This window comes from Bubalus kerabau, chromosome 2 (genome assembly GCF_029407905.1).
Source record: "Bubalus kerabau isolate K-KA32 ecotype Philippines breed swamp buffalo chromosome 2, PCC_UOA_SB_1v2, whole genome shotgun sequence".
NCBI lineage: Eukaryota > Metazoa > Chordata > Mammalia > Artiodactyla > Bovidae > Bubalus > Bubalus kerabau.
This window is the reverse complement of record NC_073625.1, coordinates 39,208,488-39,278,784: the sequence shown is the minus strand read 5'-3', so window position 1 is coordinate 39,278,784 and position 70,297 is coordinate 39,208,488. Positions and strand designations below refer to the sequence as shown.

Sequence of the window (70,297 nt, the reverse complement as noted above, 5' to 3'; positions counted from 1 at the left end):
AATAAGGAACTGGAAGAAACGTCCTTAACCTGATGAAGAGCACTTACAGAAGCCTACAGCACACTGTACACTTAATGGTCAAGCACTGAAACATTCCACGAGACAGCAATCAGACAAGCGTAACTGCTAGTCATTATCATTCCACATTGTACTTGAGGCACTAGCCAGGGGAATAAGATAAGAAAGAAACAAACAAAAGGTAGAAGCGTTGGAAAGGAAGAAAAAAACCTGTCTCTATTTGCAGATATTATGATTATATGTAGGCAGTCTAAAAGGAATTAACAGGAAAGCTTAGCAAATTTGCTCTCCATGAGATCATATACAAAAAGAAAAAGAATTTTACCTCTGCAATCAACAGGAAAAAAAAGGAAAGAAATAAAAACACCTTATAGAAGAGCATAAAACATGCCTCGTTATAAATCTAAAAAATAATGTGCAATATCTCTATCTGTAAAGAATACAGTATTTTTTTTGTAATTTAAAGAGGCCCTAAATAAGTAGAAATGCTATGCTTAAGCATTGGAGGTTAATTATTTTTAAAATGTTAATTTTCCCCCAATTAAGCTGCAGTGCTAGCCCCAAACCATGAAAATCCCAGGAGATTCTTGCAGTGAAACTTGATGAGCTGATTCTAAAATTTTTGTGGCAATTCAAAGGACCAAGAATAGCTAAGGCAGTCTTAGCAAAGAAGGCAGGAGAACTTGCTTTACTGGTTTTGAGACTAATTATAGAGTGCAATGGCAACCCACTCCAGTACTCTTGCCTGGAAAATTCCATGGACAGAGGAGCCTGGTTAGGCTGCAGTCCATGGGGTCACTAAGAGTTGGGCACGACTGAGCGACTTCACTTTCACTTTTCACTTTCATGCATTGGAGAAGGAAATGGCAACCCACTCCAGTATTCTTGCCTGGAGAATCCCAGGGACAGAGGAGCCTCGTGGGCTGCCGTCTATGGGGTTGCACAGAGTCAGACACGACTGAAGTGACTTAGCAGCAGCAGCTGCAGCATAGAGCCACTGTGATTAGACCAGATGGTGAGGATACAAACATACCAATGGAACAGGGCAGACGAATATACAAACAGAATAGCAGAAGATGCCCAAGGAGATCCATGCAGATGCTGAAAGTTGAACAACAGTGGCTCAGCATAACAGTGGAGGAAAATGGTCTCCTCCATGCTTGGTTCTGGAACAATTAAATATTCATAATGGAAAAAATAAACCCTTTACCCTTAGTCACACCATACATGCACATTAAAAATCACTGCCAGATGATTATAAACCTAGATGTAAAAGGAAAATCAATAAGCCCTCAGAAGACAATGCTGAACACTCTTCATGCCTTTGGGCTAGAAAAAGATTTCTTAAGGCATCAAAGTACTAATGCTAAAGGAAAAAATATGACACGCTTAACCACCTTAAAATAATGTGGAAAATTCAGAGAGTGAAAAACTAAGGCACAAGGTGAGGGATGATATTTGTCATGCTTACAGCTGACAGGGCTGCTATGTAGAATCTATAAAAAACTACTCCAGATTACAGAGCCTCTCCTCCATCCAGCCTCCACACCCAGGAGACCAATCACTTATAGGAGCCATGTCTGGGGCACCCCTGGCGGTCCAGTGGTTAAGAATCTGCCTTGCAATGCAAGAGACATGGGTTTGATCCCCGGCCCAGGAAGATCCCACATGCCCCAGAGCAACTGAGCCCCATGTGCCACACTACTGAGCCTGTGCTCTAGAGCGTGGGATCCGCAACTGCCGAAGCCCACGTTCCAGAAAGCCCGTGCTCATCCCCAAGGAAGCCACTACAACAAGAAGCCTGCACATGCAACAAAGAGCAGCCCCCGCTGCATAGCTAGAGAAGGTCCTCACATCATCGAAGACCCAGCACAGCCAAAATGAAGAAATAGATCCTTACAAAGAAGGAGAAGCCATGTTTGATTCTGTGACTCTGGTTTGAAAGCCTCTGGGGCCCACTTGAACACAGATGGGGTCTCCTGCTGCCTCAGGCCTGATTGACCTGTGCTTCCCTACATCCCTGGCTCCTCTCCTGAGCCCTCACCCTGGTCCCGGCATGCTTTGTGCCTTGACAGCACTGCAGTGTTGGAGCTGATGGCCTGGGTTTGACAGAGTTGCTGCTCTGTCTGTTACCAATCAGGTGACTTTAGCCAAGTTATTAAGCCAAAGAATGGGGGTAATGAGTCTTCCTCCCCATAGCGAAGCTGGGAGGACTAGAGTAAGAGTGAGAGCTCTGTTTTTTGTTTTTTGTTTTTAATTTATCTGGATGTCTGGGCTTTCAAGGGGATCCCCTGGTTGCTCAGATGGTAAAGAGTCTGCCTGCAATGCAGGAGACCAAGGTTCAATCCCTGGGTGGGGGAAGATCCCCTGGAGAAGGAAATGGCACCCTATTCCAGTATTCTTGCCTGGGAAATCCTATGGATGGAGGAGCCTGACAGGCTACAGTCCATGGGGTCACAAAGAGTCGGACACAACTGAGCGGCTCACCTACCTCCTGGGCTTTCATACCAGCTCTCCTTCCCATGTGGTTTGTCCTTGCCCTCTCTCGTTTTGATAGAGGCAGAGTGAAGAGACAAATAGGTGATTAAATAGTTAATCCCACTAGGGGATTGCAAGCAGAAAAATATGGGAGACCCCTGTAAGTTAGTGATCACTCGAGAGAGCAGGTTTGCTTAACCACAAAACCAAGCAGATTGCTTAGCAACCAAACCGTGCAGCAGAGGCACGAGGCATGGCTCAAAACAGTAAAACAATGGCGGCATGAGACCCACATCTGCCCAGTGAGCTCAGTGAGTCAATGACCCCCAGGATATGCTCTCTGCACACATAGTAGAACTAAGTTGTGGACCTAGCTTGACCAGGAAGGGACGAGAAAACTCCCCTGCTCAATCTGGAGGAGGAGCAATGTTGGAAGCATGATGTCCACTTAAGAAAGTCAAAGAAGTTCTTCTCCCCCTCCCCACTTTTCCATTGCTTATAAAAGAAGGCTGTAAGTTTTTGGGGTGCAGCACCCCATTGCCTGCCCACTTTTAAACCTCACAAATGTTGTATTCTAATAAATCACTTCTATCACTTTGCCTGTCATTGAACTCTTTTCTGGGCTAAGAGATAAAGAACTTTGGTACCAGAGCTCTTCAGAAACACCGCCGGGCAAAAATGATTCTGAACAGTTTCACATTCACTGGTTTAGTTAAGTTCGGGCTGAAAATCCAGATTCCCACCTTGGCCAGGCAGATAACACAGCTCTGTGAAGTGGGCTGAGATGAGGCAGTAGGGACTGCAAGAGGGTGGGGTCTGCGGTGTCCTGAGGAGTGCACCCTGTGTGGAGGCAAAGCCACTCTTTAGCCGCAGCTCACTGCTGCCATGCAGGAATCTGCCACATCTGTTGTGTCTTTAGGAGAAGATAACATGTACACACTGCTATATTTGATGTGGATAACCAAAAGGGCTTCCCTGGTGGCTCAGCATGTAAAGGATCTGCCTGCAGTACAGGAGACACAGGAAACTTGGGTTCAACCCCTGGGTCAAGAAGATCTTCTGAGGAGGGCATGGCAACCCACTCTAGTGTTCTTGCCTGGAGAATCCCATGGACAGAGGAGCCTGGCGAGCTACACTCCATGAAGTCACAGAGACAGACTTTGACTGAAGTCACAGAGACAGACTTTGACCGAAGCCACTGAGAACGCAACCAAAAGGACCTAGTGAATAGCACAGGGAACTCTGCTCAATATTATGTAACAACCTAAACTGGAAAAGATTTTGAAAACAGAGTAGATACATGTATACGTACAACTGAATTACATTGCTGTACACTTGAACATAACATATTTTTCATCAAGTATACACCAATATAAAATTAAAAGTTAAATAAAATTTTAAAACTTTAAGAAAAGAAGATAAAAATCTGATTTTTTTGTGTGACATATCTTGACTTTTAATTGGGAGAGAGTTAAAAGAAATATTATTTTGAAAATTCCATGAACTCAAAAATGACTTTCCTCATTCCCTCACTTCTCAGCATCCTCAACAAAGCCTTCCCGGCTCCTGGAGACCCCGTCAGCTCTCACCGTCACGTGTTCCCCTAGCAGTGTGCCCTTAACAGCATTTCACAGCACAACTGTCATTAGCCAAGGAATTCTGGAATCGGTTTGCTTGTGCTCTGCTTCTCAAATGTGCGGCCATGGATTCTGGGGCTGCTCCCCGACGCGTCCCCTCATCCCGGGGCAACGCCTGCCTGCAGCACCTCTTCGCCGGATACTCCTTGAACAGCGAGGACACAGCCTCAGCCTTTCTCAGCACCTCTGCTGGGCTCCCGTCCAGCTTCTGCAGGGACCTGGGTGGCCTTGCCACTGTGACATTATTCCATGTTCACACAAAGACCATCCGTGTAAGCTAACAGTGGGAGACACAGGCCTTTTTCTCTGACCGGGATGAAAACTGCCCAAGAACACCAAGTCTTAGGATCTCCTGCAGTGACCACAAAGCGCTGGTTCCCCGGGGCCTCACGGGCCTCGATTCCCCACCTGTGAAACGACCCGGGCTGAGGGCGCTTCCAGAAAAGGAGTGAACCGACCCTGTAGGGGTTCGGGGTGGCTGAGCAGTGCCGCCTCCCTCCCTGCACTAGCCCCAGGCCTCTGGCGTTGGGGCAGCCTGCTGGCAGGGCGGGTATTGCAGGGGTGGCTTCAGCAGCTGCAACAACCAGCACACAGCAACGAGCACGCAACCACAAGGAGGGGAAACACCCCAGCTGGCGCCTGAGTGCAGGGCACCTCGACCCTGGGACACAGGCTGGGGACCCTGGTGTGTTCTGACGCAGAAAACACCTGGGCTGTTCCTCCCCTCCAGACGTTTCGACATCCCCCAAAAACGTGGTGTCGAGCTTACCCTTCCCTGCAGCCCCTTTCCCGGTGTAAGCATCTCAGGTCTCAGAGGGGGTGCTCCACCTGCAGGGACCCCACCGCTCAGGCCCCCACAGCTCCAGCCCAGAGGTGGGGAGGACCCCACTCCGCCCCTTCTAGAAGAGGAGTTGGGCTCGGCGAGCAGTCCTGTGGGTCCCCATCCTGAGGCCCTTTTTGCTGCTGCTTCTGTGCAACAGGGCTTGCCTGTCGTCCAAGGGCAGTATCTAAGCCAGTCCAGTTTATGCTGGGCGCTCTATCATATCAGCTGCCATTTCTGGAAGGAGTGATTAGTAAGTTCAGTTCCTCCTGTGAGTCCCTGGGAACACTCTTTTTCAAGGCTTTGGATGAGATGCTTGTAATCCTACTTAGATGTCACAGACTGAAAACAACTCTTCAAGTTAATATCGTGGCTTTCAAACATTTTGAGTGTGAACTGAGCTGCGGTAAGAGACTTTGCACGACTGCTCATGAACACACGTGATGTGAGATGAGTGTATAACAGCAGGACACTGCATGGATTCTCTGCCTCTCTTAAGGGTCCCGACTGGAAACATTAAAGTTCTGCATTGGAATACTTTGGAACCCAGCTGTCCGAGGGGAGCCCTGAGGAACCCCTGGAGTAAATGAGGCCCAACTAACTGCACAACGACGTGCTGGCCTGGAGGAAAGCACAGCGGGGCTTGCAGAGAATTCCAGAGCTTAACGCTCTTAGAGCCCTCTGCCGCAGCCCACTCACTCTGCCAAGGAAACTAACAGCCAGAAAAGGTGACTGGCTGGAGGTGACCTGGGAGTGAGTGGCGGGGCTGGGATAAACTGTGTTCTTGATTCTTCTGGCAGGCAGGGGCTCCCCTTCTCTTACACCAGGGGCATTGCTGATTTGACCCCGAGGAACTGGCATCCCCTGGCCTGACACAGAGCTCCCCTGCGGAAGGTGGATCCCTGAGTGTCTGCACACGGGTGAGTCAAAGACTCCGGCGGAACTGGTCTTGTGGGCAGGGCAGGTGGCACCTGCTTGGAGGAGATCACCTGGGAGGACCCACCCTAGGACCTGGCGAGAGACGGGGTGCACCTCTCAGGGGTGAGGGGGCATCTTGCAGATGGAGTAGGGGTCCCCTTCACAGAGGATACTTTCTGGATGCCCAAGACAGAGACAGGGCTGGGGATGTGGGGGCTGCCTGGCACTTGACATCCCCGCCAAGGGCAGAGGGAAGGGAGCCCTGAGGGAGAGATGAGAGATGGGAGGGCCCTCCTGCTGCTCAGCTGCCCTCAGGCTCCTGGGAGAACTAGCCCAGGGAGGCTCTAGGCAGGCGGGTGCACTCCTCGCACTCAGGATGGCCTGGACCCCTCAGTCGGACCCCCCACGCCATCTGCCCCCCGACAGGCCGCTCAGCCCCGGAGAGACCTTCCTGCTGTCGCAGGCTCGGGTCGCAGAGGCGGCCAACCTCAGACGCGGCCCCGAGTTCCAGCCCCGGGCGCTGCAGGGTCCTGGCTCACCTGGGCCCAGCTGGGAGAGGAGCAGGCCGAGGGCCAGCAGCAGCAGGTGGAGGACCCTCATGGTGGCGGCGGGCGGCCGGAGGCCCGGGGAGGAAGGCTCAGGGGAGGCCGGGCTGCAGAGGCTCCAGAGGCGGCAGGGTCACCGCATTTATAGGGCTGGAGGATTGCACAACCGCTCACACCGACGTGAAGGGCGGTGTCCAACGCCAGGGAGAGATTCTAATAAATAACCCTTCACATCAAGCCCTGAGTCGTCGGGGAGTCACGTGGACGCGCGTCTCCCTCCGGCTGCAGCTGGATCCGGTGCTTGCAGGCCTGGAGGCGGCTCCTCCCACCTGCTCTGCTCTGGGTCCCCGTGGAGCTGCTCAGATGGAGTTCCCAGGACGGGAGTGCACGCTGGAACTCCTCCCGCCAGAGGCTCGGGGAGCCAGAGAGGTGGCCCCTGGGGCACTGAGCCAGGCGGCCACCTGGCTGGCAGCCCGCGTCAGGCCTTTAGCTGAGCTGCGCTCTCCACATGGTGCCCCAGACTTCACCCTCGTCCCTCACAAAAGCCGGACTGTTGCCTTTCCTCCAACCTTTGGAATTTTCTTCCGGCCCAAGGTTGACTAATACTAGTCTTTCTAGTTTCTGGCTGTTGCTGCTTTTTTTAAATCAAAATATCTCTCAAATCTTTTATAATCTATGAGCTTCTTCTGCCACTTAAACTTTTTTTTTTTTGGTCAAGACAAATTTTTTGGAGCAGTTTTAAGTGCACAGCAAAATTTAGGGGAAGGGACAGAGTTCGTTGTTTTCAAACATTTCTCCTTTCACTCACTGACTCAGGTGTGTATATGTGGCTCCTGTTATGTGCTGGGTGATGTTTAGGGTCTTGGGGTGCAGTGAGGACCAAGATTTATGTTGGTTTCCTGCAAAAGTCTAGTTGAGATGGACGAGCAGACAGGCCGTTGCCATGGCACTGGATAGGTGCTTGGATTGGCAGCAAGTGAGGACCACGGAACAAGGCCAGGATCTGGGGGAGTGTGTATGAGTTTGGCTCTGGTTTCCTCCTTAGACAATAGGGAGGTCTGGGACAATTTGAATCAGGAGAAATACACAAGCCAGTTGCCATTTTAGAAACCATCTCAGGGAAGTGTGGGTGGAGAAAGGCAAGACTGGACTTGGGAGGACAGGGGAGGAGGTGGTGGAGCAATGAGGGTCTTAACTGAGGTCGTGAAGCGGGGAAGAAAGGAGACATGGATTCAAGGGATATTAAGAAGGAAAAGTCCCCCAGACACGGAAGGAGACAGATTGAGCTCGATTCCTGGCTCCATCTAAGTAAAAGGTGATGCCCCGGACCAAGGTCGCATAACCAGGAGGAGGAGGTGATTTGGGGAAATGGTGGTGAGTTGCATAAACATTTCTGCGGAAGGAGTGTCTCGGTTTGGGTTTCCCGAGATGCAGAATGTGAGCCCAGAACGTGACTGAAGGTGGAGAGCTGGGAGAGGAAAGAGAGAGGGGAGGCGACTGGACAAGAAGGAAGTGGACAGAGACGTGCGCCTCCAGCCCGCGGTTCCCTTCCTCCTCAGCGGCAGGGCTCCAGGCTCCTGCTTTCTCAGTGGAGCCGCCGGGCCTGGCACCGCGGCCGGGACAACCTCTTGGCTGGACTTGCCCCATCTGTGAACCAGGGAGATTCAGACAGAGCCCGTCAGGTCGGCACAGCTGGCGTGTGTGGTGTTTACACAGATTAGGGGAGGGACTGGCGGTGCACCTGTGTGCGGCGCTCCTGAGAGTAAGAACAGCCACTTTCACTGAGAGCTCATGGGCCCCGGGCCAGCCCATGTGCCCTGCGTGCTACTGAGCATGGAGCGCTCTGCAGCAGAGATGGACTTGAATGCATTTCAACAATATTTATGACATAACCACCATGTGCTGAGCGCTGCAGGAGGGAAGAAGGCACTCTGCTCCTGGGGGCTGGCGGCTCCTGTGGGTAAGCCTCTCTCTTGTTTCCCAGCCACCTCCTCTGAGAAGTCCTCCCTGACCTCCCCTCATCCTAAAAGTGGCTGGTACTTCTGGGCTGCCCCTTTTACAGCCTCCTTCCTGTCGTGTTCTTGGCATGCTGACTGCTTCCCCTGACATCAGTGAGGTCTGAGAGAGGGGCCACATGGAGACCCCCATCATCTCCCCTCCCAGGAGGGTCTGGTATCGGTATAGATGACCAGTCGCTGGAGGAAATGAATGAAATGAGTGCTGCCATGGACTGAATGGTGTCCCCCAGTTGCCCATGTTGAAGCCCTGTGTTTGGAGGTGGGGCCTTTAAGGAGGTAATTAAGGCTGAAAGAAGTCACAAGGCCCCATCCCTGTAGGACGGGTAGTCTTATAAGCGGAGGAAGAAATTCATTGCTCTCTTTGCCACATGAGCACACGGTGAGAAGGCCGCCTCCAGAACCACGAGACAGGAGCTCCTGCCCTTCAGGCTCCCAGCCTGCGTGTTTCGTTACAGCAGCCATCCCGACTAATACACGTGTCTGCACCTCGGTTAACTCTCCGTCTCCTAGGACCCCAGAACTCCTGGGACCCCACTCCTGAGAGCTCCCCAAACTCTTGGCACCCCAGCGATGGCCCTTCTCTAAATGCCACAGCCCACGTTTGTGAAAGGATTTCAATCTGAAATGGAACCGGAAGATATAAAATGGAAAATCTCATGCATGTGCCCTCAGAAAAATAAAGCTTCAGGACTAGAAACAGAGTTTCTGTAAATGCCTGGTTTACAGAAAAGTGATAATATTACAGTTTTCTTAAATGAGAGGGCCTTGGTCATAGGTTGCCTCATATCAGCCTTGGAAGGTTTGCTTGTGGTTCCAGAGGTGAGAAAAAGAAATGACCTGGGTTAGGCTCATCTGAGCTTTGTTTGCCTGCCTGGGCTGGTTTTGTCTGCTCAGGGAACTTTCAGGCCTGGTCTCTGTACTTTTTTAAACTGATTTTTATTTTAATAGACTAACTGGACTCTCCCTTCTTTACATTTCCTGGCCATAAACACAGCCTACCCCACACCTTTTACTGACTCACTCACGGCTTCTACAGTTTGTGTGCCCTGATGCAATTACTGCTGTTCCTGAATAAACTCATCTTTTTGGCAATTTTGCCCTCGCCTCGGTTTACCTCTTCACGTGGTCCACGGTAGCTATTTCCACTCCGCTCTGCTGTGTCTGAAAACAGACTCAAGGCCTTGTTTATAGTTTGGGGCTGCGTCAGGAGGGCCTGCTTTCTGGGGGGCGGCGATCATTAACACTCTTTGCCTGAGAAAGCTCGGGTCAGGTCTTTTCAGGGAGAAACTTCAGATTTAAGCACATTTGTGTGGGGTAAAAGAAAAAGAAAATCTACGTGCGTGCACATCCACAGATGGAAACACAGGGGAAAGCCCAGAGACTAACAGAAAGTCACTGAGTAGAAGCAGTATTTGCTTCTGAGAAGGGGCAGGGGTTTGGAGGGACAGGCTGGGGAGAGACCCTCCGTGTTCCCGCGGCAGGTCTGCATCCTGATTATTCGGCTAGTGGAGCTCACGTGGTGGTCCGGGGTGGCACGTGCCCCGGAACTCCCTGCACTTGCCCCTGTTCTCTCCCTGGCGCCTTACCTTGGCTGCAGCCGGCTGGGTCTCGTCCTCGTCTGCTGGTCTCCAGGGCACGTCCGCCTTGTGGGCCGCGTGGCTGGCCACTTCCCGGAGGCAGGAGTTGTTGGTGTCAGGTGTTGATCACACCTCCCTCCTGAATCAGGGCTCAGGTACCGCTGGGTGCAGATGACCTCAGGTGTCCCAGGCCACCTGCCACCCTAACGTTCCCATCCAGCAAAAGAAGGCGGTGAATTCTACGGGGTTTTTTAGTGGCCAGTTTCCAAACGAGGCAGCCCATCAGAATCACCAGGGACACCTTCACAAAATAGCTCCTATGTGAAAATTGCCAGCAGTGAAACTCTAGAATCTGTCTTTCTTTTGGGCTGTGCTGCACAGCTTTGAAGGATCGTAATTCCCTGACCAGGGGTGGAACCCTTGCCTTGGCAGTGAAAGCACCGAGTCCTAACCACTGGACGCCAAGGAATTCCCTGGAATCTGCCTTTTCAACACGAAAAAGACTCAGGCGACGCCGTGGCTCTGTGCACAGAAGGATGAGCTTCCTGCAGGCCTCGTGGCCTCCAGAGTTCCTGCCGGGCTGGCAGCGCGAAGGCAGCGTTTGCTCTAAAGCTGTGGACTCACTGGGCCTCCGGTTTGGCTACTGGACAGGTCAGGGCCCTGTGCGGGCATCAGGATGGGAGGCAGGTCGCCTGCCCCCTCCCAACCCCCCCTACCCCCACCCAGATCCACCTGCAGATGTCACCATCCGGCTTCCTTGAAAAGTGCTCAGAACTAAAGCAGGTTTTATTTTTTAACAGCATCGACAGTGAATGTGTCAGAAAGGTAATGGAGCAGCTGTCTTAGCAGGAGAAAATGGGGTGCACTGCCCCCCAGCACCCCGTCCCCACACACCTGCCTCCCCATTTATCCAGCCCATGGAAGGCCAGGGTGGGCACTAACCCTGGGTGCTGGCTCCTCCATAAATCATTACATGCCCGCAGTCAGTGCCCTGGCTCCGAGACAAACTTTTTTTTCCCCTCCTTATTTAACAAATATCACAATATCTGCCTGTGCCAGACGTTATGCCTGAGCATAAGGAACACCTTGCTGGTCCTGACAGCCCTCATATTATGTGTTGCTCATTCATAGAGATGGAAAAATGACCAAATTCTTGTTATTTGAACATATATGTCCAAATTCCTTGTGCACCACCTGCTAGTTATCCAGGAACTTTCTCATCACAGGAAACTGCTTATATTTTCTCCAGATGCTGCTGGGTGCTCACTTCCATTCTAGAAAACCAAGAGGCCTCTCCAACAGGGACCCAACCAAAGTCCTCACCAAGTCCCTTCCTGGGCCTTGGTTTCTTGCTTATTATGAATGAGTTTATAAAATATAAAACAAATTTATGGTTACCAAAGAGAAAGGACAGAAGAATAAATTAAGAGTTTGAAATTAACATATACAAACTACTACATATAATAGATAACCAACAAGGACCTACTGTACAGTACAAGGAACTATACTTAATATTATATAATAAGCTCTAAGAGAATGTAAAAAATGATTATATATTATATATAATTACATATGTAAATATAATTGAATCACTTTACTGTACACCTGAAACTACCACAACACTGTCAATCAACTATATTTCAATAAACATTTTTTAAAAGGAATGAGTTTATAAGATAGATAAACAAGGCCCTCTGTATAGCACAGAAAACTATGTTCAATATCTTATAATAACCTATAATGGAAAAGAATCTGAAAAAGAATATATACACACATATGCATATGGGGCTTCCCAGGTGGCACAGTGGTAAAGAATCCACCTGCTAATATAGCCCCAGGAGAGCTAATATCCATCCCTGGGTCGGGAAGATCCCCTGGAGGAGGAAAATGGCCACCAACTCCAGTACTCTTGCCTGGAGAACCCCACAGACAGAGGAGCCCAGCGGGCCACAGTCCATGGGGTCACCGAGTTGGACACGACTGAGTGAGCACACACAGTGCACCCACACACACGCATTTAAAACAGAATCACTGCTGTTTTAGGGAAATGAAAATGGAGTCTTGTTCGGGCTTCAGAAGCAGGAGAGCAGGCCTCTGACTGATGTCTGGTCTGCCTGGACTACATGCCTGCTCGCAAACACACCAGTTGTCTTCAGCAAGTCAAACAGCACTTTCCCTAAGAGAGGGAGTGGGTCTTGGAATTTTCTCAAGCCCCTGGAGACCTGTCCAGCCCCCAGGGTCCAGAAAAAAACTCACAAGATGAAACAAACAGCCTTGTAAAGGTTAAAGTTAAGCCAGAGCTGCATTTTTGTGTGCAAACTGATGATGGTATCAGTGGGAGGCCTGGGATTATAACTGGGAGTGCCCCAAACTGCCTTCTGAAGTCTCGCCCTTGGGGTGGATGCACCACGGCATTCTGAGTCCGCTGAGGTTTTCCTCCAGGCAGCCCTGATGTTTCCTCTTCCCCCTCAGAGCTTGTGTTTCCAGAAAAGCTTGATGGGCTGGTTGGACCTGGCATCCCCCTGCCACCCCCCTGTTCCTGACCAGGGGGACGTTCAGAAATTTCTGGGGAAATTTCTGGTGTTTTTCCTAACCAAGGTGAGGTGGCCATGGCATCTGGTACATGGAGGCTGAGAGGATGGCTAAGTATCTGGGTATCATCCGGTGCCGGAAACAGCCCTCTGGACCAAGGACCGTCCTCCCAAAGTGTCTATGGTGCCGAGGCTGAGAACCTAGGAGAGAGATGGTCAGACCTTTCTGCCCTACTGCTTATCATCCTGCTCCTGTTGTTGCTACAACCACATCACCTGCCTTGGGCCTGGGTTCCAGGAACGAGTATTTATCGTGAAATCAGTGGAAAAAACTGGTATGCTGTGGGCTTGATCTTATCAAAGATAATAGGCAGGAGAACGGACCACGCTCGGGTTACTCATCAGGCAACAACTGCGGATCCTCTAGTCCCGGGGGGTGGGCCGTGCGGTGATCCAGCCCTGCCCTCTGACACCCGAGGGCAGTGAGCGTGAGAAACAGGGTCTGCGCAGGACCGAGTGAAATACGGGCCGGGGATGCCCCACTGTGCTCCGAAGTTCTGAGTCATCACCAGTTTCACAAGCAATAGCGGGGGGAGGCACTCCAGGGCCGGCGCAAGAAGCTTTCTGTTAAGAATAAATGTGCCCTAAATTACTCTTAAATAGCCAACACCATTTTGAGTTGTTGGAGGCTTCAGTTTCCCAGTGCACTTGGATCTAAATATCACCGGTCCCTTATGAGGTGCTCCGTTCCTCTCACAGGGTGACTACTCGTCTGCTGTGTGTCTGGGACCCTCTTGCTCTGGGGTCGGTCATGGTAGACGTGCTGGTCTCTCCATGGGCGCCATCACCCTGTCCCTTCACACGTGGGCCTAGGTCAGCTTGCCACCGTGGAGAGCTAGTGTGAGATTTGGGGCCCGAAATCTGGAGACTGTGACTCTAGGAAGATGGGGGGCCTTCTCGGACTCCCATGAATGAGGCCTCTGACACCCCCAGGTCCAGGCTTGCAAAGGAGCTGAGGCTGGGGTTGTGGGCTACAGTCCAGCTGGGGACACCCCTGCAGGGCCCGCTGTTTGGACAGGTGCTGACTGTGTCTCTCTGATTCGACTCGGACGATTCAGGGACTGCAGGGTCCTTGATGCTAGAACTTTTACTTCAGTGGATGAAGGGGAGATGGACAAGAAATACAAACAGTACACACACGTGCATGAGTGTCTGTATGAACGAATCAGCTCATGAGGAAAAGGAGGCAGCAGAAAGGATGAAGGGGGTGGTTCAGAGGGCGGGTGGGGGGAAGTGTCTGAGGAGGGAGCCTGAGGCCTGCACAGGATGAGGCAGCAGCTCTGTGCGCACCTGGGGGCAAGAGTCCTCTCGTTACTAGTTCCCAGTGAGGCATGCGCTCCCCAGGGGGGTACACACAGGTGCACACACATGCCTGCATGTGCACACGCACACACACACACCACACAGACATACACCACACATTTTACAAGAGGTAGAAATAAAATTGTCCAGACTGTTATCCCTTGACTCTTTCAGGTACAATTCAGCCAGTGTTTTCTGAGCTCCCGCGGTGCGCCTGAGAGTTGGTCACTGAACGAAAGTGTCTCAGGAGCAGGAACGCGGTTTCAGAAACAGCTCTGCTACTTCTCTGCCTTCAGGTGAAGGGCATGCCAGCAGACCTCAGGTTTCTTGATGGCTTAAAAGGCCACATCAAGGTCAAATGAACTAAATGATTTAGAAAACTTTGCTTAGCCAAAAACAAAACAAAACAAAACAACCAACAGAAGCCAAATCCAGAAAACACATCTTACGGATTTTATGCAGGCAGGTGGAAAAGCAAAATGATGACCTAGTTTGAAATTTTCTTTTTAAAGAAGGTAAAAAGAGCAGAAGCCTAGAAACTCTCAAGACAGGTTATTTAGTGAAGAAATCTGCCTTGTGCTCTGCAATCATGTATGTTTGCTTATGTATATGGTCCTCAGATCAGAGAAACAAGTCAACCTGACACCACTTTCCAGAGTTAATAATGGCATTTTTCTTACATTAAATGATTCCTCTTTCCTCAATGGCTGAGAGTCACACTCTCCCCTTCAGCTCCCTCAGAGGTGACACTGGCCTGTCCGAAGTGGCAGAAGGACCCACTCCTTCCTCCTTTCTGAAAGGAGGTGGGGTCCCCTCTCCCTTCAGGAAAATCTGCATTGTTTCACTAGAGATGCAGCCTCATCAAGACCAGCGTGGTAAATTTGAGATGATGATTTTTACAATCTGAGAATCTCAAAGATCATGAACAGCTGTCACTGCATGTGAATCACAGGAAAAGTACTGTCGGAAACGTTTAATCAGCGACACTTCACTTTTCTCTGAGTTAAAAAACAATTTTAGTCACAGTATTTTACAACTGCCCACTGACCAGTCAGAACTGCTTATTCCTGGTTCAGGCAATGTTCTCAACGACCTTAACACTTTCAGGTGATAAAGTCATGAGACCAAAGGGCAGAGAGGATAGTTACACACTTGCAAGACAGAGTTCTGCAGACCCTGACGGCATGTGCCACAAGTCACCTGCCCAGCAGCAAACAGGGATCACTGAACAGCTTCTGACGGAGGTAGAATGCTCACATTCGAAATTCCTTAAAAGAAAGTCCACATGTAGGAAGTGCAGACCCAGAGTCTGTTTCTTTCATGGAAGAATAATCTGCATGAAACCATTGCTTGTTGGAACTGAGGAAGGGAGGAAGACAAAATCTGAAAACATAGTCATTTCCTTCGGTTTGTATAAAAGCTAAAAATAGATTCTGAGTTAGTTGAAGAGTTTGTTTTTAACATTCCTTCTTTCCTTTCTGCGGCTATCCAGGTGAGACTGTTTTGCCTCATTAAGAGTCACTGAAGCAAAGCACAGAAATAGTTTAGATGTTATACACAGTACTGCCTGCAGGTGGCAGCGTCACCACCCTGGTTTGGTGGTAACAAGCGAATGGCAAACTAACTTTAGCATGTTCTCTCAGCATGGTCACAGGCCTCTCCTATGGGGTAATCATGTTACACATGTAATTTCTGTTATTAAGGAAGGACAGAAAGACCAAACAGAACAGCGATTGTCTGTGTTCAGTGCCTGTAAGCACACCTCCAATGGACAATGCATGCGGTTCATTTCCCTTTTTATTCTGTGTGGTTTGTTCCGACTATGTTTATTGAAATGAAATGTTATGTTTGTTGAATCTAATAATAAAAATAGGACTAATAATTTGTACATCTTTTAAAAATGCACAGGCTGGCGTACACAAACATAATAAAAGTTTTCACCAGGAAACATTTGGGAAGCGTTGCTCTGAAGGATGTGGTTGCATGGGGTGCGGGGAGGTGAGGTGAGGTGATGGGCAGAACCCCAGTTCTGACCACAAGGGAGATGGGGTGAGAGTTGCCAGTTCCGTGTGTATATTTTGGTTAACTTGGGTTTCTTTCTGGGATTTAGATTTATTTGTTTTCTCTGAAACGACTTTCTCTTTTAAAAGAGTGTAGTGGTTAAAAAACAAAAGCAAAAACAACCTGGGATCCCTGGCAGGGTGCCTAGAAGGACCACTTGCACAAGCCGAGGAGCTGCCGGGCCTGGAGTCCAGGCGCAGGATGGGGGCGAGCTGCCGCCCTCTAGTGGTCGGACAGAAACTTGCGCGCACTCCGCCTCCCGGAGTTAGCCTTTCTCTTAAGAAAATTCCTGCCTGCCCCCGCTTTATTTTACAATGTTCTTTTTTTTCCTTTTTACGTTTTTAGTTTTTAAATTATTTTTGGAGTATAGTTGATTTATAATGTTGTGTTAGCCTCAGGAGTATAGCAAAGTGAATCGGTTATACATATACATATATCCACTCTCTTTTAGATTCCTTCCTCTATAGGCCATCATAGAGTATTGAGAAGAGTTGGCCTATAGAGTTCCCTGTGCTGTGCAGCAGGTTCTTATTCGTTATCTATTTTCCATAGAGTAGTGTGTATACGTAGTGTGCAGTGTGTATATGTAGTATGTATATGTAGTGTGTAGTATGTATACCTACTGTGTAGCTTGTATATGTAGTGTGCAGTGTGTATATGTAGTATGTATATGTAATGGGTAGCTTGTATATGTAGTGTGTAGCTTGTATATGTAGTGTGCGGTGTGTATATGTAGTACGTATATGTACTGTGTAGCTTGTATATGTAGTGTGTAGCTTGTATATGTAGTGTGTAGTGTGTATATGTTAGTCCCAATCTCCTAGACCGTCCCTCCCTCACCCCCACGACAGCCTGGTAACCATAAGCCTGTCTTCCACATCTGTGACTCTTTCTGTTTTGTAAATTAGTTCATTTGTACTCTTACTTAGATTCCATTCCTTTTGATAAACATGAAAGCCCCACACTTACAGTCCTCCTCTTTTCCACCCAAAGATTCCTGGGGATGCTTGCCAAGAATTCAGTTAACTTGCTACATATTTTCATCATCTAAGAGTTGGTCCAATCTTTCTTGAAGCTTGTAATACAAAAATAAAAGTTGTCCCCCCATATGTCAAATGTAGATACTATTGTAACCCTGAATATACTCAGGTAAACAACTCCCCTCACCTTGGCAACATTCCTGTTCTCTCCTGGAGCTGTATGTTCCTGAATGATGCCCCTTGCTTTAGTTCCTGCTGAAGATCCCAGTCCCTTCGAGCTTTCCTGTTATTTTCCTGCACGTTTCAGGGGCAGTGATGCAGGTTCTATGAGCAGGTTTCCATCGCTCTGGCTCCTTTTGCTTCCCTCCCTTTCCCTCCCCTCCTCTTTCTCACCCTCTTTCTATATCCTCAGCCTGTCTCATCTTGTGGAGGGGAAACTGCTAAAGGAGAGGTAACCCAGCCCCAAGCTTGTGTAGATAGTGGTTCCAGTGAGCTACCTGTACCACCTCATTTATTTTACCCAGCAGCTTCAGGCGGGAGGTAAGACCTTAGGAACGGGAGCTCTGTCCACTCTGCTCAGAGGGGCTCAGGGATGGAGGTCTCTTCTGATGGACCATGCGAGGAAGGAAACAATGGAAACCACGTGGCCGCTGATCAGCAGGGCTTCCCAGAGACCCGCCATCATCACCCAGGGTCTCCGTGGAAGCTCTTCCCTGAGCCCTGCGCTCCCCGGGAGGGGCTGCCCCCTGAGCCTCCCTGGCCCACCCATCCTCTGCCGACCCCGAACCCCCACTCCCGGCTTCCCAGCCCTGGCATTTGGGGCTGCCCTTGCTGTGTCTCTTAGCTTCTGTTTCTCCCACCAGCTGTGTCTCTGTGTGTTAGTTATGTGCATGGTTGCAGAACCAAATGGTCCACATCATGCTAACCCAACCTCAGCTACAGCCTGTGGCCAAGTTTCAGTGAAGAGACTTAGAAATTTTCTAGGACTGTCTTATGTGTGTGTGTGTGAGAGGGGGTTAGCTCTCAGAAGATTCTGGGACCCAGGAAAAGTTCCTCCAGAGCCTAGACCACCACAGCCCATTCCTGTGGGGCTCTCTGAGGGGGCCTCCCATCTTCCTCCCCCTCACTTGTTCAGATCTGTTTGTGAATCAGCCAGGGTTCTCCAGAGAAATAACCCATTTCTTTAGTTTAAGGAATTGGCTCATACCATTGTGGAAGCTTGCATTTGTGCTAAGTCACTTCAGCCGTGTCTGACTCTTAACGACCCCATGGACTGTAGCCCACCAGACTCCTCTGTCCATGGGGTTCTCCAGGCAAGAATACTGGAGTGGGTTGCCATATCCTCCTCCAGGTGTTCCTGACAGGGATCAAACCCGCATCTCTTATGTCTCCTGTGTTAGCAGGTGGGTTCTTTACCACTAGTACCACTTACGAAAGTTTGGTGAGTCCATCCAGTGCAGTAGACCAGCAGGACTTAGGGAGGAGCTGATGTTGGAGTTCAATTCTGAAGGCTGGCTGCAGGTGCAATTCCTTCTCTTTGGGGGGAAGTCAGTCTTTGTTCAGGCCTTCAACTGATTGGACGAGGCCCACCCATGTCACGCAGAGGTAATTGTAACCTGCTTTACCAAAGTCCACTGATTTAAATGTAGGTCTCATTTCCCAACATCCTCACAGGAACATCCAGAATGACGTTTGGCCAAATATCCAGGCAGCAAGGCCCAGCCACATCTGTACGTGAGATGAAGCACCACAGGGAGCTTCTCAGGTTTGTTCTTTTCTGTCTTCTGTCTCCCCTTTTCCTCAAAGTGTGGGTTTCCAGCAGTTAGAAGCTTTGAGATGGACAGCATTTATGATCTCTTAAAAATGTCATCCCTACCCCCGGTCTTGAGTCTGGACACCTGTGTCCTGCGTCCTAATTCACACTCAGAGGCTCTGTCACATCAGGAAAGCATTTGCGCTTCACAAGCCTCATTTATGGAACAGGAATTTTTATGTGTCTCTCGTGGGTTTGTATAGAGAAGGAAATGAGGTGGTATATGGGAGAGAATCTTTTAAATAGTTCAGCACAAAAGTCAGTATCATAGGTTGTGATCACCCCATCCTTTCTGGGAGCTGGCCTTCCCTGCTTGCTCACTGCCAGGTCTGGTCACATGAAAGTGTTGTTACCAAAAGGTGGGGTCTGGCTGCTCGCCACTGGAAATCCAATAAACAGGCCAGGTTGGTGAAAAGGAAAGTTTGCTTTATATCAGATGCTGGCAAGTTGGGGGCAGTGGGAGGGTGGACCTTTGTCAAAGGCTGACCCGACCCTCCCATCACTGACAGTAAGTGGGGCAAGAGCTTTTATAGACAGAAGGAAGGTGCTACACGCAGAAACAGCACAGTCAGCTCTGACAATCGGCTTCACACTGACCATTGGTGGTCTGAGCAGCATCTTCTTGATTGTTTTAAGTACAGTTAACTTTCAGTTACAGAGTTTGTTCACTCCCATTTCTTTGAGGCCAGTTCTCAGAATTCTGGCCACTTATGACACGGCTACACTCTGGTCATCATATAGTTAACTTCTCCCACCCGGTGGAGTTTCAGTGTCTATAAGACAGCTCACAAGAACGGCTCAGAGCATTATCTGTATCCCTTGAGGAAAAACAAAAGGTCCTTGACCCTGCTTAATGACTACATTAATATTATTTGGTCTCCTTTGACTGTTTTCCCTTTGTTTCTGCATGCTCTCATTTCTCTGATTAAACGTATTCTTTGACTAAAGTGTTCCACAGACAAGAGGCAGGCAGAGGACATCGAGCTGGGTGGAAGGACTGTAGCGTTATGCTCCATTTCAGCATTCGGCCGACAGGAGTTAAGTCTCTGGTGAGAAGGCGCGATGGGGAGGGGAGTACACAGCTCTGTTTGCACAGGTGTGTCTGGCTCAGGCAGAGACTGGGGTGCCCTGAGGGAAGTCTACCTTGCCGGGGCTCCTGCGTCTCCTCCCAGTCCAATCCGGCTGTCGTGGGACAATGCCAGGGACAGGTATCATCACCTCTGGTTGCATCTGGTCCGGCAAGTGGAGATAAGACACCACTTTCTCCTCCACGCCTTCGCTCGGGGTGCTCCTGTGTCTGGGAGTTGCACCAGGCCCTTCCTGGATATAGGCTCCTTCACGCCCCCGGGAAGCAGGAAGTCCTCCCAACTGGACGGCCTTTCTTCTCCAGTGAGACCCGGCTCACAACGCTGAAGCCAAGATCCCAAAGATGGTCCCCACTTGACCTGACAGTCCTGGGCCATGAAGAGACAGAAGCTCAGGTCTGTGGTGCACTTTGGGAAGTTACCTAAATCACTAGAGAACCAGGCCAGAGGTGATCCTCCATCCCTTCTCCCCGGCCCATTTATTCATTTTTAATTTCTAGACTTAACAGACTTTTTTAATAAAATTACAAAGCCTGCTTTTTGTCTTTGCTAAGTTTTAATTGAAGCAGAGTTTGCATAGAGTGAGGAGCACAGATCCTGAGTGTTCAGCTGGAACCCGTATCCCTGTAAAGCTATGGGACGGCTCCATCCAGCCCCAAGTTACCTTGACCCCCTCCCCTCCCCCTCTCAACACTCTCCTGCTCATCCTGCCTGCAGAACTCTGTAGAAGCTGGGTGGTGAGGTCAGGACACATTCTTAGCAGTGTAAGATTCCCTAACTTTGTATTCCAATAGTTCTGGTACGTTTCCATAGTTCTCATGCTTTTCAGGCAGATTCTTTCTGAGCCACCAAGGAAGCTAGTTTAGTGCCAGTAGTTCTCAACTCACATAGCTTTTCATTGTTCAGTTCAGTTAAGTCACTCAGTTTTGTCTGACTCTTTGCAACTCCATGGACTGCAGCACACCAGGCTTCCCTGTCCATCACCAACTCCTGGAGCTTGCTCAAATTCATGTCCACTGAGTTGGTGATGCCATCCAACCATCTCATTCTCTGTCATCCCCTTCTCCTCCTGCCTTCAATCTTGCCCAGCATCAGGGTCTTTTCAAATCAGGTCTTCGAATCAGGTGGCCAAAGTATTGGAGCTTCAGCTTCAGCAACAGTCCTTCCAATGAATATTCAAGACTGATTTCCTTTAGGATGGACTGGTTGGATCTCCTTGCAGTCCAAGGGACTCTCAAGAGTCTTCTCCAACACTACAGTTCAAAAGCATCAATTCTTCAGTACTCACCTTTCTTTATAGTCCAACTCTCACATCCATATACAACTACTGGAAAAACCATAGCCTTGACTAGACGGACTTTTGTTGGCAAAGTAATGTCTCTGCTTTTTAATATGCTGTCTAGGTGGGTCATAACTTTTCTTCCAAGGAGCAAGTATCTTTTAATTTCATGGCTGCAGTCATCATCTGCAGTGATTTTGGAGCCCCCAAAATAAAGTCTGCCACTGTTTCCACTGTTTCCCCATCTATTTCCCATGAAGTGATGGGACCACATGCCATGATCATAGTTTTCTGAATGTTAAGCTTTAAGCCAACTTTTTGACTCTCCTCTTTAACTTTCATCAGAGGCTCTTTGGTTCTTCTTCACTTTCTGCCATAAGGGTGGTGTCATCTGCCTGTCTGAGGTTATTGATATTTCTCCCTGCAATCTTGATTCCAGCTTGTGCTTCATCCAGCCTGGCATTTTGCATGATGTACTCTGCATATAAGTTAAATAAGCAGGGTGAAATATAAAGCCTTGACATACTCCTTGCCCAGTTTGGAACTAGTTTCATTGTAGTTTATTTTTAAATGCTATTTACCCCTGATTTTCACTGGATGGTGGGCATTAGTCTCCTGGGAGAAGGAAGGGACCATGAACTTGCCTGTGTTTGGCTCATGACAGGGACTCAATAAAGTCTGTTGGATCTGTGACTAAAGAGTCAACACTGAGAACAAAGAAGGGTTTGGTCATTTACTTGGCTCAGGTCGCACGTTGGCCTCTGAAGCGGGAGCTGGCCATCACCAAGGTGGCAAGGAGAAGCCCAGGATGTCTTGCACTGTTTTCTGCTGATCTCAGCCTATCAATCACTGGTTGTGGTCAAACTGCCCTTTGTGGGTCTTATGACTGCAAGATGCTCTCAACTACAACAATAAGGGAGTTCTGAAAAAAAAAAAAAAAAAGAGGCTTTTTGCGTACTAGACCTAGATATTACACAGCACACCTGGAGCCATGGTGTCAGGCAGAGAGAGAGAGCATGCGGGGCAGAAGCCTGGAGTTTTACTTTTATTCAGGTCTAAGATCCCCTGAAGAAGGAAATGGCAACCCACTCCAGTGTTCTTGCCTGGAGTATCCCATAGCCCGAGAAGCCTGGTGGGCTATAGTCCATGGGGTCGCAAAAGAGTAGGACAAGACTTAACAACTAAACAACAACAACAGCAAGGATGGGGGCCTAGGTTTGGGGCTCACTTGTTATTGGTGAATTTAAAACATCAGAGCAAGAATTTAATGTCTGGGAAGAGAAACAAAAAACCGTGGAGCCCAAATGGCCAGTTACAGAAACCAACCAAGGTTTTTAAAACAAAGGAGCCTGGGGAGGGGGCCATGGCCTGGCCCTTTCTCTGGCGTTTTATGGAGTTCTGTGAGTCAGTCTAGCAAATCATACAACCTGAGGGGGGAGGTACTGGGATTCCTGAGTTTGTAGCCAAGTCAGGCAAAAGTGTCGGGGAGCTGGGGACCCAAGAGTTGGCATCTGAGGTGGGGACAGTCTTGTGGAACTGGGATCATACCTGTGAAGCTGCCCCTCCTTCTGAGATGGTTAGTGTCAGAACTGAGCTGAAGCCCTGGACACACAGTTGGTGTTAAGAAGGGAAAACACACAAACAAAACCGTCTCAGCCGGGACCTGCGAACCCTCTGTAATCTCAGTTTTAAGCAACCGCTCTCGACTTCCACCTCCTGTCTTTCTGGCTCAACCCTTTGTAGATGAAGAACCTAGAATCCTTGACCTGATGCTGCTAAGCCCCTTCACATGCCCCCGGATTCAGCCTGTTTTCAGGATGCCTCATGCACAGCGGGTCCTGTCTCCCCACTGGCCCTGCTTGGACGCCTCCTTCCCCTTCACTTGCCTTCACTCCCCACGACTGCTTCACGCAGCACCTTCTCCTCCAAAGCTCCCGTCAGCTCCTCATGCCCACTCTCAGCTGAGGGACGTCATGACAGGTTTTCAAAGAAAATCAAAGCAACCAGAAGTGAACTTCCCCAGTTGTGGCCCCCAGGTGTGTCTACATCTGTGCCCATATGTGGCATGTGATTCTCTCCAAGCTCCCTGCACACATTCCTGTCTCTTCTCCCTGCCCCCCTTCCCCGGTCCCCACCACCTCCTTTTTCTTTCAACATCTTTGGAGAGATTCTGAATGGTTTCTGTTTGATGATGACCCATCTTTGCCTGGAAAATCCCATGGATGGAGGAGCCTGGTAGGCTGCAGTCCATGGGGTCGCTAAGAGTCGGACACGACTGAGTGACTTCACTTTCACTTTTCACTTTCATGCGTTGGAGAAGGAAATGGCAACCCACTCCAGTGTTCTTGCCTGGAGAATCCCAGGGACGGGGGAGCCTTGTGGGCTGCCGTCTCTGGAGTCGCACAGAGTCAGACATGACTGAAGCAACTTAGCAGCTGTAGCAGCAGCAGCATCTTTGTCCAGGTGAAATGTTCCTGCACTATTTTTCTTAATTTATTGTATTTAACTGCTTGCTTTATACTGATTCTTTTTTGTTTGTTTTTTAATTTGTGCCGGCTCTTAGCTGTTGCATGCAGAATCTTTAGTTGTGACACGTGAACTCTTAGTTGTGGCTTGTGGGATCTAGTTCCCTGACCAGAGATTGAACCTATGCCCCCAGCATTGGGAGCTCAGAGTCTTAACCACTGGACCACCAGGGCTGTCCCTGCACGATCTACTTTAAAGAGATTTTGTAGGGGGGGAAGACAGAATTGGGTTCCAGGCTACAGGGATTTCTCCCTATGATGCATGATTGTTACTATGAATACCTTCTTTCAATGGGTAACCAATGAGAATAACACAAATGGACCATCCCCATTCTCATAACCAGATTCACAACTGCTGCCTCCTAAGCAGACTGCTTCCTACCAGTGTGGTCCCTCATGTGATGGTTAAGTTAGCACATCTCTTCTTCCTGAAGCTGAGCTTCCTGTGCTATACAGAAGCTTCCCACGAGCTAGCTGTTTTATATATGGTGGGTTTATAACAGTCCTTTACCTTCCCTTCCTGAATCCAATCTACATATGGCTACCAAGTTATTTCCAGATGGCAAATTTGGCAATGTTATTTTCTCATTTAAAGTCCTTCAGTTTCTCCTCTTTGCTTACCAGACAAATTCAAATATCCAAACCTGAGTCTACATATCCTACAGTGTTTCCTTTTTCTTTAGCCAAAGGACACATGACTCCCCAAATTCACATGGAAATCTACACCTTTCTATCTTTGCCTATGATCTTCCTTTTTCCAGGACTGGCTTCACCACTGTGTGTGTGTCTGCCTCATAAATACTGACGCATCCCTTAGACAATAAATCAAAAACTGACCTCACAGCAAAGTTTTCTCAACCTCTCCCCCTGCTCCCACCCCCACACCATAGGAACAGGAACAGCTGTTTCTTCCTTTAAGACCCCTCCTCCTCACGGCAGTGAATAGTGATGAACTGTTACAGTGTGGATCTGTTTGATCCAGTTGAAAGCCCCTGGCATTCTGGGAGCACACTGTGTTCATTTTGTACCTGATTCTGCCTAGGAACTGGAAATCGTGGGAGCAGAGGAAATGGGTCTCAGGAAGAATGGTGCTGAGCCAAGCTGCCCTGTGCCTGGAAAGGGGGCCAGGAGAGTGCTAGAAACTGAGAACCAGGTGATGCCTGAAGGGACCCATCTGATTGTTTCCTATCTTTGTGTAATTTCTCTCACTTGAGTGCTTTGCCCAGAAACTTCTATACTGGTGTAACATGAAGCAGGAGGATAAGCCTACATTCTGAGTAACTTACTTCCTTTTATTAAGCAGGAGGACAAACATATTTTCCCCAGAGGCAGATAATTTAGCTTTTACTTAGTGCAGGAAGTATCTTTTTGCTAAGAAACCATTCATCAGAACCTAGTGTCAGCGGGTGTGAGGCCTAGGCTCTGATGCTGTAGCATCTCAGAATTGGAGGGACCTAAGTGAAGAGGAACTAAAAAGCCTCTTGATGAAAGTGAAAGTGGAGAGTGAAAAAGTTGGCTTAAAGCTCAACATTCAGAAAACGAAGATCATGGCATCCAGTCCCACCACTTCATGGGAAATAGATGGGGAAACAGTGGAAACAGTGTCACACTTTATTTTTGGGGGCTCCAAAATCACTGCAGATGGTGACTGCAGCCATGAAATTAAAAGACGCTTACTCCTTGGAAGGAAAGTTATGACCAACCTAGATAGCCTATTCAAAAGCAGATACATTACTTTGCCAACAAAGGTCCATCTAGTCAAGGCTATGGTTTTTACTGTGGTCATGTATGGATGTGAGAGTTGGACTGTGAAGAAGGCTGAGCGCCGAAGAATTGATGCTTTTGAAGTGTGGTGTTGGAGAAGACGCTTGAGAGTCCCTTGGACTGCAAGGAGATCCAACCAGTCCATTCTGAAGGAGATCAGCCCTGGGATTTCTTTGGAAGGAATGATGCTAAAGCTGAAACTCCAGTACTTTGGCCACGTCATGCAAAGAGTTGACTCATTGGAAAAGACTCTGATGCTGGGAGGGATTGGGGGCAAGAGGAGAAGGGGACGACAGAGGATGAGATGGCTGAATGGCATCATTGACTCGATGGACGTGAGTCTGAGTGAACTCCGGGAGTTGGTGATGGACAGGGAGGCCTGGGGTGCTTCGATTCATGGGGTCACAAAGAGTCGGACACGACTGAGCGACTGAACTGAACTGAACTGGACTGAAGTGATCATCACATTTTCCAGATGAGAAAACTAAGGTCCAGAAAAAAGAGGCTACTTACTTCAAAGGGGTCCAGAGGCAAGTGGCTTCTCTGGAGCCACAGCCTTGGTTTCCTGACTCTAAAATCAGTGTTTTCTCAGTTAATCCTAAGACTCAGTAATGACACTCTTTCATGGAGGAAATGTCTAGAGTTCTGCATAATAATCAGAAGAGAAATCAGAAAATAAGAGAAGATTAAAAAAGTGAAATTAAGCAATATTGTGCTATTTCCTTTTATGAACACTTAATAATATTATTCCCAAATGATTTTTGTTGTTTTCAACCTAAACCAATTTTTGTCTATTTCAAATACATCTGATGAAGCACCCCTCTGCAGACCAAGGTAGTGAAGACCCCAAGACTTTTGCCTCTTCTTAGCTGAATTTGTTGCTTCCCTGCCCCTGCCCTCTACTTCCCCGCTAATGCGATGGTTAACGCGCAAGTCTAGGTATGATTTACTGCGTTGTCTCCCCAGACAGGTTTTCTCTCTTTTTCTTGCTGACATGCCGCCCTATTTCCTTCATTCTTCCCTTCTGCAGGGGGAGCTGACCATCTGAGCCCTAAGGCCGTGCCACGGTGTCACAGAGAGCTGTTCTCCTCATTCTATCCCCTCCCGTCCTCAGTGTTCCTGGCGCTGCAGCAGCGCTCAGACCCTCCGACACCCTCCACTCGCCCAGCAGCTCAGCTCTCGGGGGTCGGCGGTGACTGGCTCCTTGAGCTTGCTGAGGCAGGGGCAGTGAAAAGTCCCCCGCATTTTGCAGCCTCGCGTCCCCTCCAGTCTCTGCAGATGAGCCAGGCCCGGGTACAGAGGCCCTGGGCGCCAGGCGCTGGCCCTTGGGTCCCTGCCAGGAGGCGCCGCGCGTCCGCAGGTGCCCACTCAGTGATTTCTCTGGTTCACTAGTGCCCAGTGATGGGAACACGGTGGGCAGTCAGGGCGCCTCCAGGAACAGGCCCTGGAGGATGAAGGAGAGGTTCCTCAGGCCCCGCTGCCCACAGGAGGGAGAGAAGGTGAGTGAGCAAAGCCGAGGGCCCAGGCGGATGGGGTCTCGGCTCGGGGGACCCCAGGCGGGAGCCCGAGGACCAGGTGAGCGGCCGTCCTCCCGCGGTCCCCGCTCTGCGTCGGGCCCGTGTGCCTCTCGGAAGCGTCTGGAGGCACACGCCTCAGAACCGGGGGAACCTGGGGGTCAGCTCACCCAGCTCTGGCATCTCACCGACGAGGGCGCGGAGGAGCCGCGAAGGGACGTAACCTGTAGTCAGAGGCAGAGCCGGGACCGGAGCCCAGGGTCCGAAGCCTCGGTCCAGCGTCATCTTTCCACACGACATCCCAGAGGTGTCTGAGGCTGCTTCTGAGGGAGCGAGGAGACTGCGGGACGGGACACGCGCGCTGGCGGGGCCGGCTGTGCGTCCACCCTGGGCTCAGTCCTCCTGACCTCGGTGTGGTCCTGCTCCCCGCGGAGGGAACGGCCGCTCGAGGTCGCCCCCCGGAGGCCGTCTGAGGCCGCAGGGTAGGTCCTGGGGCGCTCCGCGTGAAGCCGGCGCGGTGCCGCCCGACGCCCGACACACTTCCGGGCGCAACCGACGCTCATGGCGGCCGACCGCGGCCCAAGACCCAAAGCCGCCCGTGCACACGTGGGATGGTGCCTCCCCCAGACCGACCTGAGGCAGAGCCTCGGGGGCTTGAAGGGCCGCTTGTTGTTCTCACTGGAAGCACGACCCCGAGACTGGAGTGTGTGCAGAGGCGGGCAGGCCGGGGGCTGGGGTTCCTAGGCCCCTGATTCAGGAGCGATGAGTGAGGCCCCTCGGGGTTCCTCGCGGAAGGTGTGGGAGCCCGGGCTCGGATGGGAGAAGTCTGGGCACAGAGGAAGAAGGAGAAGAATCCCACGTTCCTATGGTTCTGTCAAAGGTGCTTCCTGTTTCCAGGCTCGAGTTACTCTCCGTCTGGTTCACACCTAAGGGCTCAACGCTGAGGAGACTCAGTCTTAGGTTTTCAAGACCTCAGAGTCTTGTAGGTGAAACAAGGTCGACAGGTAACAGGACTCCCAACTCGTTCATGACAACAAGGACGACATTCTGTTTCTCTAGGGAAAGAACGAGGGCTCAGAGTGAGGCCTGTCCTGTCAGAGTGGAGTCAGGAAGCTCCTCAGGGCACAGCCGAGTGGGAACAGAGCTGCCAGCACCCGACAGAGAAGAGACGTGCTAACCCAGGGCCACATGCTCCCAGCCCTGCTCTGCTGGAGGAGCATGTGGGGAGCAGACTGGGGCCTTTTATGGCCCCAAAACTGAAGAAGAATTTTATGAGATTCTTGTGACTGCTCTCTCTCCCTCCCTTCTTCCCTCCATTTCTATTTTCTCTCCTTTGAAGTATCAACCATCCTTGCCTTGGACAATTTCTCTCACTGCCCAGACATCCTCCAGAGATTTCTCTCAGGGTCAATAAATAGTAGTAGCCCGCATTCCTAGGCCCAATGTGTTTTTTTTTTTATCTCGCTCTAACTTTCGTCTAGTCAAGGCTATGGTTTTTCCAGTGGTCATGTATGGATGTGAGAGTTGGACTGTGAAGAAGCTGACCACCGAAGAATTGATGCTTTTGAACTGTGGTGTTGGAGAAGACTCTTGAGAGTCCCTTGGACTGCAAGGAGATCCAACCAGTCCATCCTAAAGGAGATCAGCCCTGGGTGTTCATTGGAAGGATTGATATTGAAGCTGAAACTCCAATACTTTGGCCACCTGATTCGAAGACCTGACTCATTTGAAAAGACCCTGATGCTGGGAAAGATTGAAGGCAGGAGGAGAAGGGGATGACAGAGGATGAGATGGTTGGATGGCATCACCGACTCGATGGACATGGGTTTGGGTGGACTCCGGGTGTTGGTGATGGACAGGGAGACCTGGTGTGCTGTGGTTCATGGGGTCGCAAACAGTCGGACACGACTGAGCAAGTGAACTGAACTGAACTAAACTAACTTTTAAGACAGAAATCTTGACGTGAACTCAGTCATCTCAATTTTGACTCCACAAGAGTGGTTAGACTCAATCCCAGGGTCACAGAAGCTGTGGGTGTTAGTGTTGTCATTAAAATTCCCTCAGTTTCTTCACTGGACACAGTCATTTCTGACCACCCAGGGACATCTTGGCTGAAACCACAATTTGTGCTTCATGCATGAGTTGAAATTCTTCATTAAGTTCTGGAAGAAAAATCAAAGATTTTTATGGAATAAATCTCATATTGAAAAAAAAAAGGATGAAAGCATTTATTTAAAAAGAAAAAAAACTGTCTTTAAATAACTGTTTTTGAAAAACCTTGTTTCATTTTTGAAGACTGAGGAAGTTGATCTTTGACGTGAAAGGAGGAATAAGAGAAATGAGAAAACGGGAAATGGGTAGAAATAAGGTAATATTTGCATTGTGGTAACAGATAGGAGTCTTCCCTGGTGGCTCAGCAGTAAAGAATCTGCGTGCAATGTTGGCTATCTGGGTTCAATCCCTGGGTCAGGAAGATCCCTTGGAGAAGGAAATGGCTGCCCACTCCAATATTCTTGCCTGGAGAATCCCATGGACAGAGGAGCCTGGTGGGCTATAGTCTGTAGGGTCACAAAGAGTCAAACATGACTAAAGAAACTAAGCATGCACACACGCAACTGAGAAATATTTAGCAACATAAAAGACATCTGCCACAGGATAAACCCAGGACATGATTTTGACCTTGTCTGGCCTCAGATTCCTCTTCTGTGAAGAGGAAGTTGGCTTAGATGGTCTCCAAAGGTTCCAGCCATTGTGAGTCAATGCCATTCATTGAGAGCAGAATATAAGAAGCTTACACATCAGAATCAAGGAGGTTAATGATAATTCCTACGGATCCATAGTTTTAGGACTGGAAAACTATCGAGAAGTAACCACAAAAAATCTAAAGGAATAAGAGTTCAATGTGGGCTAGTGACAAAATTATTACTCCTAATTCATAGCTTTTCTTTTGCAGACAGTAGCCAATTATAAAATATAGCCAAAGAAGGTGACTGAAAAAGCAAAACCATACAATATTTAAGAATCAAGTTACAAAAAAACACTCTGAAGGACCCAGAGAGGTTATACTAAAAGGAGGAAAACATGTAAAGGGAAATCTAGTTCTTAGACTCAATCACCCACATGTCATTTTTTTTTCTTTAATAAAACCTGTAATTTCAATGAAGAATCAGTCAATAAAGTGATAACATTATGTTTAACTTGATGGAGTAATTTAAATGTTATTTGGTAATAGAGAATCACTGAGCACAGCCATGCCCTCTGAAAGAGACTGAAGAGGGAGATTTGATTATCTTGAACTGGAGGAGCTGTGTTATTAATAGCTCAGATCACTTAGTGCTGCCTCCAGCAGAGACAAACAGAAGAGCAGAAGGAACAGAACTGTCTCTGACCAGGACTAGGTAGGTGCCAGGCAGGCTGTGTGGTTTAGGTGCTCTGATGGGTGTACAAAATGTGTTCCCCCGTCCTCCCCCAGACGACCTGCTGTACTTGGATCACTAGAGTGGCCCTGATCATTTTCAATTCCTTCCAATCATGTATGAGCTTGTTTCTCTTCCATGCAAGACTAGGTTTTCTAAGAGATGTGAACTCAGACATCAGCCTTCCATATGAGACATGTGGGAGTGAGGGCATGTCTGTGGGCTCAGGAAATTCATAGTGCTGGATGGTGCAAGCAACAGTTCTCAGGTCACTGCCGGGGACTTGTCTGTCATAGGTTTTCAGAAAAGCCTCCATTCCAGGACTGAAAGAATTAAGGATGAAACTAACCAGGAATACAGACAGAAGTAGATAAAAATACTAATAAATATCTTTGAAGAAAACCAAATGTAATCTCTAAGGGTAGCTATAAATTTCATCTATTAGATGAGCAAGCACAAAGCCAAAAGCAAGCCAGAAACAATTTTTGCAATACATATAATATAGGATTAGTGACCTTAAATATACATAGGATTCTGAGAAGTCACCAAGGAAAGATGAATAGAAAAATGGGTAAAGTGTAAGAGATAAAAACATTTTAAAAATGTTCAACCTCAGAAATAATTTTTTTAATATATTAAAACAAAAAAGAAAATATTATCCCCTCATTCAATTTGGAAAAATTGAAAAAATTCTTAAAACCACTGGTAATGAGAATATTGACTGTCAAATATACTTTTTAACATTGTCAGTAAGAGGATAAAGTGGTACAACAGTTTCTAGCATGGGCAATTGGGAAAAACCCATTAAAACTTGAAAAATGCATATATATATATATATATATATGGAGATTCCACTTGTAGGAATTTATACAAAAGTAAGTGTTATATAAATTTCTCAAGATATATATATATATATATATATATATAGTCATACAAATTTATGAAGCAAATTCATTTGAACAGATATTAAAATTTTTCCAAGATAATATTTAAGTGGTAAAAACACATTGGCATTGAATGTGGAGTAAGATTCTATGTTTTAAAGTAAAAATTAATATTTACACAATTTCATTTGCAAAGAGCTGAAATATTCTGAATTGTAGGTAGTAGTTATAACTGAAGGGTGGGCCTATGGGTTTTTAAAAAATCTTTCATTTTTGCATTTACTTATGACCTGAAATTTTGGGTGTTTTTAGTTGAAACTTTCTGATGTGTATTATTTTTTATAATCAGAAAAACTATGATAGATTTAAATGAAAGTAAACATTAAAATTAAAATCCTAGAAATAATTGGGTATATTTAACCAATACAAACTCTTTCTTCCTGTAAGGTGGATTCTCTAGGAAGATTATAACCCACCACCATTCTGGATCTTCCTTTCAAGTAGCCCTGAAGATCCAATCAACTGGGCTCTAAATCTTTTCTAATGAACCTCCTCACCCACAAGAGGCTGGCCTTACCCTCTTTTTGTAACAGCCAAACTCCCGCCCTACCACTGGCTTTGGATGCTCCAGCCTCTGCTTCACGGGGACGCCGCCTCCATAGATGTGGGCACAGGAGGGCCTCAACCCCAGATCTGAAACCCCAGGTCTGAGCAAACCCAAGGCAAGCAACAGCTGGGGCTCAGGGAGCAAGAAAGGACAGAGCAGTCACACTCCTCCTCCCGAGGCATGTGCAGGGCCCCAGGGCAGGAGGTCATGTCTGCTCCGGTCCTGGAGGCCCTGAGCTCCTCGGACTTTTGACTGTGTCCTTGATTCTTCCCACCAGGCCTTCCGGGACCTCAGTTCCGAGATTGAGGCTCCTCCATGTTTTCCTCACCGCTCTCTCGATCCTCTTCCAGGTACTGCCCGGTAAATACCAGTCATGATGCCCTTTCGTATCATTACTTGGTTTTTCCTTCCCTAAGTCAACCATCATCAGAAAGTAAAGCATGACAGAGCTACTACTAGGTCACTTCCACACCCAAAAGTAGGCATTGAGTGATTAGAGAATTCTTTCCAAAGCATGTTGTTGCGTCTTCATGACCTTAAATGTCTTGTAGGTGGTAACCTTCTCCCTCCTCCCAATTCCCTGGAATAATCTAGATTATTTGTGAACTAAATCAGTTGAATCACTTGACTGGTATAACCCAGTATGAGACAAACTTCCTTTATTGAGGCCCAGACTGGAGACCTCTTGCCACCCATCACGGTGTGACCTTGAGTTCCACTGGACAAGGCTTCCATCTGATGAGCCTGTGAGAGCTGGGTGGGTTTTGCATGATGGGGAGGTGGGGTGACTGGTGAGGCACACAGGGCAGTGGTTACTGACCCTGCGGTTACCACCCAGGTGTTCCTGTGGCAGGAAGGGTTTGTGTGTGTGTGTGTGTATATATATATATATATATATATATATATATATATATTTTTTTTTTTTTTTTTTGGCTGTGCTGGGTCTTCGTTGCTGCGCGGGCTTTTCTCTAGTTTTGGAGAGCGCAGGCTACTCTCCAGTTGCAGGGCACACATTTCTCATTGCAGGGGCTTCTCGCTGTGGAGCCCGGGCTCCGGAGCACAGACTCACGGTGGTGTCTCAGGGGCTTAGTTGCTCCCACACGTGGGATCTTCTCGAACCAGGTTCATCAGCAACACTGACATCTGACATCAGAACAGAGAGTGAGGGATACGAGGGGGACGTTTGCTATTGGTGTTTAGCTGGGAAAGAAGGGGATCCCAGTCAGATGGTGAGACCCCCAGATTTCCTCATGGGACTTCCACGAGGCTTCATATAAATGTCTTTTCCTTTTCCAGACGGCACTAGGGCGCTCAGTTTTGAAAGACCCTGCCATCTTCGGGGTGGAATCTACCTGAAGCAAGGGACGCCAAGCTGTGAGCCCTTCAGAGGACCCTGCCGGGCATTCACTGTTTACTGCAAAATAAAGCCGAGCTGATGGAGGCAGCCCAGCTGAGGAACCCGGCGAGAGACCCTGAGCAAGTCTCCTTGTGTGCAAATAAAAGCAGACAGTTCTCACATCTACACAATCGAATGTTTTATCATTAGGACTGATGTTATTTTCCATGGCAGGGTAGGCAGTGGGAGGGAGACAGTTATTATGCTTTAAATTCTTGCCTGGAAAATTCCATGGACAGAGGAACCTGACAGGCTACAGTCCATGGGGTTGCAAAGAGTTCGGCAGGACTGAGCGACTGAACACAAATGTTGCAACAGTGTTTTCATTCACAGAGCAAATGTGACCCTTAAGCCACTTTGGCCCGAGGCTGGAGTCCTGAGAGAGGTGCGGTCATTCGGTGTCTTCCTTGTTCACTTGTCTTGTCCAAGGCGTGGCCCCGTCTGTCGCTTGCTGAGTAGGCCGCCTCTCCATACAGGTGTCACTCTCCTCCCTCTGGGGAGGGAGCAGGCCCTGACAGGACCACAGCTCTCTGCAGTTTACAGAGCAGGTTTAGGGCGGGAGGTCGGAGACAGGATGCAAGGTGCCCAGGAAGCCCGCGACAAAGAGGAAAATATGTGACTCAGCCATAGTCACATATTTCAAGCCTCAGCATCATCATAAGTTATAATAACTGGTAATGAAAGTCACTGCATTGTTCTTTAAAAATTATCCAGCTTATTTTTGCAAGTTTTCCCTTTACAGGGAAACTTAAAATGAGCTTGGTCAATATAAAAATATTTTTAAATCCTAATTTCTAGATTATCACTAGTGTATGGAAAGTTGTGAGCCAATTTATCATTCTTTTAAAATGTAATTTTCACTTGATTCTAATACTTAAACCTTGAGGAAGGAGACCAGTAGAATATCCTGCAATAATAAAGAATTCAGTATCTAGAGTCAGATTCCTGATTCCAACTTTAATTTCACCACATACAAACTCGAACACCACACTGAATATCTCTAGTTTTATTTTTTCCTTATGGATATCATTAGGGATGATATTAGTATTGTGTAAGGTAAGACTAGTTTACTTCTGGTTGTAGGAAGGCCATCATAATCACCTTCAATACGCTTCACTTGGTGGGTTTTGATTAATTGCATAAATGTAGGATTAGTAATCAGCCATCATCTTGAGATGAGAAGGAAAATACAAGAATCCTTGAGTCAGTCACTCTGAAGACATTTGTTACAGAAAAATGCTTCATTCAGAATAAGGGGGATCATTTCTTAGAGAAGCCCAAGATTTTCTGGGTGAAAAAACAGAAATCTCACCCCCAGCTGCTGAGACTTAAGTTAGGGATGGCTCAGCCACGGCCCAGCGGAGAAGGCGATGGCACCCCACTCCAGTACTCTTGCCTGAAAAATCCCATGGATGGAAGAGCCTGGTGGGCTGCAGTCCATGGGGTCTCGAAGAGTCAGACACGACTGAGTGACTTCACTTTCACTTTTCACTTTCATGCAGTGGAGAAGGAAATGGCAACCCACTCAAGTGTTCTTGCCTGGAGAATCCCAGGGATGGGGGAGCCTGGTGGGCTGCCATCTATGGGGTCACACAGAGTCGGACACGACTGAAGTGACTTAGCAGCAGAAGCAGCAGCAGCCAAAGCCCAGAGACAGAGGAGAGAAACAGCAGGGTAAGAAAAACCAGGAGGAGGGTGCCTGGATGTCCGTTAGCATCATTGATGCCATCTTGGGCTCATGCAGCTCCCGCAGTCCTTCTGCTGACCCTGCCCGGAACTGGCCTGTGTGGTGAATCACGTTTCTGTCATCAGGGTCTTGTAGTTAATAGATATTGTTTAATAATCACTAGGACCAGGCAGCCTCTATGCTCTGTTAGTCCCCAAACAATGAGGAAAACCTTCCCTGATGTATTCCCATGTGACTAGTTACCCTTTCACAAATCTTAGAAAAATAGATTCCTATTTCCAACCCCCCACCCCCATACACCAGGTTAGCAACAAAATATCCCCAGTGGCTCCTCAGAGGGAGCCTTGGAGTCCTGCTCTGTGAGTAAGTAAGGTGCTCCCCCAACCTTGGTAAAAAATGGACTGATTGATTATACCCAGCGGCCTTCTCATTTTTTGGTCTCAAGATGCCATCTCAGTTTGGTGAGCTGTTTTCATTCCTTCTGTCCTTCATCAGGGACACTAAGCCCCTGTCCCAAACTTGTTTTGATTCAGGCTTTGGCTAAGGAGCAAAGCCCTTGGACTTTCACTTACCCTGGAACTATGCTGTGTTTTATAGCACAAGAGTCAAGAACATGAGCCTTTATCGGTCATTAGACATCACCATGGCCTGGACAGGGCCCTGAATCAGCAGGGTCATTCCTAGAGCACAGATAAAGCCCATTGTCAGACTCAGGGGGACCGTCTTCTGTACAAACTGAGCCAAGTGACATGCTACAATAGATCGAAGACACCTCTTGGCATCTGAAGGGAGGTGAGTCCTAAACCGTGTGATAGTTTTCCTTCTCGAAGTCCCATTCGGTTAAGTGCAGGAGTGACTGTCAGAAAAATAAAAGATTGTATCTTGACTGTACTTGTGCCTGAGTTGAAGTAGTGGATGGTACTAACTCCATGAAAGCAAATGGGAAAACGTCATCTAAACCATTCACAGGTTCCCATAGAGGAAGTGCTCCATCAGTTTTAATCATTCTTTTAAATTTTTATTTTTTTGATGTGGACCATTTTTAAATCTTTATTGAATTTGTTACCCTATTGCTTCTGTTTTATGTTTTGTCTTTCTGACCACAAGGCATGTGGGATCTTGGCTCCCCAATCAAGGTTGGAACTCACATCACCTGCACTGGAAGGCCAAGTCTTAACCACTGGACTGCAAGGGACATCCCATCTATTCTTTTCTTTTTTTCCCATCTATTCATTCATATTTTTACTGTCATCATCATTGTTCTCTTCTGGTCCTGCACCCATTAAGAGCTAACAAAAGAAACCCCTCCAGCTTTGCCTGGAACATTGTTAATCGTTGCTCCTGTTCATATCATGGGCTTTCGAAGTCCAGCAAATATTTTAGTTAGTACTCAGATCAGAATTGAACACAGTCTTCCACATGCAGTTGCCCTGATTGGACCTATAAAAGAAGCTTTGGGTCACTTTTTATTCAACCCACTGAAGTGCTGTTTGTTTTCTCTTTTCCAGGAACTTGCGAGGAGTCTCTTCTGAATCAGCCTTGAAGCTGTCTTACCTCCTCATCTTTGTTGTTTTCTTTTCTCAAGTGATACCAGGTAAATGGTCTCTGGCATTTCCCTGTCATATCTGAGTTCAATTTCGTTACTCCAACCTGCTCCACTTTCACAGAGATACCCTGTTGTCCCCAAAGCAGCTCAGGGATGCTAATCTGGGAAGAATAGAAAAGGGAGGTTTCCCAGCTGGGTTTGCCAAAGGCCATCTGGCCTGGAGGCATAGAGAAGAAACCCTGAAATCAATGGGAAAGAATGGAAACAAACCATCACCTGCTTTCTTTAAAGTCTAATATGATGACATAGTCATAACATACATAGTCTCCTTTTTTAAACCTTCCACCTACTGACGTGTGTCTGAGCTGATAGCAGTACCTAAAGTTTACCATTTGCCTCATTCCAGAGGCATTTTGTTCCTGGCTGCAGAGCACGAAAAAAGAGGAAGCTTAGAGGTATTTTTTAGGAGATAATTCATATAGGTAGAACCACGACATTTTGGGAAAAAACACAGATGTATATTCTTCCCCATATCTTGAGCAAGCGGTGGCAGGGATGAGAAAAGAAGGGGAGGTGGGGGTCTGAGCCCCTGTGTGATTGCTCCTCGCATCACAGAAGTGCTGACTGTCACGGGACAGCTCAGAGGGCAGTAAGATCACTTGGATGTGGGGGAGGAGAGTGGCTGGTGTGGCTGAGAGGGGCTGGAGGGTCCCTGAGAGCCGGCGCCTCGCCTCCTGCAGGGAGTCTTGTCTTTTGCCGCCATGTTGTGCGTGGTGCCCAGCACCCTTCGTCTTCTGTCTCCCCTCACTCACTTCCTCCCATCATCACATCACACCATGTGGTCGCTTAGTCGTGTCTGACTCTTTGTGACCCCATGGTCTGGCCAGGCTCCTCTGTCCATGGGGTTCTCCAGGCAAGAATAATGGAGTGGGTAGCTATGCCCTCCTCCATGGGATCTTCCTGATGCAGGGATCTATCCCAGATCTCCCACATGGCAGGCAGATTCTGGGCCACCTGAGCCACCTAATGTAAATACACTCATCTGACCAATCATTCCTTTCCTAGGTCTCACTGCTCAGGGCTCCCCGTGCTTCCCAGGGTGTTAGCTCACAAAACCTGACAGATAATGAGCTAAGCGAGCAGGGGCTGGATGGATGCAATAGCTCTCCTGATGCCAACCCCCAGACCCCGTCCTCTGTCTGCTTCTGGTCAAAAAGCCGCTCTCTGCTGTGGGCCCACTGGGCACAGTCATCCATTCTGTGGCCTCACTCAGATGAGTGACCCCAAGTCAGTTTCCTCACTGGGCTAACTTTCAATCAGAGAGAAGGGGGTGTAGATTCCCTTCCTCCACTGGGCTGTGAAGGGATGTCCTGGGGAAGAATGAAGACAGAGCCACAGAACTCCTCGTGAGATTCTCGGCGCAGTGCTAAGATATTTGTGGGTCCCAGCAATGGGCGGTCCAGGGGTCAGAGCTCCTGGGTCACAGCTGCAATGACGAAGCCCAGGGTGGCATGGGTGGGCATCAGGACAGCCTCCACAGTGTGGCACAGAGCTGCAGGTGCGAGGACCCGTGATGAGAAAGCTCTCTGCTGGAAGCCAAGTGCTAGCACCTTCCCTCCAGCCTGTGGGTAGAATGAGCAGTTCAAGAAAGTGGAAACAAGGTTGACATCCCTGAGTGGGCTGAGCGGGGAGTGTGAGCCTGCCACCAGCCCTGGCATTGACCCCACAGGGCGTTGACCCCTCAACAATCTGAGGCCAATGAGAGCCAGCCCTCTGACCACTCAATCTGGGTTCCCAAGTTGGTGACCTCTACTGATGACCCAGAGTGGACAGGCTGGACTTAGAGGGTCCTTGGGGGGCCCTTGCTTATCTCCCCTACCTCCTAAGAGGCAGGAAAAGCAACTTTTTTTTTGTTTATTTTTTAAATTTTTGGCTGCACTGAGTCTTTGCTGCTGAGCCTGAGCTCCCTCTAGCTGCGCTGACTGGGGGCTCCTCTCTAGTTGTGGTCCTCAGGCTTCTCATTGCGGTGGCTTCTCTTGTTGCGGGTCCTGGACTCTAGATCACAGGCTTAGCCATTTGGAACATGGTGCTCCGAGGAATGTGAGATCTTCCAGGACCAGGGATCAAACCCGTGTCCCCTGCACTGGCAGGTGGACTCCCAGCCACTGGACCACCAGAGAAGTCCAAACCTTAATCCTGGTTTGGAGCCAGGCGGGCTATTCCTTTTCTCTTTTAGAAACCTCTCTCCCCTCAGCTGGTGCCCTGACCATTCTAGGTCCTTGGCTTCAGGGTCTTAATGTTTAGGTCTTTAATCTTAATTGTAAGACTTATCTGAGAAACCCTGAAAGCAGGCGTATGTTCTTAGCCTGGGAATGGTGAGTGACCTTCAGAGTATTGCTGACACTCTTCAACTGCGTGGGGCATATGTGTGAGTATGTTCGCAGATTTTAGTATATATCTGAGGGCTGTGCTACCATCTTATCTTCAGCGGGATCCCTTGCCAGGAAGATGAAAACACAAACTAACAAAATTTTAATGTGCTGTTGCCAAAAGACATCTGATAACCCCACAATGGTGCATTTCAGAGGGCACAATAACAGGCTGTAAATGTCAGCCCAAGAGAGCTGTTTACACTCTCTGATCCTAGTTTCCAAATTACAGCATAAAATTTCTATTCACAACAAATTTGAAATTCAGCCCTTCTCCTATGGAACAAGCAAGTATAATAGAAGGGACAAAGTGAGGGAAAAGAGGTGCATAAGACAGAATACTTTCCTGGCAGTGTATTTTGGGGATTCCTGGTTGGACTGAATTATTTCTTCCCCCAGATCATGATCTCAAGACTTTCTTCCAGAAACAGATATTTTTGTTCTTTCTTTAGGTTGTAGAATGCTTAATTTGTGTGACTCTCACACAAGTGTGTGCCTCGGAAGAAAATAAATTGTCTTCATCACATGGTAAACACTTCTGCTGTATGATGGACTCATGTTTGATGGAACTTCCTGAATTAAGTAAACTGAGGAATTCACATTTAGTGGATCATCCCTGAATTACATTGGAAAGCTGAAAACTCATTCTATCATTTTCTTTATTCATCGACTATTCTGTCAGCATCTATTGAACACCTACTGTGTGCTAGAAACTGTACTGGTAGCTGAGGCCATGGAACCAAAGTCTCTTCTCTTACTCAAGTTGGGTGAATGAAGGATGTCTTCCCAGTGAAGGCCATGTGTGAGCTGAGACTATAAAAAGCGAGTACAAATCAGGCAGGGAAAGTTGGAGGACAAGTAGCTTAAGTGTGTTTCAGTGTGAGGAGAACACAATACGCCAGAAAGACGACTGACACTGTGTCAGGAGTTAGTTTGAGAACCAGGCTGAGATAAGATGAAACTCGAGAAAGTATGGCCAACGGGTAAAGGACCTGAGACACTAAAGAATTTGTCCTTCATCCTTTTAACACAGAAACACTGAGAATTTTACATGGAGGTGTGACGAGGGATGGGAACATGGAGAGACTGGGAACTCAGAGGCCACTGAGATTATCAGCAGCAACCACAGCTGCTTCAGAAAGCAGTTTGCTGTCTCTTGTGAAGTTAAGCACATGTTGACCATGTGGAAACCCATATGCCAATGGAGACACAGACGTCCTTCCACAAAGGGACACAAAACCTCGGTGACTTTTCATACTATAACACGCACACACCCACACTCAAAGCTCTTTCCCTCAGTCCATACGTTTGTAGACAAAGATTAACAGGTTGGCTTTCCTGGGGCTCAGTGCTAAAGACTCTGGCTGCCAATGCAGGAGACACAGGAGATGTGGGCTTGATCCCTGGGTCAGAAAGATCTCCTGAAAAAGGAAAGGACAACCCACTCCAGTATCCTTGCCAGGAAAATCGCACGGACTGAGGAGCCTGGGACTCAGTCCATGGGGTCACAGAAGAGTCGGACATGATTTAGCAACTAAACCCCACCACCAACAAATTTGGTTGTGGGGAGCATCCATTTCAACAGTTACAGGAGCAGAGACTGAGACCTAGGAAAGGAAAGGCCTGTCCAGAGTTAATAAGCTAACGAGTGGTGTGACCAGAGTTCCAACTGAAATCTTCCCATCCAGTTCATGACCTCATGCACTCAGAAAGACCCCACAGGACCCGAGTGAGCAGTGGCTCTTTTTTAACGGGACTCAGCCATGGGGAGTGTCTGCTGCTGCTGTGGATGCTCCGATGCTGAAACTAGACTCTGCAACAGTGTTTCTTCCGACTCTTGGATTCTCCAGGCAGGATGACACACCCATGGGTGTTCTGATACTTGCAGGCACCACCCATTTTCTCACATTCAAAGTTTTTCTTTTTTCCTTTCCCTGTAAAGGAAGGGGAGGTGAAAAAGAAACAAATAAATAAGACATGTGTAACTAAAGCTACCAGAATTCATCTTGTATAGCAAGGAACTCCAAATTACAGTCCACAGGGACACAGCTGGCACTCTCCTCAGTTTGGTGTGACCTACAAGCTTAGAACGTTTTTCCACATTTTTTTAAATTATAGTAAGAACTGAGAAGGGGCCATAAATTGTTCTATAGGAAGGTGATCGTGCTCATTCATTTAAACAGGGTCTATGGGGCTTCCCCTGGACTTCCCTGACGGCTCAGTAGTAAAGAATCCGCCTACCAATGCAGGAGACATAGGAGATGCAGGTTCGATCCCTGGGTCAGAAAGATCCCCTGGAGAAGGGAATGGCAACCCACTCTGGTATGTTTGCCTGGAGAATCCCATGGACAGAGGAGCCTGGTGGGCGACAGTACATGGGGTCACAAAGAGTGGACCACAACTGAGGGACTACACAACTGGACCTGCTTGGTTAATGAATTCTGAGAGGAACTGACGTTTCCCTTCAGGGCTGGGGCCCTTAATCGCCAGCATGAGAGTCCTGAGAGCACTTTGCTCGGACACAGGACCAGCAGCACCCACGGTGCTGGCTGCTCCTCGGGGGTGGGGGGTCTGATCAGAGCACCCGGGCCTTCCCGGGTTGGCGTCATTTGAACAAGAATTCACTTTGGCTCCTGGAAGATGCTAATCTGGAGGCGCTGTCACCACAGCACCGCCTGGAGCATGCTGTCACCTGAGGCGGGCTGCAGGGAAAATGCAGGACACCCAGTTTAGCTTGGACTGCAGGTGAGCAAGACGTAACCTTGTAGGATAAGTATGTCCCGAGTGATGCACAGATCACACTTGAGCTAAAGGATTTGTTGATTTTATGTAATTCAGTAAGTACATTAGTTTTCTGGGATTGTTGAATATTCAATAAAACAAGGTCTTTGGAGTCAAACCCTCTTGGGCTTGAGTTAAAGTGCTCCCTACATTCAATCTGCACTCCTTTAAACAAATTACTTTATTTCTTAATCCCATCTTGTAAAATGGCCTGCCCCATAAATATTGCTATGAGGAATATATTTGGGATAAGACATTAAAAGTTTCATTGTTTTGGTTAAAAAGGAAGTGGTCAACATTATTTACTATTATTATTAGTGTTACTGTTAGTCACATGGAAATGATTTGTAAGCCGTAAAGTCCCCCTAAATGTTTTCTATCACCATTACAATTTATGGGTTTACCACCAACTAGTTAAGGGCAATCATGGGCGGCTGTTTTTCACTTCTTTAAGCTTCTCTTTCATTATTTGTAAAATGGAGCATGTCGCATATGTTATGCTTCTCTCAGATTTGATATTATTCCTTTTAGCACATCACTGGATGGGATGAATCAACTTGACCTTCTCTACTCTAGGCTCCATGGTCATCCACCATATCAGCCGACCAGTTGCATCTGCCACTTACCTTATGTTGTCTGGATAAGACACACAAATAAGAGGAAGAGAAGGTACAGTAGCTTCATGATGGGGAAGGAGTTTTCGGAATTCCAAGTAGAACCAGTGTCTGGTGGCACACCTGAATCGGGGCAGGCGATCTGGGAGAGAGTTTGAAAACTTCAGCTGGAAAGAAAGTGCTTTTATCCTTCCAGAGATGTTCAGCTGGGCCTGGACCCAATTTGAGGATGTTTCATCTATGGACACATGGTCCAAGTGTTTGCCTGTCATAAAGGAAGAGGGTTGCAGGAAGTCAGGATTTCCATATTGATTCTCACTTCTGCTTATGTCTCTGAGGTTTGGTGCATTTTTGAGGGAAAAATCATTAAACATTGAATTCTGTTAGAAAATTATTCATTTCTTTTTTTCACCTTTCTTTCATGTCTCTGCATCTGTCCACTTCTCCTTTCAGAATAAACAACCTCATCCATGGGGTCACAAAGAGTTGGACACAACAGATTGACTGAACAACAACAAGCCAACACACATACACCTTTTACAATCGAAAAATGAGAAGGAATTTTGGAAATTAAAATGATCTTTTTTCACTCTCAACATTCTTTTTTTTTGCTACCATTTACAGAGAGAATTGATCCATCCTAAGCAAGCTCTTGCATAGATGACAATCAGGTGAGGCTTTATGGGCTACAGTATTTCTTAATACAGGTAATTCATCAATGTATTCTTGACTGAAAAGCACCAAAAGATCCCAGATAAGGGGCTTCCCAGGTGGCCCTAGTGACAAACAGCCCCACCTGCCAATGCAGGAGATGCAGTTTTGTTCCCTGGGTTGGGAAGATCCCCTAGAGAAGGGAATGGCAATCCACTCCAGTATCCTGGCCTGGAGAATCCCATGGACAGAGGAGCCTGGTGGGCTACAGTCCATGAAGTCACAAAAAGTTGGACGCAATTGAAGTGACTTAGCACACATGCATACCAGGTAAATCATTAATATTTTTCTCCATGTCTTTCTTCTCTCCACTTGGTTTTGCTTTACAGTGTTTATATCTCTCTTTTTCTTTATATGTAAGTCTCCAAAATAACAAGTCCTGTTTTATTATTTCACAGTCTCAGCATAGAGACTGTGCTTGGCATAGAGCAGGTAGTCAAACATTTTTTTCTACGAATACGTACTAGTATGGAAGAGTCAACATATAGGTGAATGAATAAATGGATGAATGGAGGGAATGAGGGAGGGAAGGAGAAAAGAAAGGAAGGCTTGGGCATAATCCTTAGGGTTTTGAGGGTATGGAGAGAGCCCATTAAGTGGCTTTATCCCAAAGTGTTCCCGAGCACAAGCACCTACTCACCCATTCCCAACATAACAGGTCAAAGCAGGGCATAATACGTCATGGTCTCTAGCCTTCCCTCACCACCTCTCTTCCATCTTACCTGAACTATATGTTCTGACGTTTTTCTCTCTGTCCTGAGGCAACTTAGCAATAAAATGTTTTCACTTTTAATCTTTTGATCAGCATTTGAATCTTTCACTAAGTGGAGATCTATTTTAGTTTAGTGACATCAACCTAAAAATAGAGTAAGTGTTTGTAGGAAGCTGTTTAAATAAGTCTTACTTAATTCTACAGAATAGCTGTGAGGGTTTTACTTCCTTGCCCCCAGCAACAGTACTTTTACAATAATAAAGTATAGACTACAGGCAATTGCCTGCATTTCTCTCTTGTACTTTTATACTGAAAGTGATCCTTTACCCTGACTCCCTAATTGTTACGCATCTATTCCCACCCCTTCTTCAACCACAGATGTCTCTCTTTCTCTCCTGGAAACCTACCTTGCAGTTGGCTCCTCTGCCCTTCTCAGGTGGACTGCGGCAGAGACACCTGGGAGCCCCTGTCCATGGCTACACGATTAACGGCCAGGTCAACAAAGGGCGGAGGAAGGGGTGAGTGAGGTCACACAGGATGCCTTGTGATCCCCGTTGGCAGGAGTCATCCTGGCGGAGAGGTGGGGGACCAGCCAGACTAGATGTCATTGTTGTCACCGAAATCTTGGTTTTCTCTGCCCACTGGAGCCAAATAAAATTTGCAGAGACAGAGTTTGGGGCAAACAGAAAGATGGCTTTAATCCTTAAGCCGGCAGAAGGGAGAACACGATAGGTTCCTGCCTCAAAGAGCCTGTCTCCCCTCCATCGGGAATCCAGGGGATCAAACAGTTGGGGCTCACAGTCAGGGGTTGGAGATACAGGACAAAAGGTGTAGGGGTCCTGGATTCTCTCTTTTTGCACTGTTTGGAAACAGTCACTAGGCCAGTGTCAGGTAGCTAGGTATTTGGGTCTGCCAGTTGGTCCCAGTGGTTGGGTCCATTGTCCTTTGGGGATTTCCTGGTGACTTTCTTCCTGTAATACAAAAGGGGGAAAGCAAACCACTACAGGGTGGCTTCCAAAGAGAGTGCACCATAAAGTTAAGCATCAACATGAGGTTAAAATAGAGCAAAGAGAGGTACCAAACTACAAGGGGAGGTTTATGATGCCATAAAGTTAAGTATCAGGACGTGGCTAGAATAAGTTAAGGAATCATAGATGCAGAGTGTGGCTCCTGCAGAGTTAGAGGGCAACAGGTACAGATGTAGTTTGCATAATAGTTTAGTCTTCTGAAAAGAAGAAACTTAGTTATCAATGCAGACTGTTGATTGCTAGCAAAGTAATGCTCAAAATCCTTCAAGCTCGGCTTCAACAGTACATGAACTGAGAGTTTCCATATGTACAAGCTAGATTTAGAAAAGGCAGAGGAACCAGAGATCAAATTGCTAGGATCTGTTGGACCATAGAAAAAGCAAGACATTTCCAGAATACATCTACTTCTGCTTCATTGACTATGCTAAAGCCTTTGACTGTGTGGATCACAATAAACTGTGGAAAATTCTGAAGGAGATGGACCACCTGACCTGCCTCCTGCAAAACCTGTATGCAGCTCAAGAAGCAACAGTTAAAACCAGACATGGAAAAACGGATTGGTTCCAACTGGGAAAGTAGTAAATCAAGGCTGTATATTGTCACCCTGCTTATTTAACTTCTGTGCAGAGTTCATCATGTGAAATGCCAGATTGGATGAAACACAAGCTGGATCAGGATTGCTGGGAGAAATATCAATAACCTTAGATTGCAGATGATACCAGCCTTATGGCAGAAAGTGAAGAGGAACTAAAAAGCGTCTTGATGAAGGTGAAACCGGAGAGTGGAAAAAGCTGACTTAAAACTTGACATTCAAAAAACTAAGATCATGGCATCTGATACCATCATTTCATGGCAAATAGATGGGGAAACAGTGGAAGCAATATATGACTTTATTTTTTAGGCTCCAAAATCACTGCAGATGGTGATTGCAGCCATGAAATTAAAAGACGCTTGCTCCTTGTAAGAAAAGCTATGACCAACCTAGACAGTTTATTAAAAAGCAGAGACATTACTTTGCCAACAAAGGTCCACCTAGTCAAAGCTATGGTTTTTCCTGTAGTCATGTATGGATGTGAGAGTTGGACTATAAAGAAAGCTGAGCACTGAAGGATTGATGCCATTGAACTGTGGTGTTGGAGAAGACTCTTCAGAGTCACTTAGACTGCAAAGAGATCCAACCAGTCCATCCTAAAGGAAATCAGTCCTGAATATTCATTGGAAGGACTGATGCTGAAGCTGAAACTCCAATACTTCGGCCACCTGTTGGGAAGAAGTAACTCATTTGAAAAGACCCTGATGCTGGGAAAGATTGAAGGTGGGAGGAGAAGGGGATGACAGAGGATGAGATGGTTGGATGGCATCACTGACTTGATGGACATGAGTTTGAGTAACCTCCGGGAGTTATTGATGAACAGGGAGGCCTGGCGTGCTATAGTCCTTGAGGTCGCAAAGAGTTGGATATGACTGGGCAACTGAACTGAACTGTAGCATATGAGATCTTAGTCCCCTGACCAGGGATTGAACCCATGCCCCTTGCATTGGCAGCTGGAGTTTTAACTACTGGACCACCAGGGAAGTCCCTGCTTTTAGTTTTTGTAGCTGCAGTAGACGGGGGCAAGAGGTGGAGATGGTTTGGGTCTCACCCCTGAGTAAGCATGAGAAATCAGACCCAGGACCCAGGTGGAAAGGCTGGCCTTGGACCAGAGTATGAGCCCATTTGGTTCATGAGTCACATGGGAAAGCCATTATCTTCCCGGTGCTGAAATGACATGAGCATTCCTCCCATGCAGGAGTCCAACATGACACCCAGAAATGTTATGGCAGTAAAACATCAACAGATACAAGAATGCAACTTAAAATTAAGTAGAATTTAAAAACTGAAATCCCAACAAAGAATATGATCAAAGTTTAATATAAACAGTACCACCAAACCACACTTAATGGCAGATAAACGTTCCATGATAATAAAACAGACTAAAAATAAAGGATAAAAGGGATACAAGATATATGAGGTGTAAGACTGAGTCCCAAATACAACCTTTGAGATGAAAAAGTTTTGGCAGATGCACCATGGGCATTTCTGTGAAAAAAGAAGTATAAAGTTGAGTAAAATGTTGACAGCTGTTATCATTTTTTTCTCCATTAAACACACACAGGTTTGTCTCTTTTGAGCTGCTGATTTTAGGCTCAAGGCATGATTTTAAGCTACTGCTGTATTGATTTCCTGTTGCCGCTGTAGCAAATTGCCACAAGCTACGTGGCTTAAAGGAACACATACTTGTTATTGTGGTTCTGAGGATCCAAAGTCCCAAATGCGTCTCATTGGCTTCAAATCACAGTGTCAGCAGCATGCCGTTCCTTCTGGAGGCTTCCTTCCTTCTCACACTTAGAAGCTGCCTGCCCTCCTTGGCTTATGGCCTCTGCACATCAGTGTGAGCTGATGAGAGGCTGGTTTAGCCTCTCAGTGTGCATCTCTGACACGGGTCTGCGTCCCTCCTCCACGTCTAAGGCTCCTTGTAGTGAGATGGCATTGGGCACAGCCAGATACTCCACGTCACTTCCCTATCTTAAGGCCGAATGATTAGGTACCTTAATTCACCTGTGCTGTAATTCTCACTTGTCCTGTGTCTGCCCTTTCAGGCTACTGAAACAGAAACACCATAGGCCAGGTGGCTCTTTTTTTGCACTTTGTTTTTTAACTGAAGGATGATTGCTTTACAGAATTTTGTGGTTTTCTGTCATACATCAACAAGAATCATCCATGGGTTCACCTATGCCCCCTCCCTCCCGAAACTTGTCCCATCTCCTTCCCCATCCCACTCTTCTAGCTGGTCTCAGAGCCCCTGTTTGAGTTCCCTGAGTCACACAGCAAATTCCTGCTGGCTATCTATTTTACATGTGGTATTGTAATAGGTGGCTTACTAACAACAGACCCTTACTTCTCAGTTTTGGAGGCTGGGAGCTCCACGATCAAGACAGAGCAGGTGGCTGGTGGACGGTGGTCTTCTCCCTGTGTCCTCAGAGGGCACAAGGGGTGAGCCATCTCTCTGGGGTCTCTTTCATAAAGGCCCTCATTCCACCCAGGAGGTTCCCACCCTCATGACCAAATCATCTCCCAAAGGCCCTGTCTCCTAACACCATCCCCTTGGTGACCTCAGCTTGCACTGAGGGAAGAATTAATGCAAAGACCAGAGAGCTGCTCACACATACAGCATGCACCAGCAAGGCTCTTGGTTTAACTAGCAAACCCTCCGAAGAAACTGCAAGCAGGCTGAGGTCAGCATGCTCGCCCTGCCTGCTGCAGTCTCTGTGTTCTGTGCTGTGTTGTCTTCACTGAATTGTGCTTTCCACAGGACTTGTTTTTCCATAGCATCTAGTTGCATCATATCATGTACACACAGAGAGACATGCTTTGTCCATGTCAACTCTGTCATTCAGTTGATGACAATTTGTGAAGCAATGTCTCGTCTCAATGCCCAGCACTTACAGGAATAGGACAAGTCCATGCCTATAGAGATCTTACAGCCCAAAAGGGAATCAGAAGTGTATCCACGTGCACACAAGGCAGGAGTAAGAAGCACAAACCAAATGGAAGTGAGGGCTGCAGGGGGACAGAGGAGGGGGGTTTCCTGCTGGAGCGGGGGTGGGGGTTTCCTATGGGACTGGTGTCCTGGTGATTCTGGACCCCTGGGGTGCATGTTTGAGGGGAGACGTGGGACAGGACAGGGTGCCCTGGGCTGGGAAGCAGGAAGGACAGGAGACAGAGGGGCTGGGAAAGGTCAGGCCCCCAAGGAACAGGGGGTCACACCCCTGGGAGCACAGAGCACCCCACCAGGATTCCCCGACGGTTCACGTGCGGAGCTCAGAGAGCATCCTCAGGGATTTCGGAATTCACTTCGGATCAGATACCACACAACAACCTTAATGACCAGTGGGCAAGATTCTTTAACTTTGAACAAAATTTATTCTGGTTTAAATTTTAGACGTTCTGTTGAAGGGCACAGTTTCTGTCTCCGCTTAGGTCCCGGCCGTGTCCTGGCCTTCTTTTACTTCTTTCTGCAGCATTTTACTGCCTGCCCGACACAGGTGCCAATCTGTTTCATGTTTCCAGGGCACCTGATCGGCACACAGATGCCTTTATTCCTAGCACAGCTTACAGGATTTCCTACTCCTTGAGTAAATCCTAAAAAGAGAACAAAGAGGGAAAAACGTGTCAGCAGGAAAGCGGCATCTCAAAAAGGCCAGCTGTGTCCCCTCTGAGCGAGGCCCTGGGGCTTTCTGTGCTGAGATGCGGACACGGCCTCGTGACAACAAGATGTGAGTCCAGGAGCCCCGTGGACCAGCTTCCAGGCAGATGCTGACCCTGCCCAGGCTCTGGTGGACCCTCATGTTTTCAGAACCACAGGCTGAGGGACTGGGGTGTGAGGACCCTGGTTGTGTGCGGGGTCAGCTCCACCATGAGGGCAAAGACCGGGAAGCTCTGCTACATCCACCTTCCCGCCAGGAGTCAGAAGCGGCCCGCAGGGGTCTATTATCACAGTTTAGTTTTCCGACACATTGGAGTCAGTCAAGTAGTGGAGCTGAGATAGGAGGAAAAGATGCAGCTGAAAGTGTAAGAACTGTTTAAAGAGAACTTACTCTCAAAGGAACTTACAGCTGACAGTGACAATGGTTCAGAAAAAAGTTTTGTATCCTGGTCTCTACTGACTCAGAACACTCTCAGCGCTGGTGCCAGTCAGCCCCTCTCCTCCTCCCTTTGTGGTTTCCTCCCGACCAGCGGCCTTCCCATCCTCTCACACGCCTGACCAGGGGCCTTCCCGTCTTCCTCGCATGCCTTTTTCCTCTTGACCCAGGCCCCGGGCACTGAGAGGCCACATTCCTTACACCCCTGTCCTCTCTCCCTGCCACTGTGCTAAGAGTTGGGTTACAGTCATAAACAACACTGATCAGACAAGGCCTGTTCAACTTGATTTTGACATCTAATCAGTTGTCTCAGGTCTCAGTCTCTGCAGCCTCTCTCTCCCTCCCTCCCTCCTTCCTTCCTACATATTTTCATCCTATTTCCGGAAATATCAAGGGTAAGATGAAAATCAGACAGCCGATCCTGCACACTGCTTTGGATGTGCTGCCTCCCAGCTGTGGAGCGAGGGTCGCATCGTCAGCGACGTGTCCTGGAGGACTTTCCTGCTGAAGAGACTCAGCACGGAGCGTCCCAAGGGCAGCTTCCAAAGCCCAGGCTCGGCCTGACTCTCCTCTGGACTTGTCTGGTCACCCAGAGCCGCTACCCTTCAGATAGAAAGATTTATAAAGCGACATTCTGTGCTTCTGTCATGGGACAAAATCAAATTTATTGGTTTTATGAAAAAGAAAAAAATAAGAGTCACTTAACAGAGGCATCTTCTGTTTCCTCCTCATGAAACCAATGAGGAGATGGGCTCAGAAGCTTTGACTTGCTAGAGTGGCTTAGAAACAGCCAGGAATTTTGCAGGGCCGTTCTCAGACCCCTCTCGCTACTAAGGACTCAGCGCTGGCTTCTCAGAAGCACCAAATATGGTGGGTTTAGTCTGACCACGTGTAGATGGGGGTAGCAGGACAGAGGGAGGTAGAAACAGGAGAGAGAGCCCGCGGCTCCCCCCGGGGCTCCCATGAGCTCACCTGACCAAGCAGACAGGACCAGGAAGAGGAGCGCGAGGAGCAGGTGATGGAGCCTCATGCTGTCGTCCCAAGCTCTGCGGCTGATGCTGGAGAAGATGCTGTGGTTGCCGCTTTATAAAGGTCCCAGGTTCCGGGAGGAATTCTGGGCTGGCTGTCGATTTGGTTATTAGGAACTGGTTAACTGAGCCTCTTCCCTGTGTGTCATGGGAGTGGCCATTATGGCACAAAGCAGGGTCAGTCACTCTTATGCTAATGAGGCTGGGGAAAACCCCAGAAAAAGCTTTCCTGCTGCCCTTTTAACAAGAAGCTTCTTCCTGGCAGTCGGTTCAGCTGATGGGCAGGGGTGTGGCAAGGGGCACAGACTTCTTGCTGAACCTTTGCTTACCTGCTCCCCAGCCCCACCCTCGCCCTTCCAGGGCTTTGAATCTGCCCACTGTTTTCCTGTGCAGAAGGAAATGGCAGCCCTCTCCAGTACTCTTGCCTGGAAAATTCCATGGATGGAGGAGGCTGGTGTGCTACAGTTCTTGGGGTTGCAGAGAGTCAGACACGACTGGGTGACTTCACTTTCTTTATTTCTATAGTTCCTTTTGGGCTGGAAGAAGCACAAGCTGGAATCAAGATTGCCGGGAGAAATGTCAATAACCTCAAATATGCAGATGACACCACCCTTATGGCAGAAAGTGAAGAGGAACTAAAAAGCCTCTTGATGAAAGTGAAAGACGAGAGTGAAAAAGTTGGCTTAAAGCTCAACATTCAGAAAACTAAGATAATGGCATATGGTCCCATCACTTCATGGGAAATAGATGGGGAAACAGTGGAAACAGTGTCAGACTTTATTTTTGGGGGCTCCAAAATCATGGCAGATGGTGATTGCAGCCATGAAATTAAAACACGATTACTCCTTGGAAGGAAAGTTATGACCAATCTAGATAGCATTTGAAAAGCAGAGATATTACTTTGCCAACAAAGGTCCGTCTAGTCAAGGCTATGGTTTTTCCAGTGGTCATGTATGGATGTGGGAGTTGGGCTGTGAAGAAGGCTGAGCGCCGAAGAATTGATGCTTTTGAACTGTGGTGTTGGAGAAGACTCTTGAGAGTCCCTTGGACTGCAAGGAGATCCAACCAGTCCATTCTAAAGGAGATCAGTCCTGGGTGTTCTTTGGAAGGACTGATGCTGAAGCTGAAGCTCCAATACCTTGGCCACCTCATACGAAGAGTTGACTCATTGGAAAAGACCCTGATGCTGGGCAAGATTGAAGGCAGGAGGAGAAGGGGACGACAGAGGATGAGATGGCTGGATGGCAACACCGACTCGATGGACATGAGTTTGAGTGAACTCTGGGAGTTGGTGATGGACAGGGAGTCCTGGCATACTGCAATTCATGGGGTCGCAAAGAGTTGGGTACCACTGAGCGACTGAACTGAACTGAACAGGACTGATAGTTTCTTTTGAAGAAGGAAATGGCAACCCGCTCCAGTGTTCTTGCCTGGTGAGTCCCATGGACTGAGAGGCCTGGTGGGCTGCAGTCTAAGGGGTTGCAGAGAGTTGGACACGACTAAGCAACTAACACATACACTGTTTCCATGAAAGGCTGTTTCAGGCCCAAATAGGGACTAACTTGTTCAGAGGCAGTTTCACTCCCTGGGCAAGACTTGCTGACTCCCAGCATCCTCAGAGACAGCCACGCTTTTTCTTTCTGGCCCCTAGAGCACTGAGGGAAGAGACCCAGTGGTCCCGACCTGCTCCCCACACCAGCTAGCCTGTTATGGGATGGCAGCAACAGTCGCCGCCAGAATCTTGGTTTTCTTTGCCCTCCAGAGCTGAATAAAAATTGTGGAGACAGAGTTTGGAGGAAACAGAAAGATGGCTTTAATCATTAAACCAGCAGAAGGGAGAACACGATAGGTTCCTGCCTCAAGGAGCCTGTCTCCCCTCCATCAGGAATCCAGGGGATCATACAGTAGGGGCTCACAGTCAGGGCTTGGAGATACGGGACAAAAGGTGTAGGGGTCCTGAATTCTCTCTTTTGCGCTGTTGGGAAACAGTCAATAGGCCAGTGTCAAGTAGCTAGGTATCTGGGTCTGGCAGTTGGTCCCAGTGGTTGGGTCCATTGTCCTTTGGGGATTTCCTGGTGACTTTCTTCTTGTAATACGAAAGGGGGAAAGCAAACCACTTTGGGTGGCTTCCACAGAGAAGTTAAGCATCAACATGAGGTAACATAGAGCAAAGGAAGGGAAAAACAAACTACAAGGGGAGGTTTATGATGCGATAAAGTTAAGTATCAGGATGTGGCTAGAATAAGTTAAAGGATAATAGATGCAGAATGTGGCTCCTGCAGAAATGGAGGGCCATAAATGTCAGGTGTAGTTCACATAATAGGTTAGTCTTCTGCAAAGAAGAAACTTGGTCATCAATACAGGCTGTAGGTTCAGTTCAGCTCTGTTGCTCAGTCGTGTCCGACTCTTTGCGACCCCATGAATCGCAGCATGCCAGGCCTCCCTGTCCATCACCAACTCCTGGAGTTCACTTAGACTCACGTCCATCGAGTCAGTGATACCATCCAGCCATCTCATCCTCTGTCATCCCCTTCACCTCCTGCCCCCAATCCCTCCCAGCATCAGAGTCTTTTCCATTGAGTCAACTCTTCCCATGAGGTGGCCAAAGTACTGGAGTTTCAGCTTTAGCATCATTCCCTCCAAAGAAATCCCAGGGCTGATGTCCTTCAGAATATACTGGTTGGATCTCCTTGCAGTCCAAGGGACTCTCAAGAGTCTTCTCCAACACCACAGTTCAAAAGCATCAATTCTTCCATGCTCAGCCTTCTTCACGGTCCAACTCTCACATCCATACATGACCACTGGAAAAACCCTAGCCTTGACTAGATGGACCTTTGTTGGCAAAGTAATGTCTCTGCTTTTGAATATGCTCTCTAGGTTGGTCATAACTTTCCTTCCAAGGAGTAATCGTGTTTTAATTTCATGGCTGCAGTCACTATCTGCAGTGATTTTGGAGCCCCCCAAAATAAAGTGTGACACTGTTTCCACTGTTTCCCCATCTATTTCCCATGAAGTGGTGGGACTGGATGCCATGATCTTCGTTTTCTGAATGTTGAGCTTTAAGCCAACTTTTTCACTCTCCACTTTCACTTTCATCAAGAGGCTTTTGAGTTCCTCTTCACTTTCTGCCATAAGGGTGGTATCATCTGCATATCTGAGGTTATTGATATTTCTCCCAGCAATCTTGATTCCAGCTTGTGCTTCTTCCAGTCCAGCGTTTCCCATGATGTCCTCTGCATATAAGTTAAATAAGCAAGGTGATAATATACAGCCTTAAGGTACTCCTTTTCCTATTTGGAACCAGTCTGTTGTTCCATGTCCAGTTCTAACTGTTGCTTCCTGACCTGCATACAGGTTTCTCAAGAGGCAGGTCAGGTGGTCTGGTATTCCCATCTCTTGAAGAATTTTCCACAGTTTATTGTGATCCACACAGTCAAAGGCTTTGGCATAGTCAATAAAGCAGAAATAGATGTTTTTCTGGAACTCTCTTGCTTTTGCCATGATCCAGCGGATGTTGGCAATTTGATATCTGGTTTCTCTGCCTTTTCTAAAACCAGCTTGAACATCAGGAAGTATTGCTGAAGCCTGGCTTGGAGAATTTTGAGTATTACTTTACTAGCATGTGAGATGAGTGCAATTGTGCGGTAGTTTGAGCATTTTTTAGCATTGCCTTTCTTTGGGATTGGAATGAAAACTGACCTTTTCCAGTCCTGTGGCCACTGCTGAGTTTTCCAAATTTGCTGGCATATTGAGTGCAGCACTTTCACAGCATCATCTTTCAGGATTTGAAAGAGCTCAACTGGAATTCCATCACCTCCACTAGCTTTGTTCATAGTGATGCTTTCTAAGGCCCACTTGACTTCACATTCCAGGATGTCTGGCTTTAGGTCAGTGATCACAGCATCCTGATTATCTGGGTAATGAAAATCTTTTTTGTACAGTTCTTCTGTGTATTCTTGCCACCTCTTCTTAATATCTTCTGCTTCTGTTAGGTCCATACCATTTCTGTCCTTTTTCGAGCCCATCTTTGCATGAGATGTTCCCTTGGTATCTCTAATTTTCTTGAAGAGATCTCTAGTCTTTCCCATTCTGTTGTTTTCCTCTATTTCTTTGCATTCATTGCTGAGGAAGGCTTTCTTATCTCTTCTTGCTATTCTTTGGAACTCTGCATTCAGATGCTTATATCTTTCCTTTGCTCCTTTGCTTTTCACTTCTCTTCTTTTCACAGCTATTTGTAAGGCCTCCCCAGACAGCCATTTTGCTTTTTTGCATTTCCATTCCATGGGGATGGTCTTGATCCCTGTCTCCTGTACAATGTCACGAACCTCATTCCTTAGTTCATCAGGCACTCTATCTATCAGATCTAGGCCCTTAAATCTATTTCTCACTTCCACTGTATAATCATAAGGGATTTGATTTAGGTCATACCTGAATGGTCTAGTGGTTTTCCCTACTTTCTTCAATTTAAGTCTGAATTTGGTAATAAGGAGTTCATGATCTGAGCCACAGTCAGCTCCTGGTCTTGTTTTTGCTGACTGTATAGAGCTTCTCCATCTTTGGCTGCAAAGAATATAATCAATCTGATTTCAGTGTTGACCATCTGGTGATGTCCATGTGTAGAGTCTTCTTTTGTGTTGTTGCAAGAGGGTGTTTGCTATGACCAGTGCGTTCTCTTGGCAAAACTCTATTAGTGTTTGCCCTGCTTCATTTCGTATTCCAAGGCCAAATTTACCTGTTACTCCAGGTGTTTCTTGACTTCCTACTTTTGCATTCCAGTCCCCTATAATGAAAAGGACATCTTTTTTGGGTGTTAGTTCTAAAAGGTCTTGTAGGTCTTGATAGAACCGTTCAACTTCAGCTTCTTCAGCATTACTGGTTGGGGCATAGACTTGGATTACTGTGATATTGAATGGTGTGCCTTGGAAACAAACAGAGATCATTCTGTCGTTTTTGAGATTGCATCCAAGTACTGCATTTCGGACTCTTTGGTTGACCATGATGGCTACTCCATTTCTTCTGAGGGATTCCTGCCCGCAGTAGTAGATATAATGGTCATCTGAGTTAAATTCACCCATTCCAGTCCATTTTAGTTCGCTGATTCCTAGAATGCCTACATTCACTCTTGCCATCTCTTGTTTGACCGCTTCCAATTTGTCTTGATTCATGGACCTGACATTCCAGGTTCCTATGCAATATTGCTCGTTACAGCATCAGACCTTGCTTCTACCACTAGTCACATCCACAGCTGGGTATTGTTTTTGCTTTGGCTCCATCCCTTCATTCTTTCTGGAGTTATTTCTCCACTGATCTCCAGTAGCATATTGGGCCCCTACTGATCTGGGGAGTTCTTCTTTCAGTATCCTATCATTTTGCCTTTTCATACTGTTCATGGGTTAGGAACAGTTAAAGTGGAGAAAGACTCAAAAGGGTAAAAAGAAAGAAAGAGGGGAAAAAAAAACTTTTATTAATTCTCTGCAACACAATCACACATCAGTCTCATGAAATCTCAGTGGGACACGTGATGGGCAGATGGGTGCTCTGTTTCCCTTCATCAGAGACAGAGTGGGAGGATGATGCTGTCACTGAACGCATCTCCCCAGCCTAGTATCACAAAGCAGGCCCAGCAGTGGGGACCCCTTCACTGGGTTGAGGGGGACCTCCATCACTAAGTAACATCCCTCACTTAGTAACATCCGTCCACCACCTGGCTTTTTAGAAATGCTAAATCTCAGGACGGAACTTGCCACGCAGCTCTGAGTAGAACTCCAAGCCCTTTAGAAATGGGGGTACCTGTGAGGATCCCATGCTGAAGGAGCCCCTGGAGCTTCAGTCCTGTTCAGGTCCCCCGCTGTGGCTCAGAGTCTCGCATCTGAGGCTCGGCAAAGCCAAGGAGGCTGCCTCGAGCAGACAGAGTCCCTGGCTGGCACCCAGGGATAGGATTTTTCTGGTGGAAAATAAGTTGTCTTGATCATAGTTCCTTCTGCTTTAGCTGTAAATGATATTTGAGAGAGGTAGATATCATCTACATATATATATATATATAATTATCTATACATAAGATATATATATATGTATCTGTTTATCTATGGACCTTGCAGGCAAAATCTATACTACAGGGTCAATTTATAAACACGCTATAATACTACACTGGAGAAAGAAGTGAGACTGAATCGTTGTCTACTGTGTCTCTTGGTTGAAAATGCTGTTTTTCAGGGAACTCTGCTTAATGTTATGTGACAGCTTGGATGGGAAGGAGTTTGGGGCAGAATGGATACATGTATATGCATGGCTGAGTCTCTTTGCTGTCCACCTGAAACTATCACATTATTAATCAGCTATACTCCAGTTCAAAGTTTTTTTAAAAAGTAATTTTTAAAAATGCTGTTTTACGGGACTTCCTTGATGGTCCAATGGGTAAGACTCTGTACTCCCAAGCACAGCAGGTCAGGGAACTAGATCCCACATGCCACAACTACGACCTCAGTGCAGTTCAGTTCAGTCCCTCAGTGGTGTCCAACTCTTTGCGACCCCGTGAACTGCAGCATGCCAGGCCTCCCTGTCCATCACCAACTCCCGGAGTTCACTCAAACTCACATCCAACGAGTCCATGATGCCATTCAGTCATCTCAGACTCTGTTGTCCCCTTCTCCTCCTGCCCTCAATCCTTGCCAGCATCAGGGTCTTTTCCAATGAGTCAACTCTTCACATGAGGTGGCCAAAGTACTGGAGTTTCAGCTTTAGCATCATTCCTTCCAAAGAACACCCAGGACTGATCTCCTTTAGAATGGACTGGTTGGATCTCCTTACAGTTCAAGGGACTCTCAAGAGTCTTCTCCAACACCACAGTTCAAAAGCATCAATTCTTCGGCACTCAGCCTTCTTCACAGTCCAGCTCTCACATCCATACATGACCATTGGAAAAACCATAGCCTTGACTAGACGAACCTTTGTTGGCAAAGTAATGTCTCTGCTTTTGAATATGCTATCTAGATTGGTCATAACTTTCCTTCCAAGGAGTAAGCGTTTTTTAATTTCATGGTTGCAGTCACCATCTGCAGTGATTTTGGAGCCCCCAAAAATAAAGTGTGACACTGTTTCCACTGTTTCCCCATCTATTTCCCATGAAGTGATGGGACCATATGCCATGATCTTCGTTTTCTGAATGTTGAGCTTTAAGCCAACTTTTTCACTCTCCTCTTTCACCTTCATCAAGCAGGTTTTTAGTTCCTCTTCACTTTCTGCCATAAGGGTGGTGTCATCTGCATATCTGAGGTTATTGATATTTCTCCCGGCAATCTTGATTCCAGCTTGTGCTTCTTCCAGCCCAGCGTTTATCATGATATACTCTGCATATAAGTTAAATGAGCAGGGTGACAATATACAGCCTTTATGTACTCCTTTTCCTATTTGGAACCAGTCTGTTGTTCCATGTCCAGTTCTAACTGTTGCTTCCTGACCTGCATACAGGTTTCTCAAGAGGCAGGTCAGGTGGTCTGGTATTCCCATCTCTTTTAGAATATTCTACAACCTAGTACAGCCTAAATAAATAAACAAAATAAAAATTAGTGTGTTTTAGTGATCTGTTTTGCAGTACAGCAGATTTTTTTTTTCTTTTAAGGAAGCTGATGATGCAGTTTTATGTGCAAGACCAGGCATGACTTTTCATACAAGGGAGTTTCCAAAAGGGGTCAGGGTGCCATGTTGAGTTTCAAGGGAGTTTCTTGCCATGGTTCCTCACCAGTGGGACACGGCCCTTCTCAGGAATTGCACAATTGCAGTGGCTTATTTTCCCTGGCAAGGTCTAAAGATGACTCCTTTGCAGCTATGTTAATCCTGGAGATAGCACCCAGGGGCATCTCTGTCCATCAGGGAAGGGTCCTGTTGCCTCAGCAACGAGGTCACACACCCAAGACACCATGGGGTGGCTCACCAGAAACCAGAGATGAGTTCATATAGGATAGACGGAAGGGTTAATTTTAGGTGAAGTCTACATGAATTGTTAGTTTTCCCAGGTTCAAAGCCAAACAAGGCCATGTGGATCGTGGTTGCTTCATGCCTGGGCTGAGAGGTAACTCATGGTTTCATTCTTTAAAGGGAAGATAAATGCTGTGTCCCCAAATCCTTAACCTGTGAGTAGGAAATTGAGGCAGTCTCTTTCCAGCAAAGCACCTCAGTTCTTCAGGCAAGAAGGGGTGTCCCAGTCCTACAGATAAGGTTTTGAAGAGCAAAGCCCTTCACATCTACGACTCCACAAACAGGTGTTCTCAGCACGGAGCCCTGGGTGTTAATGGGCAGAGGCCGTTGTCCCCAGTTCCCTTCTCCTATGGACGGGGCGGGTGCCATGGCTTCTGACAGTCATGTGGGGACCTGCCCTCAGAAGGGGACCAGGGCTGGGTCTAATGCTGTGCTTCCCTACTGACACTTTTACTACTTTCTTCTTTGAACTTGTCCCACAATTATATTTTGCAATGAGCCTTGCTCAGTAGCTGGCCACTTTTATTCAAATTATCTCTTTGAATTCCCCTAAACAAAGCCGCCAGGAAGGTATGCCCCAAGGTTTATACAAGGTGGTCCCAAGGACTAGAAAGCCATGTCTGAGGCCACAGGCAAAACTGACTTAAAAAGTCGATTAAAATTGGCTGCAAATCCAACAAAAAGATGTGTCCAAGGCTGCAGTCTACCAAGTAGCAGTGATGTAACTTGGAGCAAAATTGACCTCTCTTCCAATGTTCCTGCCTGCCTCCTGCCGTCTCCACAGTGTCCTGAGAGCTTTACCAGGACATTCTATAACTCGAAAGCTCGAATAGCGCTGTCAAATGCCAGCTATCTGGTGCTAATGAGACCGGAATTGGGCGGGGCACAACCTTTAAAAGAATGACCGGGACTTCCCTGGTGGTCCAGTGGTTAAGAATCTGCCTTGCAGCGCAGGGGATGTGAATTCAGTCCCTGGCCTGGGAACTAGGATTCCACATCAAAGAAAGAAAGTGAAGTCGCTCAGTCGTGTCCGACTCTTTGCAACCCCATGGACCTTGGCCCCCAGCTTCCTGTGTCCATGGAATTTTCCAGGCAAGAATACTGCAATGGGTTGCCTTCTCCACATGCTGTGAGGCAACTAAGCCAGTGTGCTGAGATGAATATCCTGCATACCGCAACTAAGACCTGAAGTAAATACATGTTTTTAAATCCCTTTGTAACATAGCAGCTAGGTGACACACCCAGAGGCGCCGTGACAATTCCAAGGCTGACCATAAAGGTCAAAAAGTGGGTGCTGACCCAGTTCCTGGAAATCCCCACCCTTTCTGCAAAATAGCTGGAATACTCCTCCCACTCATTAGCCTATGAAATGACCCACCCCTATAAACACTGACAGCCCCATACCCTGGTGCTGGGCTTGCCTTCCAAGATGGCCCACACTCTCCGTGTAGCGTGTTTCCTCCCTGGATTGGCCTTCCTTCACTTCACCGTGACTTGCTTTTGAGTCCCTGCCTGTGCGAAGCCAAGTCCCCACATTCGGCGGCCATCCCAGGGACTCGGACGTGACATGGGATGCGACCCTCTTCTCTCACCCCACTCTCTTTCCCGCAACACTGCTGCCGTCTCCTCCAGCCTCAGAGATCACTGGAGCGTTAAAAGAGCACCGTCTTTTTAGTTTGTTCATTGTTTCCTTTGCTGTGCAGAAGCTTTTCAGTTTGATGGATCCTACCATTTAGCTTTGTTTTTGTGGCTTATGCTTTTGGTGTCAAGCTCAAAACCATCCTTGTGGAGGCCCATGCCAAAGAACTTTTCTCCTATGCTTTCTTTTAGGAGTTTTGTGGTTTCAGGAGTTTTGTGGTTTTTGTAAACCTTTAATCTATCTTACATTGAATTTTGTGTATGGTATAAGAGATCTTACTTGCTCAACCAGGAATGGAACCTGTGCCCCCTGCATTCAAAACTTGGAATCTTAACCACTGGGTTGTCAGGGAAATTCCAATTGTAACTGCTAATTTGTCTGTCTCTCCAATTATTCCTGTAAGTTTTCTTTAAGAATTTTAAAATTCCTTTGCTAAGTACATTTTGATTCAGTATTCATATGTATTCTTGATGAATTAAACATTTTATCATTAGGATAAATACCCCTCTCTATATCTGGTCCTTGTCCTAAAAGTTACTTGATTGTGCTGTACTTAGTCACTCAGGCATGTCTGACCCTTTGTGACTCCATAGACTGTAGCCTGCCAGGCTCCTCTGTCCATGGGGATTCTCCAGGCAAGAATACTGGAGTGGGTTGCCATGCCCTCCTCTAGGGCATCTTCCCAAACCAGGGATCAAACCAGGTCTCCCACATTGGAGGTAGATTCTTTACCATCTGAGCCACCAGGAAGCCTGTCAATTAACCAATACAGCCTACCATGTTTTCTTTAAATTAATGTTTCCATAGCATATCTGTCAGCTCAACAGTAAAGAATCTGCCTGAGATGCAGGAGATGCAGAGACATGGTTTTGATCCCTGGGTCGGGGAGATTCCCCAGAGGAGGGCATGGCAACACACTGCAGTCATCTTGACTGGATGATTCCATGGGGGTCTCAAGAGTGTTGGACACGACTGAGGGTCTAAACAATGACCACAGCAGATCTGTTTCCATCCTTTCATTTTAAATCCACTTGCCTTTATATTTGATGTCTCAAGTGGGTTTTTAATAGTTAGTTTATATCTGATTCTTGTTTTTGTTGGTCTTTTTTTTTTTTTTAACTGAAATGACCATCTCTCTCCTTAAGATAGTGTCTAGAATCTTAGCATCACACTTTATCCCATCAAGCTGAACCAAAATTCCATCTAGTATCATAGACTTCGTTTTTAAGAGGAGTTTTAGAATGGAATGAAAAGCACAGAGTTTTTAGGCAGGCTACACAGGCAGGCTACAGTCCACAAAGGGTCAGCACCTCCACAGTCCACAGAGTAGCAGAGTCGGACACAACTGCAGCGACTTAGCACACAGGCACACACCCCTGATCCCGACGCCCACTGCTGGTTTTCTGTCCAGAAGTGAAGATGCCTGCACTCTCTGAACTTTGACCCCACTCTCTTCGACTCAGAAGTATTGTTGGTCTGTTTGGGTTCTTGTTGCCTGAGCTTTAGGCCTGGAAATCTGTAGAGGCTGGAGATGTCAGAAGTCTCACTTCACTTGTTTTCTTTTCTTTTTTTATAAATGGTTAAGCACATAACATTTAATTAGCTAATTCATTAATTTGGCTGCCTTGGACCTTAGTCATGGCAGGCAGGATCTTAGTTGCAACATGTAGGATCTAGTTCCCTGACCAGGGGTGCACCCAGGCCCCCTGCATTGGGAGCACAGAATCCCAGCCACCAGACCGCCAGGGAAGTCCCTCACCTCACTCACCTCACTTGTTTTCTTCTCTCCTCAATGACAGTCCTGGACTGCGTGTGCCAGAGTCTGAATCAGTAGTTTCACAGGTGTTGCCTGGTTCCTTAGGTGTGTACTGTAGGAGGGCAGTATACAGTCCCATCAGAGTCCATTTTTTTTTTAAATGCTGAATTGTGGGGTCCAAGCTCTTGTCTTTGAGGGTGTGCCCTTTCTTCCTGAGAACTCAGTTCCTTGACTGGGGGCTCAGGGCGGGGGTTATGGGCCTGCCACCATGTTTGCTGGAATCGTTCTGTATCAACCTCCAGAGACCACTAAATAGTTACAACACGATGCCTCCAAGGCCTTGGAATGTACTTCAACTCACTAAAAGAAGGGCATGGCAACCCACTCCATGTCTTCTTGCCTGAAGAATCCTATGGACAGAGGAGCCTGGTGGGCCCCAGTCCATTGGGTCACGATAAACACTTGTTGAGCAGCTTTTGTGTCCAAACACTTGGGCCAGGGGTGATTAAGGGATGAAGTGCCCTTCAAAATCCTGCAACCAAATATGGAGATTGGAAATATGCAACTGTAGTTAATGTAAAAATCTAGCGGGATTCATAGATGGAGCACTCAGATCAGAACCTTTTCAAAAGGAAAGATCATATTTGTTGGGGAAACCAGCTGTATTTTTAAAAAGGAGGTAGAATTTGAGGTGCCCCTGAGAGATGGGTTTGGAGACATAGCTGGAGGAGAGATTTCATCCAGGCCTGAGGTCAGTCAAAACAGAGGCAAGAGTGAGAGGAAAGCTGAGGGCAGGGTCAAGGAGGAACCAGGTTCCCCGTGTCTCTGAGCTGTAAAGTGCTCAGAAGGACCTGGGAAGACCCTCAGGGATGCCCTGAAGTTTCAGAGATGGATTTGGTGGGGAGATGCTATGACAGATGGACAGACTGTAAAGCTCAGATGGGTGACAGAAGGCAAAGGAAGTGTTTCAGAAAGAACAAGCGGTCCAGTGTCATTGGAGGGTGAAAGCTGTGAAAGAGGAATAAAATCTGACAATCTTCGGAACATCAGTTTGGATCCTCTCACTATGGGTTATACTTTATTTGAATTAAAGGTGAGTCATTAACACTTTCTAAGTTTCCTGTTTGGTAACAACTAGCACAATAAACAGAATGTTAAAAAATTAAAATGATAATAATCAAGCTTCTAATTTTTTGTAAAAAGTCTTTAATTTGAATGGCTTCTGGAGGAAGCATTTTGACGCTTTGTGACATTCTTCTTGTATTTCTGGATTTTTCATTTCTTCTTCCGGCAGCATTTTCGGCCACTCAGTGAACAGCGGCCTATCTGTTCCTCCTTTGGAAGGCAGCCAATCAGAGCACACCGGCCGCTTCTTATTTTGCAATAATACCTTTGTAACCCGCTTATGATGCCGCCATTGCCTGCAGGAGAGAAACGGAGCACACGGGAAGGTTTTAGAAGTCCTAGGCTTTTGGAATCCCTCCAATAAGTTATCTGGTGCCATTTTTTATTCTTTTATGTCTTTTTCCTTTTTCTTTACCATCTGGAGTAAAGAAGAAGGTGGGGCTAGCTACTAACAATGTGTCTGTGGGTTTGGCTCAGCTGAGAAAGTGGCGTGACCATGGCAGCCCCCTTGTGAACTGACCCCTGGGAGGCAGGGGCCGCGATGGTCCCCTGGGCCCTTAAGAGGCCGAAAGACTGTACCTCCAACTGCTAAGCTAATAAAAGGGAATCTGTGCTTCTGTCCTCAGATTAAGTTCATTTTTCCTGTTGGTATGAAAGATTTACATCACTTTCTTCCTGTCTCATGAACAGGTATAACAATTCTCCCATGGAGGGATGGTTTGTGAGCTGATTAGTCTCTTAAGAGTGAATCAGAAGGGATGGAGACCCTGCTTTGAGGTTCTTGATGATCTTTGTCAAGAAAAACAAAAACAAAAACTGGTAATGTCTAGTTCCCAGACAATAAATCTACTTTATCTAAAATTCCCAAATGAATGGAGAGGGCTGACTCTGAATGACAAATTCTCAATCCATTCAGCCCTCTCATTTCCCAGTGTGTCTTACCTGGAACAGGCAGCAAGAACAAGAAGAGCAACGCAAAGAGAAGGTAGTAGAGCCTCATGGCTGCTGGCTTCCCAGCTGAGACTGGACAGGACGGTGTGGTCGCTCACTTTATAAAGGCTCCAGGTCCACAGCCATAGGGAGAAGCATTCAGCAGCTGCAATTCCTGTAATATCACAGTGATGACAATATGACGTATTTCCTGATGCTTCATGCCAAGGTTCCTTACAAAGCAGACCACGCCCATTCCCCCCAGGAGTTAATTACAAACCTAAGGGAGATTCAGAGCTTGATGTGAACACAGGGCTATTCTGCTGCCTCTGAGCTCTGGGTGCTCCTGTAGGGCTGGCTCATGTCTGGCTGTCTGAGATAGGAAAGACCTGCCCACTCCTGGATGCAGTCCTGGGGGGTGTAGCTGGGAGCTCACCTGTGCCCACTGTGGTCCTTCTAAGTGTTTGCCTTCTTCTTAAAGTCCTGAGAGAGCCTGAACCCCATCAGTCCAGTCCAAGGCTGGTGTATTCAGAATCTAGGTGTAAACTGGGGCTGGGTCACGCCCTGAGCCTGCACGGATACGCCCAAAATGGGATCAGCTTTTAAGCAGTGTGGGAAGGGAGGGAAAATGGGCTGCATTCCAGAGACCCTGCCCTGTGTCCTTGGCCTGTGATGGAGTGCAACATCTCAGGTCAAACACAGCTTACACTTTGCTGCATTCTGAAAACCACCAAATTCGTGAGTCAGGAAGGTGTCTCATTTTCCCTCATCAGAGACAGATGAATGATGTAATTTATAGGCAGGTGTTTCCTCACTGATAGTGTCACTCTCTCTACAAAAGAGGGGCTTCGGAAGATATATTTACGACACCCGGTTACAGCTGGCTCGTGACATACAAGGAAGTCGAGGATCTGGGATTTCCACTAGATACAGATTCAATGTTTAGGAAGCCAACTGCCTTTTAAAAAAATTATTAGGCTTAATTAAATGTTATGGAATCTAACAAGGGGGTTATACTGGAGAGGTTATTTTCTTAGAAGCTGAAGTCCCCATGGCGGTGGTTGGCTACTACTTTGTGTGAAAGCAATTGTAACGGATCCACCAGAGTTCTGGGGTGAACCCCAGGGTCTAGGACTGTAGGTTCAGACTCCTGTTGTACCTATTGGATTCTGTAAGCAAACTCTGAACTCCTACCGTAGATAAAGTACCATGGGCTTGGGGTAGGTGAGGGGATAGAAGGGTAAAATACAGAGGGGCCAGTTCTGCCTCTTTCTCTCAGGGAACTCCCATGTAGACTGACACAGAGCCAAGTCAACCATAGAGAGTGGATTTTGACAAAGGGCCGTAATAGGGGTTCAAGCACAGGGCTATGGAAATGCAGAAGAAATGTAATTCATACAGAAAGGCAAGTTTGAATCAAAGGTTTAAGAAGAATTTGGAGTTATAGACACTTCATATCTTTAAAACCTAACTTTCCTCATCAGTTCAAGATATGAGACAAAGTAGACATTTTTATTGTTAATTAATTGAACTATAGTTGATGTACAATATTATATGTTACAGGTGTACAATATTGAGATTCATGCCTTTTAAACTATAACATATTGGCTATATTCCCCATGTTGTACAATATTTCTTTGTAGCTTATTTTATACATAATAGTTCGCAGCTCTTACTCCCCTAGCCCTATGCTGGCCTCTGCTCCTTCCTCACCACAATGGTAGCCACAAGTTTGTTCCTTATATCTGTGAGTCTTCTTTTTTTTTTGGTTATGTTTACTAGTTTGTTACAGTTTTTAGATTCCATGTTTACCCAATTTCATACATCATTTGTCTTTCTCTGTTGGGCTTATTTCTGAGCATAGTATCTTCCAGTCCATTCATATTGTTGCAAAAGGCAAAGCTCCATTATTATTTATGACTGAGTAGTATTCCACTGTATACAAATGCCACATCACCCTTGTCTGTTCATGGACGCTTAGGTTGCTTCCATGTCTTGGCTATTGTAAATAATGCTATAACAGACACTGGGTGAACATATCTTCTCAAATAGTGTTTTTAGCTTTTTGAATATACACCCGGATGGGTCATATGGCATTTCTGTTTTTAGTTTTTTGAGAAGCCTCCATCCCGTTTTCCATGGTGGCTGCACCAGTTTGCAGTCCCAAGTGCAGACACGTTTAAATATGGAAGGAGGTAAGTGTGGGGCCAGCGGGCTCTCATACCTGCTTTCACATGAGATAAAAGAGAGGGTGGCCGGGGTGCTGTAGAGAGTTAGAACCAGTGTGCAGCCCAGGCTCAGGGCTGGCATCACTGAAGCTCTGCTTACCTGCAATGACGTACTTTTCTTGCAGACCAGACTTCCACGTGAACCCTGAGTCTAACCTGTCCCTTCAAAGACAGGAGGCCTTTCTACAGCAACACGACTGTTTAATCAGAGGTTCTCTGGGAGTGGAAGGCACATTTTCTTGTCAGCTAATTTGGAAGCTGGGTGCTGGGGAGTGGACTATGGCTGTGGTATCTGCCCCACTCACAGAATGAATTGTGAGGAACATTTCTGTATATTAAGATGTTTATAAAAGTTGGGTGAAACTGTTTGTGGTGAAAATTCACACAGCAGAAGAGTGAGACTGTTCTTCACTTCTCTAGCCTGGGGAACCACTGCTAACTCTGGTTTGCCTCCTTTTTGCCTTTTTGTACCGTTTTACGTGTCACAAATACTTCTGGCCTCTCAATTAATAGGTGCGCATTTACTGTTGAATAATTAATACATACCTATGAGTCTGACATTGACAAGAACTGAGGCCATGCCCCAGGCCCAGGGGCTTGAGTCACTGGGCTCAGAGATGCAGACCCTCCCAACCCTCCTGCAGGACCCACTGGGTTTTTTCCTGGTGACTCTGAGCCAGCATTTTTTTTTAAATTTGATGTTGATTAGGTTGAGAGAGGATAGACTTATTTTCTCTCAGGTCAGACTTCTCCTAATCTCCTCTAATCCTGTTTTGTTTTGAATTCTGTTTTTAAAATCTGGAGTAGAGTTTTGGTTGATTAAGTTTTTGGTCCAAGAGAAACAGACTCACAGACTTAGAGAACAAAGATATGGTTGCCAGGGGGAATGATGGGGGAGGTATGGTGGGGGAGTTTGGGATGGACATGTACACACTGCTCTATATAAAATGGATAACCAAGAAGGTTCTACTGTATATCACAGGAACTCTGCTGTATGTTACATAGCATAACATAACATATGGATGGGAGGGGAGTTTGGGGGAGAATGGATACCTTTATACGTATGGCTGAGTGCTGTCCACCTGAAATTATGACATTGTTAATCGACTATATTTCAAAACAAAATTAAAAGTTTAATTTAAAAAAAAGTTTGGGGCCCAAAGGCCATACCATGTAATTCTCAGTGCTATCATTTATTATTTGGATTTACTTGGATAAGTTTCATAAACTCTTTGACCATCTGTACCTCAGCAATAAAGTACAGAGAGTAATAAATGTCCTATTTAGTCCACAGGGAAAGCCCTATGAGTTAATGATATGAAATTGACTTGTAAACTGCAAATTACCACGTGGCCCATTTATCACCCATGAGGCCCTGGGGAGGAATGACAAGTGAGGGCTGGTGAGCAATAGCAAGACAGCTTAAAGACTGTGGCATGGGCTCCTCACAAGGGAGCTAGGACTTCCCTTCTTTATCTTAATACAGTGTAAGTGGGACTCAGCCACTCTCCTCTGCAGCTGTTTAAAATTTGTCATGACCACTGCTATTTAAGGTTTATCAGCAAAGATAAGCATTAGCCCAGTTTTGCAGATGAAGATACTGAGGTTCAGAGAGGTTGAGTGGCTTTCCCTGGGCCACCCAGCTAGTTAATGGCAGTGTTTTAGGGAACGACATGCATTTCCCACGCACTCCTGCCTCCAGGCACCATGTAGATTTGCCAAAGGGAGACACTGGTAGAAAATGAGAAGGCAGGAACTGGTAAAAAGCCAAGGAAATCGTCTTCCTGAGCTTCTGAAGGCATCTCCTCTGCACTTCCAGTTTCGGCCAGAATGCTGCTTCATCCGACGGCCTGGCTTTCCTCAGGCAGGTTTGCCACGACCCCAGCTTCTGTGGCATGCTCCCTGTCCCAGGCTCTGGGAAGGTTACCTCCTTCCTCCCTCTGTCCCTCTGGTCCCAGGGATAGTAGTGTCTTTATGCTATTGCAAAAAAATTTTCTGGCCGAACCATGTGGCTTGTGGGATATTAGTTCCTGAATCAGGTATTGAACCCAAGCCCGGGAAAGTGAGAGCTCAGAGTCCTAAGCCCTGGACCACCAGAGACTTCCCTGCTGTTCAAATTATGAGGTGACTCACCATACATTTATTTGATTTCTCAGCTCTCCTACCACTGCTATAACCAATTGCCTAATAAACTCCTCCCTTTTGAGGTCCTTATATTTACTTCAACTTCTCATATTTTCTTCAGTTGTTGGATTTTGACTGTCTTCTAAGACCACAGGGCTTCCCTGGTGGCTCAGATGGTAAAGAATCGGCCTGCAATTTGGGAGACCCAGGTTTGATCCCTGGGTCAGGAAGATCCCCTGGAGAAGGAAATGTCTACGCATTCCAGTATTCTTGCCTGGAGAATCCCATGGACAGAGGAGCCTGACAGGCTACAGTCCATAGAGTTGCAAAGAGTTAGATCAAAGCCATGCTCTAAATCATAGCAATATTAAAGTTCTATTCATTCTTCCCCTTGTGGTGGCAATACTGTGTTGTTGAATGAGTGTAGCTAGAATGGCACTTGGCTACACTCTCCCTCCTATCTACTTTATCAGCATCTTAAGATTCAGCATCCAGCGGGAGCTTCGAGACAGTGATATGGAGTTGCCAGTTGCTACCAACTTATTGTGGTCCTTTGTTAAAGCATCTCAGAATTGCATGCTTCCTGTTGCAGGTGTGTATGTGAGGCAGTTTCTAGAATTCCAATTTATCACTGTTATTTTAGCTTAATTCAGTTCAGTTAAGTTCAGTCGCTCAGTTGTGTCCGACTCTTTGCGACCCCATGAATCGCAGCACACCAGGCCTCCCTGTCCATCACCAACTCCGGGAGTTCACTCAAGCTCACGTCCATCGAGTCGGTGATGCCATCCAGCCATCTCATCCTCTGTCGTCCCCTTCTCCTCCTGCCCCCAATCCCTCCCAGCATCATAGTCTTTTCCATTGAGTCAACTCTTCCCATGAGGTGGCCAAAGTCCTGGAGTTTAAGCTTTAGCATCATTCCCTCCAAAGAACACCCAGGGCTGATCTCCTTCAGAATGGACTGGTTGGATCTCCTTGCAGTCCAAGGGACTCTCAAGAGTCTTCTCCAACACCACAGTTCAAAAGCGTCAACTCTTTGGCACTCAGCTTTCTTCACAGTCCAACTCTCACATCCATACATGACCACTGGAAAAACCATAACCTTGACTAGACGAACCTTTGTTGGCAAAGTAAAATCTCTGCTTTTCAATATGCTACCTAGGTTGGTCATAACTTTTCTTCCAAGGAGTAAGCATCTTTTAATTTCATGGCTGCAGTCACCATCTGCAGTGATTTTGGAGCCCCCAAAAATAAAGTCTGACACTGTTTCCACTGTCTCCCCATCTATTTCCCATGAACTGATGGGACCAGATGCCATGATCTTCGTTTTCTGAATGTTGACTTTTAAGCCAACTTTTTCACTCTCCTCTTTCACCTTCATCAAGAAGCTCTTTAGTTCCTCTTCACTTTCTGCCATAAGGGTGGTGTCATCTGCATATCTGAGGTTATTGATATTTCTCCTGGCAATCTTGATTCCAGCTTGTGCTTCATCCAAGCCCAGCGTTTCTCATGATGTCCTCTGCATATAAGTTAAATAAGCAGGGTGACAATATATAGCCTTGACGTACTCCTTTTCCTATTTGGAACCGGGCTGTTTTTCCATGTCCAGTTCTAACTGTTGCTTCATGACCTGCATATAGGTTTCTCAAGAGGCAGGTCAGGTGGTCTGGTATTCCCATCTCTTGAAGAATTTTCCACAGTTTATTGTGATCCACACAGTCAAAGGCTTTGGCATAGTCAATAAAGCAGAAATAGATGTTTTTCTGGAACTCTCTTGCTTTTTTGATGATCCATCGGATGTTGGAATTTGATCATTGGTTCCTCTGCCTTTTCTAAAACCAGCTTGAACATCTGGAAGTTCACGGTTCACGTATTGCTGAAGCCTGGCTTGGAGAATTTTGAGCATTATTTTACTAGTGTGTGAGATGAGTGCAATTATGCGGTAGTTTGAGCATTCTTTGACATTGCCTTTCTTTGGGATTGGAATGAAAACTGACCTTTTCCAGTCCTGTGGCCACTGCTGAGTTTTCCAAATTTTTTTCTCCAAAAGAATTTAAGGAAGAAAACAGGAGAAACA

General features: G+C 47.1%; 2 protein-coding genes, 3 long non-coding RNA genes and 1 pseudogene across 6 annotated transcripts; 3 read left to right on the top strand and 3 right to left on the bottom strand.

Moving 5' to 3' along the window:
- The first annotated feature begins 15,047 nt into the window (after nucleotides 1–15,047).
- Nucleotides 15,048–20,241, top strand: LOC129643247 (uncharacterized). Its single transcript, XR_008710189.1, has 3 exons — nucleotides 15,048–15,148; nucleotides 18,620–18,710; nucleotides 19,707–20,241. It is a non-coding gene; the product is annotated as an uncharacterized LOC129643247 (long non-coding RNA).
- Nucleotides 20,242–30,244: 10,003 nt separating this feature from the next.
- Nucleotides 30,245–33,348, top strand: LOC129643246 (uncharacterized). The gene is made up of 2 exons (XR_008710188.1): nucleotides 30,245–30,323; nucleotides 33,129–33,348. It is a non-coding gene; the product is annotated as an uncharacterized LOC129643246 (long non-coding RNA).
- Nucleotides 33,349–34,522: 1,174 nt separating this feature from the next.
- LOC129643245 (uncharacterized) lies at nucleotides 34,523–39,452 on the top strand. Its single transcript, XR_008710187.1, has 4 exons — nucleotides 34,523–34,902; nucleotides 35,513–35,707; nucleotides 36,424–36,509; nucleotides 39,343–39,452. It is a non-coding gene; the product is annotated as an uncharacterized LOC129643245 (long non-coding RNA).
- LOC129643244 (beta-defensin 33-like) lies at nucleotides 37,362–43,986 on the bottom strand (annotated as a pseudogene).
- Nucleotides 43,987–48,662: 4,676 nt separating this feature from the next.
- Nucleotides 48,663–50,476, bottom strand: LOC129643241 (tracheal antimicrobial peptide). The gene is made up of 2 exons (XM_055567520.1): nucleotides 50,392–50,476; nucleotides 48,663–48,919 (listed from the first exon to the last, which is right to left on the bottom strand). Exons 1-2 carry the CDS (start codon nucleotides 50,447–50,449, stop codon nucleotides 48,783–48,785), a joined length of 195 nt encoding a protein of 64 aa, XP_055423495.1. The 5' UTR covers nucleotides 50,450–50,476; the 3' UTR covers nucleotides 48,663–48,782.
- An 11,938-nt stretch (nucleotides 50,477–62,414) lies between these two features.
- LOC129643240 (beta-defensin 103A) lies at nucleotides 62,415–64,459 on the bottom strand. Of its 2 annotated transcripts, none has more exons than XM_055567519.1 (3): nucleotides 64,152–64,299; nucleotides 63,884–64,046; nucleotides 62,415–63,237 (listed from the first exon to the last, which is right to left on the bottom strand). In XM_055567519.1, the coding sequence occupies exons 2-3, from the start codon at nucleotides 63,939–63,941 to the stop codon at nucleotides 63,092–63,094; spliced, it is 204 nt and encodes a 67-aa protein (XP_055423494.1). In that variant the 5' UTR covers nucleotides 63,942–64,046; nucleotides 64,152–64,299; the 3' UTR covers nucleotides 62,415–63,091. The 2 variants fall into 2 exon arrangements, with proteins under 2 accessions (XP_055423494.1, XP_055423493.1); XM_055567518.1 differs by lacking the exon at nucleotides 64,152–64,299 and adding an exon at nucleotides 64,308–64,459 and having other exon boundaries at nucleotides 62,416–63,237.
- Nucleotides 64,460–70,297: the final 5,838 nt, after the last annotated feature.

Bases quoted from the DNA above. Each gene is read 5' to 3' on its own strand.
- LOC129643241 (XM_055567520.1), bottom strand. From the start codon at position 50,449: ATGAGGCTCCATCACCTGCTCCTCGCGCTCCTCTTCCTGGTCCTGTCT. The intron at 48,920-50,391 runs GTGAGCTCATGG...TTCTCTTTTTAG, and splicing joins GGTCCTGTCTGCTTGGTCAG to GATTTACTCAAGGAGTAGGA.
- LOC129643240 (XM_055567518.1), bottom strand. From the start codon at position 63,941: ATGAGGCTCTACTACCTTCTCTTTGCGTTGCTCTTCTTGTTCTTGCTG. The intron at 63,238-63,883 runs GTAAGACACACT...TCTCTCCTGCAG, and splicing joins GTTCTTGCTGCCTGTTCCAG to GCAATGGCGGCATCATAAGC.